Source organism: Barbus barbus (assembly GCF_936440315.1).
Source record: "Barbus barbus genome assembly, chromosome: 39".
NCBI classification, from domain to species: domain Eukaryota; kingdom Metazoa; phylum Chordata; class Actinopteri; order Cypriniformes; family Cyprinidae; genus Barbus; species Barbus barbus.
The window spans coordinates 6,854,016-6,926,104 of record NC_136717.1 but is presented as its reverse complement, the minus strand read 5'-3'; the positions used below and the strand labels follow the sequence as shown (position 1 = coordinate 6,926,104).

Sequence of the window (72,089 nt, the reverse complement as noted above, 5' to 3'; positions counted from 1 at the left end):
AGGATACTACCTTTTCTAGTATCTTTGACAGAAAAGGGAGATTTGAGATCGGTCTGTAATTAAATAGATCTTTGGGGTCAAGTTGTGTTTTTTTAAATGAGAGGCTTAATTACAGCCAATTTGAAGGTTGGGGACATATCCTAATGACAATGATGAATTAATAATAGCTAAAAGAGGATCTATGACTTCTGGAAGCAGCTCTTTCAGTAGTTTAGATGGAATAGGGTCTAACATAGATGTTGTTGGTTTAGATGATTTAACAAGTTTATACAATTCTTCCTCTCCTATAGTAGAGAATGAGTGAAATTGATACGATACTGTAGCTGACGGCTGCATGGTTACAATTTTATCTCTGATAGAATCAATCTTGGATGTAAAGTAGTTCATAAAGTCATTACTGCTGTGCTCTTGGGCAATGCCAACACCTGTTGATGCTTTATTTTTCGTTAATTTAGTGACTGCATTGAATAAATACCGGGGGTTATGTTTGTTTTCTTCTAGAAGAGACGAAAAGTAATCAGATCTAGCAGTTTTTAATGCTTTTCTGTAGGAGCTGCGCTCCATTTTCCAGGCTGCTCTCTTTAGGGTGCGAGTGTGCTCATTATACCACGGAGTCAGACTGTTTTCTTTGATCTTCCTTAAGCGTAAAGGAGCAACTGTATCTAAATTGCTAGAAAAGAGAGAGTCCATAGTTTCTGTTACATCATCAAGTTTTTCTGCGCTGTTGGATATGCTGAGGAATTGAGATAAATCAGGAAGATTACTTACAAAGCAGTCTTTTGTGGTAGAAGTGATGGTTCTACCATACTTGTAACAAGGAGTAGAATTGACAGTTTTAGCTATATGGAGTTTACACAAGACTAGATAATGATCTGAGATATCATCGCTTTGCTGCAGAATTTCTACACCACTAACATCAATTCCATGTGACGGTATTAAATCTAGAGTATGATTTTGACAATGAGTAGCTCCTGAAATGTGTTGTCTAACCCCAATAGAGTTCAGAATGACTATGTATGCTGATCCTAAGGCATCTTTTTCATTATTGACATGGATATTAAAATTGCCAACAGTTAAGACTTTATCTGCAGCCAGTACTAACTGAGATAGAAAATCAGCAAATTCTTTAATAAAGTCTGTATGTGCCCTGGTGGCCTGTATACAGTAGCCAGTACAAACATCACAGGGGATTTATCACTAACACGTGTTTCTCTAGATAATGTTATATGCAGCACCATAACTTCAAATGAGTTATACTTAAAGCCTGCCCTCTGAGAAATACTGAGAATATTGCTAGAAAATTGTAGCAACACCTCCCCCTTTACCTTTTGGACGTGGCTCATTTTTATAGCAGTAATCTTGGGGGGTAGACTCATTTAAAGTAATGTATTCATCTGGTTTTAACCATGTTTCTGTCAAACAGAGCAAATCTAGGTTATGATCATTGATCAAATCATTTACAAAAAATGCTTTTGTAGAAAGAGACCTGATATTCAGTAAGCCAAGTTTTATCAATTGTTTCTCTGTATTGTAAACATTTTTTATTTGTTGAACATCAGTTAGATTGTTACTCTTAATTTGGTTTGGACGTTTTCTGTATTTTCTAGTTCGGGGAACAGACACAGTCTCTATAGTGTGATATCTAGGTGAAGGAGTCTCTATGTGCTGAGAATGAACTGACCTGTGATGTGAGGCGGCTAGCATATGGTCGGTTTAGCCAGACTGTCTGCTTCCTTACCTGGGCCCCAGTTAGTCAAGTACGAACTCTAAGACTATGTGCCATATTTCTAGAGAGAAGAACGGCACCACCCCAAGAGGAATGAAGACCATCTCTTTTCAACAGGCCAGGTCTGCCCCAAAAACTTGTTCAATTGTCTATAAAGTCTATGTTATTCTGCAGGCACCACTTAGACATCCTGCCATTGAGTGACAGCAGTCTGCTATGAATCTCGTCACCCCGGTAAGCAGGAAGGGGACCAGAGCATATTACAGTGTCTGACAACGTACTTGCAAGTTCACACACCTCTTTAACATTATTTTTAGTGATCTCTGACTGGCGAAGTCAAACATCATTAGCGCCGACGTGAATAACAATCTTACTGAATTTATGTTTAGCATTAGCCAGCACTTTTTAATTTGCCAAGATGTCAGGCGCTCTGGCTCCCGGTAAACAATGGACTATGGTGGCTGGTGCAGGATGATGCTGCATCAGCCAATGTGTGTGTGTCCTTTTTAAGAAATATACACAAAAACACTTGGTATTCAACATAATGTCAAAGATCACTGTTTTCCAGGCACAGTCAATTAGACAAATTAACTTCAAAACTGTTTTGATTTACTAAATCCCAAAAACGTTGATATTCAGATGAAATTACTACATTAAGAAGATAATGCTGAAAGTGGGGGTCATCTTAAATCATGAGCTTTAACTAAAACCATCATAAGCACCAAGATAATAAAACTTGTTTTCATAGATTGCATTTTGAATAAGTGTATTTGCTATTTTCTTTTTTTCTTATTTTTGTTCACTTGTCACTCATTTTGCATCATTGATTTCCAAAATATCACTAAAACAATGCACAAATAAAACCTCCACTGAAACAACAAGCCCACCACACTGTGACAACCCAAAATTAACAATCGCCTCCCAGCAACACGAGAACACCTCCTTCTGCGCTTCTGATTAGAGGACTCCACGGCCGGATGGTGACTGATGCAACATCCCCCTCTCACAGCCAATCACAGCACAGAAGAGCTCATGACCCTCAGATTTGGCCGTTGTGATGATGATCAGCTTCATTTGGCTTCTGAATGTTTCCAACTGCTGCTCCAAATGCTTTAATCCAGAACTGAAGACTTGCTCCAGGTTTCCTGGTATAACAGCTGCAGTTAATGGCACTGAAGCTCACATAAGCCCTCGGAGTTTCCCTAATATCAGTGATCACACGAGCAGCACGGGTCTTAATTACAAAAGGAAATATTTGAGCTTTGGTAGCTTTTAGTAGTTTTGAACAGAAATGAAGATGTCTTTTCAACAGTGATTTCCAAATGGCTTTTTTTGACTTCAGGAAATAAAGGAAGGAATGTGTGACAAGCAAAAACATTTCTTGTTGCAAATTAGTCTTTAATAAAAGTCATTAATTTACAATGTAATGATCTGCTACACATTGTATTATGCTACTGAAGTAGTGAAACTATAAGAACACTGGGTAACACTTTATTTTAAGGTGTCCTTGTTACAAATGTTACATGTACTTATTTATAATAACAATTAATTATGCATAATTACATTCAAGTAGCCAAATCCTAATCAGTATTTAAATGTATAATTACACTGTAACAAGGACAGCTTAAAATAATGTGTAACCGAACACTGTGGGTATTTTCACTCATAAAGAACACCAAATGTCAAAATGTCATTATTATTAATTATGCTATATGTTTAAGCATTTTAACATTTCAAAAGCTATTTATTAACAGTGTCATGCCAATATTGCTGTAAAACAGCCATGTTTGTTATTGCCATATTTCATATATCTTTGAATTTAAATCTTTGACTTGAACATTTTGGTCTAATTCAAGTGTCTTTATGGGTGGGTCAGTAGACCATTCATTCAACCAATTTACTCAAAAACAGATTCATTTAGGAACAAGGTGTTGAAATTATTTGAATGTTTTTAATTCCTGGGAGAGATATGGTGCATTGCATGGTGAATTGTCCAAAGCTTAGGCTAATTATTTTTTTCTGTAATTACTTTTCAGACAGTGCTAAAAGCTGTGCAGGAATTTTTTAACAAGGCCTCTGGTATAGATACAGTACCTTTCCATTTGAATTTTATAAACACTTTTGGGATGTGATTAGAAGGGATTCATTTGAAATAGCTTCAATGCGGACTGGGCATTTTTTATTCTGAAAGTGTACAAAATTATTGGAGAACTTGACACTTTTAGGATTAGGTTTGAAGGATTTCTAAAATGTAATTAATGCAATTTTAGAAATAAATGTAGGAGATTATTTAGTATATTTATTGTGCAATTTATAGTCTTAATATAAAATAAAAATATAAATATAATACATTCATACATTTAAAATTTTAATTTAAATCAATATTTAAACAATAATATCCTGGCCAGAGGAGAACTGAGCCTGGTTTCTCCCAAGGTTTTTTTCTCTATTCTGTCACAGAGAGAGTTTTGGTTCCTTGTCGCTGGCGCCTTTGGCTTGCTCAGTTGAGGACACTTAATTTCTAGTGATTATCATCAATTTGATTTCACAGATACTATTTAACTAAACTGAGCTAGAAAATGACATCTCTGAATTCAATAATGAAACGCCTTTAACTGAAAATTGAGTGTTTATTCTTATTATTATACATTACTGACACTCTATCCTCCAATTTGGTACTGTTAAGTGCTTTGACACAATCTGTATTGCTAAAAGCGCTATATAAATAAAGGTGACTTGACTTAATATAATTTCTTATATTTAATTTTGTATATTTTATATAATTTCTTATTTTTTTCATTTTCAATTGTTAGTTTGATTTGAAAGTTTCACTAAAACAAATAAATTAAAAAGCTGAAGAATTTTAAATGAATGGAAAAGCATCAGGTTTTATTTTCGTACAGTGTTGCTCATGTAAACAGAATCGGTTATTATTAGTCATATGGATCTAACGCAGCTCGGATATGAATAATCAAGTTATAATAAGCACAGATACAGGGCTAGGCAATTCCTCATGTATATTTAGTGCACCGTGGGAATTCAGACAGTCTGCTTTGAGCACTTCCAGAGACCTTGTTCAAACAGTTGCTGTTTATAAAAGAGGAAAGCAAATGGTAAATGCCTATAGACCCAGGAATAAAGAGAAGTAAAGATAATGATGTCATCACTATATTTAGGTTTAGGGGTTTATATGGTGATCTGAGAGCAGTTTTGGAGATACCCTGTCTACCACAGCACAGGAAACACACCTGTATGACATATGGACAAACTCATTTAAATGAACATTATTCACTTACAGTTGCTTACTGAATGTATATTATGTCAAAGCAAATATATCCAGACCTAAAAATCTAATTTTGGTGATTTGCAGAAGTGTAAACTATTCATATAAATTGGCTACAGATTATTTTACTATTTACTATTTATTTTACTAGTGCCATACTTTAACAGTTAAGCTGCTGATGTCATGCATAGTGAAAATATATAGCTGTTGCTCTGAATAAAACCTTCAAATATTGTTTTTGTCAGAATAAATGCACGCACCATAAAACTAACATCTCAGGGAGTCCAGCAGATGGCAGTATTGCAGTTTACTGTTTTCAAATGTTTATCTATTGGGCTCATATGGAAAGCTAAACAATGTTTGCTATGCCCTTTTTATGGGTTAATTATCATGTTTGCATGTTACATGCATCCATGTGTTAGGAGACCCTGAGAGATTCTCTACATGACGAATCATCTCTTTACGGTTTATATAATAGGCTTTGGTGGTCTTTTATATGTGCTGTGGCTCATAAATAGTTAACACAGGTGATGGGCCAGGGCCATCACGTCCTCTGTGTGAGCGGTTCCTCATCCAGCGTAATCCTGCTTGAGCCACATCTGATCTCTTGTGATAGCACACAATTCCCAACAACAACACCACCTTAGATGTCGTGTGCATTGACAGATCAGAGCGCTGATAGTGTGTTCTTGTGTTTGTGGTTTGAATGGACTAAAAAAAACGCTGACCTCTGTTTGGAGGTATCAGTACTGCTGAAAGTCAAGCAGACCACCCGTTTGTCCACCACCAGTGTCCTGTGAGGGTCCATCAGGAGCATTGATTTTCTTCAAGGACCTGATGCTTTTTTGCCCTTTACAGCTTTAGCTTACCACACTGATGTTAATTATGGTTTATAGCCTATATTTAATGCCACAACACATAATAATACGGTAGAGGTGATGCACTGGTGGTTAATTGAGCATAAACTTATTCTTCCAGTTATAAATGGATAAAAGTAGTAAATAGGTGCCATCCATCATATCAACCTTGACCGTGGCCATCTAAGACAATTAGTCCTGAAAAAAATCTGAGCAGTCCCTGTTGAAAAAAACAGCATATGCTGGTTAAGTATGTTTTGAAGCATGGCAACTGGTATGAGTTGGTTTAAGATGGTCATGAGTTGGTTATAAACTGGTTATGAGCTGGTCCTTAGTTGGTCATGTTTTGGTCCTGAGCAGGAGCTAGTTGCTTAGGACCAGAACATGACCATATTAATCCAGCTCATAACCAGCTCATGACCAGTTTACAACCAGCTCATGACCAACTAAGTACCAGCTCATAAAATGACCATCTTACAACCACCTCATGACCAACTAAGGACCAGCTCATAACCAGCTTACAACCAGCTCATTACCAACTAAGAGCCAGCTTATAACCAGTTTACAACCAGCTCATGACCAACTAAGAACCAGCTCATAACCTGCTTATAACCAGCTATTGACCAGCTTACAATCAGCTCATGACCAACTAATAACCAGTTCATGACCAATTAAGAGCCAGCTCATAACCAGCTTATAACCAGCCCATGACCAACTAAGAACCAGCTCATGACCAGCTTACAACCAGCTCATGACCAACTAAGAACCAGCTCATAACCTGCTTATAACCAGCTATTGACCAGCTTACAATCAGCTCATGACCAACTAATAACCAGTTCATGACCAATTAAGAGCCAGCTCATAACCAGCTTATAACCAGCCCATGACCAACTAAGAACCAGCTCATAACCAGCTTACAACCAGCTCATGACCAATTAAGAACCAGCTCATAACCTGCTTATAACCAGCTATTGACCAGCTTACAATCAGCTCATGACCAATTAAGGACTAGTTTAAACCAACTCATAACCAGCTGTCATGCTTCAAAACATACCAAAAGCAGCATATGCTTTTTTTCAATATGGGTGTTCCATATCAATAACAAAAACAACATTATTTAGATCCTCAAAAAGGGTTTGACAGTTAGTTTGGTCAGATTGTTGTAGCCTACCAAACTTCATACCCTATAAGTTCATTTACCTGGGCATTGATTCTTATTTACAAATGTCATTGACATGACATACCACATTTAATGTGAGAGCCGCAGCAGAGGAAAAGATTTTTAGTAAATAAAGTTATTTTTGGTCCTGTTTCTTACTTAATGCTGTTTATGGCGATAGGAGAACTTGGCACAGTTATGTGTACCACTACAGTTTGAAGATACTTTTATGGAGTATTCCTAATTTTGGAGCTTTTCAGTTTTAACTCTTTTTCACTTTCATTATATGGAAAAAAATTAACAACTGCTTGGATTTCCTTGGGTAAGCTGTTCGATTAAAAAGTATGATACTGTTCATACATTTATCAGCAAAATATGAGCAAAAAAGTCTCACAGATCGCAGATCCTTGTCTAATGGGAGCTCTTCTTCAAGCGGCTCCATGATGTTAAAGAGGTTGGACAGAATCGGTGACCTGTGATCAGAGTGGAGCGATAATGATGCGCTGAGCATTACCTCTTTACAAGGTGAGTGCTATGTTGAGCAATGTCACTGCTTTCTTTACTCAGTGTCATACTAAGTTGGGTGTACTGTATAAATATTTAATGTAGGCACGTAGGAAATATGGACTGGATATTGACTGGAATATTACACCTCAGTGTAGTGAGGAGCTGTATAAGATTCTGCTGAGCTAAACTTGATTGCCATTACAGAGAGTAAATCATTTCTAGGCCTGATTGACCATTCTCTGAAAATGGGTTTGTCCTTATAACTTAAATGCTGATGTAAATATAGCATGTTGAACTTGCAAAATATCGTTTCTTAAAATGAAATAATATAAATAAATAAATATTCTCTAAATATGTTAATGATTAACGTTTTAATTTTCCTTCACAAATGGCACCTGCTCTGACTGGTCAGTAAATTTGATTGCATTTGCAAATGTTTTTAAGACATCATACAAGCAATAGATCTATACAGACCTGTTTTCCATTATTGTCTTTCTGCCTTTGAAGAATCAAATGTTAATAAAATAAATATTCTTCAGTCATGCTTGATCTTTTGGCTGTGTGAACACCTCTGGGGTTTGTATTTGAAGACGGGTGAGTGACAAGCCATCACAACAGAGCAGTGAATGACCTGTAGTGTTCAGCAGAAGATTATTACGCTGTCTGATGGGAGCTCATCATCACAAGTAAAACAAATTCTGTTTTCCCAAAGAATAATTAAAGCATGTTCAAACACATTAATCAACATCGACGTGATCTTTTGAGTGCTTTGCCCTACAGCTATAATAGCCTGTACAGTCTAAACAAGCTAGTCCTGGATATGAGTGGATAATATGACGTCCAGACATTGCTTGCAGATTGCCGATTGCTCCATAGTCTTTGAATCCAATAAAACAGTTTAAATAAAACATAATTTATATTATAGTCATAGAGAAGATGAAAACACTTTTAATTAAATTGCATTTAGCATTTTACCAGATTTTACTACTGGAATGAAGGCATTTCAAGAAACCTCCAGTCCCTCACATAAAGCCTTCAGTGAATTTTGGTGGCGACAGTATTGTCTTTTGGGAATTCTTCTGGAAAATTAAAAAAAAAGAGAAGGCGCTCAAACCCTGAAGGGAAGCGTGCTGTAATCCATGAGTGCACTGGAGACAATGATCCAAAACATACAGCAAAAATCCCCTCAGGGTAACATCACATCAAAGAGGTTAATGTCCTTGAGTGACCCTGACAGGGTCAATCTCATTTTCTCAAAAATTGTATTTGTCTTTTTTATTTCACATTTCATTTCACATAGTTTGTCCACCACTACACAATTAGCTATACTTAAAATATGAAAACGGTTAAAAATGATTTATAAAGGTCTCTCAGTTTCCTCCACAACCACTGATTTTGCCCCTAATAACTTCCTTTAGTAAGCAAGTTAGCAAATTTAGTGTAGCATAAGTTAGCATACTCTATTTACCAATAGACAACAACATCAGCGAAGAGCTTAAGATGAAATATGAGACACTGAATGTGTGAAGAAAACAAAGAAAAACAGACAAGCTAAATATCACTTTTACAAACAATCGCTTTACAATGGGTAGACGCTAATCATGTTTTGAAAAAGAAATGTCATGACATACTACTATATACATACTATGCATAGACTTTTTTTTACTGAAACTATCAAGTGACACTATCAGAATTTATTCAGTCATCTATTAATATGAAATATTTAAATTAGAAGTACACAAATAAACTTTGACAGGACTTAAACAATGTATCGCATATGGGGTTTAAGATTGTTATGGTACTTTTCAAGACTGAAACCAGTAACCATAGATTTATAACTGGGGGTTTAACACTCACTCATATATTTGACCCTGTACAACAAAACCAGCCATAAGTGTCAATTTTTTGAAATTGAGGTTTATACATCATCTGAAAGCTGAGCTGAATAAATGAGGTCATACTTAGAAGGGAGAGGTTATTATGTGAGTACAGGAGAGCATAAGTCTAAGTGGACGTCCATGACATGCAGAGTCCCAGAAGTCTCAATTCTTGCACCACTCTTGTTTAGCTTGTATATGCCCCCACTAAGTCAGATAATGAGGAAGAACCAAATTGCCTATCACAGCTATGCTGATGATACTCAGATTTACCTAGCCTTATCTCCAAATGACTACAGCCCCATTGACTCCCTCTGCAAATGCACTGATGAAATTAACAGTTGGATGTGCCAAAACTTTCTTCAGTTAAACAAGGAGAAAACATTGCATTGCACTGAAGTCATTGCATTTGGAAACAAAGATGAAGTTCTCAAGGTGAATACATATCTCGACTCTAGGTGTCAAACAACAAAAAATCAAGTCAAAAATCTTGGGGTGATTTTGGAGACAGACCTTAGTTTTAGTAGTCATGTCAAAGCAGTAACTAAGTCAGCATACCATCATCTCAAAAACATTGAAAGAAATAGATGTTTTGTTTCCAGTCAAGACTTGGAGAAACTTGTTCATGCCTTTTTTCTCAAGCAGGGTGGATTATTGTAATGTCCTCCTCACCGGCCTTCAAAAGAAGACTATTAGACAGCTGCAGCTCATCCAGAACGCTGCTGCCAGGATTCTGACTAGAACCAGAAAATCTGAACATATCACACCAGTCCTCAGGTCCTTAGACTGACTTCCAGTTACATTTAGGATTGATTTTAAAGTTCTTTTACTTGTTTATAAATCACTAAATGGCCTAGGACCCAAATACATAACAGATATGCTCACTAAATATAAACCTAACAGACCACTCAAGAGTTCACACCAAGGGTTCACACAAAACAAGAGGAGTCCGCTTTTAACTCTTATGCAGCGCACAGTTGGAACCAGCTTCCAGTAACAGGCCCATAAAGACACAAATCACACCTTGGCAACAGTATTATTCGGTGATGAACACTGTTTCTCCTTCCTACGTGATCATTATTTGATTTCCCTGCCCAGCGAAGTTTGGCTTGTTTGTGGTGGGACCAATACGGAGGTTGAATGTGTTTACTGAAACACATTCAGCATTCAGTCACCATGATGGTGTGCAACATGACTGAATCACACGACGGCTGTTTTTTCCTGAGATATTCCACATGGATGATTTTTTGGTTGAATGCCTGAAGGTTTGAAATGTGTTGTCAGTTCTAATGATATTTTGAGTCATTAAATCTGGGGCACAGATTGGATGAATAGAAACTCACATCTTTGGATTACATAAAACCAAATAATGATTGACTCATTTATAATTTCAACTATTAAATATACAGTACAGTATTTGTGGGATGCTTTTTGAGGTGTCAATGAATAAAAGCTTACTTTAGCCTTACTGGAGTTACTGGAGGACGTGATTCAAACGATCAAGGATGTTTATTTGTCCCAGAGGTTTTCCCTCCAAAACTATTTGCTCCAAACTATTTGTTCCCAAGAGTCCAGACACAAAATGAGGTTCCCTCATCGCTCTGACACAGCAGGACAGGGAAAAAAACAAATTTACTGTTGGGTCATTCAGATGCTGGTCTGAGAAGTGAACTTCATAGTCCACACACTTTCTAGAAACAGCAAAGCGATTTGTCAATCCTAAATGTTATTTCAGAAACTATGCATAAAGATATGAGCAAATTACATTAGTATAATAATTCCTAGTTTAAAATTCAGTTTTTGTGGTATAAATCTGTGGTGCTTTGTAATTAACATGTAAAGAAGAATACTGCATTTTCTATATAAGTGGACAATTAAAATATATACAAAGTTTTTTATAGTGACTACAGACTTTTAATTCTGCAGTCTATTTGAAGATGGCATACAGTAAATGCAATATAATAATCGGTGCAAAAACAGTCTGCCTCTCGTTGCCTTAAATAATTCTATAAGAAGTCTTAATGAGTAAATCTAATCACACTTTATTTTAAGGGCCAATTCTCGCTATTAACAAACCATTAACTACGACTTTTGCCTCAATAAACTCCTAATCTGCTGCTTGTTAATAGTTAGTAAGGTAGTTTAGGTATTGTGTTAGAATTAGGGATGTACAGCAGAATATGGTCATTCAAAATATGTGCTTTAAGAGCACTAATAAAACAGCCAATGTATTAATAATAGGCATGCTAATAAGCAACTAGTTAATAGTGAGAATTAGTCTCTATACTAAAGTCTAACCCATATATAAACTTGTTTAAGTTTCACTAACATTTGCAATAGCACACATCCACCCACCCTCCCCCCACACACACACACATATGTTTTTGTGAAAAGTGGGGACATCCCATAGGCGTAATGGTTTTTAAACTGTAAGTGCTATTGCCCTAAACCTAAACTTAGCCCTCACAGGAGACCGCATTTCAACTTTACCCCCAAAAACCTCACTCTGTATGATTTATAAGCATTTTGAAAGTGGGGACATGGGGTAATGTCCTGAAAAGTCACCTTCACCTTGTTATACCTGTGTCATACCTGTGTCATTATACAAGTATATGTCCTCATTTGTCACAAAAACGCGCGTACACACACACAATCACTACACCTAAATAACCTCAAATTGCTTTAAAAGCCTGTAACCTTTTAAAATTGCAATAACCAAATTGCGATCAAATTGCAATGACCTCAAATAGCCACTTTGAGTCATTTTGGCAACCCAGCACTAGGTAATAAACGGACAAACCCTGGGTTCCTATAATTATTGCATTGCGAGTTACTTTAAACACTTACTTGCGGCTACATTATGAACATATTTCATCCAAATCCTCCAAACCTGTCAGGACAGAAATAACAGCTCTGTGTGCAGTTTGTGGGTGGAGAAAGAGATGCATTGGTCAGCTGCCAAAGAAAAGATCATTTCACCCAAACTACTGATAATTAGAGAAAGCAGTATGGATATGAAGCCAAAAATAGTGCTGAAGAAAGGAGCCTTCCCTGCAAAAGTGTCTTGTCTCAGTCTCATTTGCGCTATGTAAAAACACACCTGGAAGACTCTGATGCGATCTGGCAAAAGGTGCTATGGTTTGATGAGATCAAAATTGACTCCAAGCAAAAAACACACCATAGTTACAGTGAAGAATGGTGATGGCAGCATAATTCTCTTCAGCCGGGACTGTGCGATTGGTCAGGATTGAAGGGAAAATGGATGCTGCCAAGTGCATCCAAATTTTTTAAGAAAACCCATGGATGGACTTGAAGAGAGCAGTCCATTGCTGCTCACCACGGAATTCCCCAATCTCGGTGTGCAAAGCTAGTACAGACACATCCAAAAAGATTAATGTAATTAAAACAAAATGTGGCTCTATGAAGTATTAAATGAGGGAATTGATGACTTTTCCAACCCTGTCATTTTAGATTTAGAAGTTGTTTTTTTTTAAGGATCAGAACTGGCCTTTTTCTTTCATCAGTTTGATGTTGTAAGGCAAAATGTGTAACTAAAGCTGGAAAAGTTTTTTCTTTTCTTTTTTGGAATAGGTTTGCTTCCAGGCTGTACGACAAATAAAATAAATCTTTCAAAGGGGAATGATGATTTTCTATAGGCTAGGTATATGCTCTGTTTGCATATGTTCAAATGGAGCATACAACAAGCTTAGCGCATGTATACGTTAAATATATATACTAAATGTTATGAATGGATATTGCATATACATTAACTTTTAAGTGAAGACAAGAAAACTCATTCATGCAGTATGTTCTCACATGCTCAACTGGTCATAAGCAATTCCAAATGGGAGCAGGGGTGCACTGGGACAAAAAATCGGCCCTGGCATTTTGACCCAGACCGGCCCACTACATACGATCAAAATACTACCCATCTTTGCACGCTCTTGAATATGTATACCAGCTCCTATTCCATAAAAGCACTAAAGCCATATAATAATAGGTAGGAAACAGTGAGATTTGACAAATTAAAAACTTCTAAAAAGTGTAATTTATTAATATAATCAAACTATAATCCACACTGATGAATCCTAAAACTATAGGCCTATATAGTTATGACATCCATCTTGTGTGTGCCTGTGTATTTGAGGGAGAAAGGGAAGATACATGATAAATTGTTGATCAGATGATCACTGTTTCCCATAGTATAGCATTAAATAAACTGTAAACTTACTTAGTCAAATTTGTTAACTCCTTGGATGAACCTTTAAAAGCCTAAGAAGGCATCCTTTGTGTTTGTGTGTGTGTGTGCAGTGGTGTATAAAGTACCCGAAAGCCATACTCAAGTAAAAGTACAGGTATCTTACCAAAAATGACTTTAGTAGAAGTCGAAATCTTCGTTTAGAATATTACTTGAGTAAAAGTCTTAAAGTATATGATATTTATTGTACTTAAGTACGAAAAGTATTTTTAAAAATCTTAAACATACTTAAGTAATGAAAGTAAAAGTACAAGTAAATGCAAAATGGAAAAGAAGCAAATAAATATATATATAAAAAAATATTCATACAGCTTTAGTAGCAAGATTGTGTTCAGTTTGAACTCTTTCTTCCATTTTGTATTTTTGGGTAAGAATAAGAAGCACTTCATCCGGTACTTAGTGTCTTTCATTCCAATATAAGAAAACATTTCTGGAATCTGCATCTGAAATAGCATTTAGATGTATTTACACAGTTTAATGTATCTCAGAGGGGACATGGATGCATTTAAACTGCAGTTACAGATGCATAATTAGGCCTAATGTTGTGTTTTTAACATAAAACATTGAATACTGATATTTGAAATAATTTAAAACATGAAAAAAATAGTCAAAATGTGAAATTAAACCGCTAGTAGATGACAGCAAAGACTTTGGTGACAGCAAGTGACCATTAATGAGTGAGTCACTGAGATTCAACTGATTCATTCAAACGACTGATTCATTCAGGAACAGAGCATAACGAAGTATTATTACTTCGTTACAATACACCACTGTATGTGTGTGTGTGTGTGTGTGTGAGAGAGAGCGAGAGAGCCCAAAAGGGGAGTTGTTTAAAGATGTGATTGGGTCAGCCCAATGTCAATTAAGAAAATAACCAATGGGCTGCTGATTAAATGTCTCATGGGCCGGTCTGTCTGGGGGTAAAAAAATCCTAAACCGCAAAAGACCACAGCGCCGTCAACTATTTAGGCAGAAAAACTATAGGCTGCTAAGAGTTTTATGAGCCGATCAGACAAATATGGTATGAGAAGATGTATAGGCCTGGCCCAAAAAGTGCATCGGCCCAGCGGGAAAATGCCCGGTCTGCCAGATGGCCAGTCCGCCCCTGAATGGGATTGTGCTTTTTATGCAAGATTATCTCAAGACAGGGCAGTCGTGGCCTAGTGCATAGAGAGTTGGACTTGTAACCTGAAGGTTGTGGGTTTGAGTCTCAGGTCGGGCAGGGATTGCAGGGGGGAGTGAATAACCAACACTCTCTCCAGCCTCAATACCATGACTGAGGTGAGACCCTTGAGCAAGGCACCTAACCCCCAACTGCTCCCGGGTGCCGCAGCAATAGCTGTCCACTGCTGCGGGTGTATGTTCACTACTGTGTGTACAATTGGATGGGTTAAATGTAGAGCACAGATTTCGAATATGGGTCACCATACTTGGCCACACACCACTTCCCCTTATGTCGTCAGGAATGCTATAATTTTGTTTGCTTATTAAGACACTGAGAATCTCATGCAAGAGATCATGTAAAGAGTTAGATTGTGTTATGTTTTAAGAAATAATTTAATGTTCAAATGAGGCACATAAACTATGCTATTGGAAGAACATGTGTATTTTGCATTCTAAAGATAATGCTGTTCAAAAACATCAATACCACCAACACCACCAACAAAAACTAATAATTTATTTCTTGCTGGAGGTTATTTCTCTCATCTCTATCAGCTTGCAATTAACCTATTTGTTAATGACACACATAATATGTTTCTCTGAAACCCTCAACCTCCCCCAGCCTCACCTGTCTAGATCTGCAACTCGGAATTTCATTTATGCTGCACAGCAGTGGCAGGGCTACAGTCTCACCGCAGCTTGTCTGTATATTTAGTGGCAGTTGCAAGTCTCTGTATCTGTGCAGCAGCAGTAGCAGCAGCAATAACAACTGCAGCAACAATAACTGCAGCAGAATAGCAGCATGCATAGCACATCTGGGACGAGATTTACTGAAAGGGCCAAATTAGTGTGAGACCACAATTCCATAAAAGTGCTAAAAAGAAGTGGAAATTTCTGCACGTGACCTACTGGAAATGTGCAAATTAAAGAACACAGACACAGTTAGCTCATTCCCATAATGACCAACGCAATCTATTGAGCAGCGCAAATTAGCAACTAATGCAGCCATGTCAAGCATAAAATGTGTTAATTTGTTTTTTTTACTGTTAATTAATAGTGCTTTACCAGTAAAGTGACTACCTCAAACCTTAGTAAATCATGTTGCATGATTATTTTAATACACTCCTCCCAAATTTTTGTGTATAAAAGGAAACCCTGATGATTTTTTAAAAGCTGGGCGCTATTCAGTCAAGACCAAAAACATATCAAGTAGCATAAATTGCACAAATTATTCAGAGAGTTGTCATGAAAGAGAGATATATATATATATATATATATATAGTGGTACATGATACAATAAAAGCACAAATCTTCGATTTTAGTTTTAAATATATTTAACTATAGTTTAAATTTTAATCATAATATCATAATTTTGACCTAACAATCTTTAGACTTAATATTTATCTAATATTTAATTTAATTAAACTGTCTAAATTAAATCTAAAAATATAATTAGAATGGTCTACTCAGTGGTTTTTGAGTCTGCCTTGTGCACTTCTAGAACTGTCTGGTCTGGCTTGGCTACCAAACCGGACAGAAATAGGCTACGGTGGACAGTTAAGACTGCTGAGACGATCATTGGTGCACCCCTGTCTGCCCTTCATAACCTTCAGAGTGATGTAATGAGCAGGCAAAATCATTTCTGACCCCACACACCCGAGGCACAAACTCGATGAACTACTTCTCTCCAGCCAGTCCAACTAAACAGTGTAATGCAGTATAAAACATCTGTGCAATATGTAAATTCATATTTATACCTTTATAACTCCATGTGTGCACTATTCAGTCCACTATTTAGGTAACACTTTATTTTGATGGTCCCTTTTGAACATTCTGTTGACACTAAGTAATGTTGCAACTACATGTCAACAAACTCTCATTAGAGTATTAGTAGACTGTCTGCTTCATATCTGCTAACTCTTTATTGTGATAGACTCCCAACATACACTCTACTGACTGTAAGTAACTTTGCAAGTACGTCAACTTATTCGAACCCTAACCCTACCAGTCAACTAATACACTTCTAACAGAGTTAGTAGAAATGTAGGTGCAAAGTTACTTGTAGTCACCAGAATGCGTTAAAGGGACCATCAAAATGTGTATTTATATTTTCCATATTTATATTACCTGTACAGACTCATGCCTCTTTGTATTTTTTTTTCTCTGAGCACATTGCTCTATATAACAACTCTCTACTGCACAGCATGTTATTGTGCTTTTGTTATGTAAATATCTGCATCCCAAATTTTGCACACACAACCCTGTTACCAAATTATCTCCTCGTAACTAAAAACATAACTGGCCCACCGACTGAGTCTGGTTTCTTCCTAGGTTTTTTCTCTTTTTCGATGGAGTTTTGGTTCCTTGCCAAGTATTGCCAAGTGTTGCTTTGTTGATAACACTTAATATTTGGCAATATTTTCGACTTGATTAAAAAGACACAATTTTATAAGAACTGAACTGAGCTGGACGATGACATCACTAAATAAATTATGAACTTACTTTAACTGAAAAATGGACTGTTTACTATTGTCCTCTTTTTAGAGCTGCTTTACAGCAGAATTGAATTGTGTTTGCATTATTGAAACACTAACACTATGACGCTGCTTTGACACAATCTGTACTGTTAGCTTTTCTCTGTATCAACAGATTAATGGTTTTCATTTCATTTCAGCCGTATCTTTCACTGTATTGACTGGCTAGTTTGTTGGGGTGTCAATTATAGTATGATGTATTGACCCACAAAAATATGTATCAACTTCAGAGTGACACTCAATTACTCAGATTCAGTTTCGTTCACTCCAGTAAAACTGAAGGCCCAGGCTATAATTGTGGTCTATCGGTTAATATAGTTTTATTTCCTGAAGACAAAATACTTTACACAAAACACCAAACAATGACAGACACAGTGGACCAAAAATGTTAAGCAAATTCAGACTGTCTTTTATTTTGAACTTATCGCCAGTCACCACTTCATGAGGTGCATCTTGGGGAAAAAGTTCACGCATGATGGATGCGCAATGACCTGGCTAACGTAGAGGCCAGCGTGCGTCTCCTCTGTGTGTAAATACAGCGCCTTCTCTGTCTGTACACTGGCCTCTACGTTAGCAGGTCATGGCGCATGCATCGTGCGTAGTCTGAGGTGTGTTTTGTCTTTAAGCATATGTCGTGGTCTGCTCTTGAACTTGTGAACGTGCTTGCAGGAAGTGTTACAGAGGAGAAGAAAAAGTTGAAGAAAGTCGATATTTTGTTTTCTCGTTGCTTCATCAAATTCAGATTGAACCACTGAAGGCAGATGGACTATTTTGACGATGTCTTTCACACTTTTCTGGGCCTTGACAGTGTTATTTACTTGGCAGTCAATGGGATAGTCACAAGCCTCCCTGTTTTCATCCAAAATATCTTAAATTGTCTGGGGGTAAGTGACTAATGACAACATTTTCATTTTGGGGTGGAGTAACCCTTTAATTACAGTGTGCTGCAGTTCCATTCTCACTATTAATTTACATTGGACAATTCTGGGCCGACCTGCCCATACAGACAAGCCGTGGCTGATTTCTTCTTTCAAACCCAAAAATGCATTTGTAAGTTCAGTCTAGGCATGTAGAGTAGTCATCTCAACAAACACATTTGGTCTTGTGAGAGTATGCTGAGTTCATCTAAATGCCTGCAGTTTGGAGTTATCCATACTCATTACACTCTTCATAGTCACAGCATCAGATGGCACACCTACAGACCGCCCACAGTCTGTTCACAAACCATATGACGCATAATGCCAACAAAACTGAGCACATATGAGGAGGAACTGGTCACTGTATTGAAAAATGTGTTAGTGGCATCAAATCAAGATTTTTGTTAGAGGCATTTTGTAGCGCTTACTCCATTATATTTTTGGATGGACAAAAATTGCGGTAACACTTTATTTCGATAGTCCACTTTAGACATTATTCTACTAACAGTAAGTAACGTTGCAACTATATGTCAACTAGCAGTATTAGTAGACTGTCTGCTTAATATCTTCTAATAATTTAATTTTGATGGGTCCATAACATATAACTTTGCAAGTATGTCAACTTATTCTACTAACCCTAAACCTACCCAACTGAGAGTTAGTAGACATGTAGTTGCAAATTAATGAGAATTAGTTGACATGTAGTTACAAAGTTACTTAGAGTTAGTAGAATGTCTAAAGTGGACTATCGAAATAAAGTGAAACCAAAATTGCAAAATCTACACATGGTTTTGCTATTAGGGTACCAATTATTTCAGATAAACTCATTCCTCAACATCACATACAAATAAAATGAACTGTGGTTGGATGTTTTATATCGGTCAAACAATGTCTTTCTGTCTAAGATGCAACATGGACCAGACTTCATTGCAATAGTCAAACACCTTGCTTTGTCATACTAGACAACAAATATCATACACATTTGATCATGTTTGAAAAGTTAAACTACTATCAACTGTTATCCTTTACTTACTGGTTGTTGTGATTGGACAGGTCTGCATGGCCCAATTAGCCCCTGCTGGTAGATATTGCAACTAGTTCTCATTTGATGTCCATTGAAAATCTGTGTATTTCAAATAAACAAATATTGAATGTCTGAACTTTAAATGTGGATGAGTCAATCTGTATCTATCATGAATTGACTGTTAGTTTGTTATCTTAAGGCTATTCTATATATTACTTGGGGACAGGTCTTCCGGAAACCAGCGGGCTTGAGTTACCGTTTCTTGCTAATGAACATTCCACCCACCTCAAATGACATCTGAGCTAAATGCAGGTCGGATCTGAGAGCAAAGAAGTTGACCAGCTGAATACTGTGATCATTTTACAAAGCATTAAATTCTGGGAACCTTCTTTTCCGAAGTCACTGATTCCATCTACAAAGATGAAAATAAATGAGCAGTCAACCCCTCATAACAAGCAGACTTGTCACCTTTGAGGACCAATTCTATCTCTCTATAATCTTATTTCTATGACCGATAAGTCGGCATAATTGTTCAAGGAACATTTGACTCTTGCTGATTTTCTCAAGAAAAACTGCTTAATTAATCAGACCAAGATCAAACATTTTTTGGTATTTACAGGATTAATATATATATATATATATATATATATACAAAGTGATAGTGCCCATCAAGCACCTCAGATATGATGGCATTTGGAAACGGGCTTCGTCAAAGCATTTGTTTTCAGTTGCGTGGCTGCTCCGTTCAATGTGTGATTCCCACACGACCGCTTCACTGCTCATGAGAGATTCCATGATATAAATAGGTTCCTTTGGACAAGTGAATCCATCTCTAATGCCACCCCTCAGCTATACTTTACTGACAGTGATGCGTGCTGGGAAACTAAACGCTTACAGCACCGTTAGTGCACACTGGACAACACGTTCAATAAATTTGATCGCAGTGAGACAGGAATATAACTGCAAGGTCATTCATGGGTGACATCACATTCAGGAATTTCTATCATATGGCCATGCAATGATTACCAAAACAATCAATGAAACAGAACTGTCACCTATGTTGTATGTACATACGTTAGTCAAATTTATTTAACCTGTTTGTTTCATGAAGGTGGATGAGGGCAAACAGCATGAAAGGAAATAATGACCCATAAAGAAGCATACTGATTTATGTCTGTTGATACTGACTGTTTTTCAGCGCAGCCACATAAGAAATCGAATTACGCTAAACACTGAAGTGGCTACAATGGCATTATAAATTTTTTTAAATATGCATATATTATATTCCATTAATATTTACATATATGAATTTTACATTTTACATTTGGCAGGCACTTTTATCTAAACCCGCATTGCATTTGAAGTTTACACTTTATCAGTTCATACATTCCCTGGGAATCAAACCCATGACCTTGACGTTGCTAACACCATGATGGAGCTACAATCAGGGCTGGAATAATGCATGGCCTATCGGGCACGTGCCCATGGCACTAGACCCCCCTGGAACATGATTTAAATTCATTGATGTATAAAGTGGTCTAAATTTTGTTGCCAATTCTTTCAAAGTATGAAATAAATGGCAAAATGATAGAATGGCATTGCTCACTGGAATATTATATGGCTTAATTTCTCTCAGTCTGTTGTCTTTAACATCAGCCAAACAGTTTGTTTTCCGAGAGGGGAAATTTACCTTCATTGACAAAATTTTAATTGTATTTTAGAGTAGGCAGAAAACTTAATTATTTGGTTAACTAAAGATTATAAGAATTGAAGTAACTCAAGTCTCTAAAAGACCTTAAATCATCTTTGCTGAAAAAAGATCAGTGAAAACCATCATGCATATCAATGAACTTCCCATAAACACATTCAAAGTTTTGTTGTTTTGGAAAAGTATTATTATTATTATTATTATTTTACATTGTTGTAGTTGTCAGGGTTCTGTCGTGTGTGTCATGTGTTCCTGCCCCTTGTGTCCATATTTGGTTTGTTTCCTGTCCTTGTTAAATGTAATCAGTTTAATTCTTGTCCAGCCATGTTTGTCTCATTAGCATGTGTATTTAAGTTCCTGCCTGTTGAGTTTCGTGCTGTCTGGTCTACTCGTTACTCCCCGGTGTTCCTGTTGATGTCTACCTTGCCTTGTCCTGCCCTGATGTCATGATTAAAGTCTGTTATTTGAGTTTATGTCCTCGTCTGCGTGTTCCTGGTTCCTCCCTCGTGTGTGCACCGTGACAGTAGTAGCCTAAAAAAGGATGTTAAGTGACACAAAGCAAATTATTAGGACCAATGACACTGTGTCAGCTAAAAGAAACTTTGGCCTCAATGGAATACAACTCTGTCATTAATGAATAACTACACGGGTACAAATGAGTAATTTGATATTAACATTATAGAAACTACTATTAACTAACAAGAAATTGATTAACAAATTAATTAGTTCAGCAAGCGGTAGTTGAATACGGTAGTTCTTTATTAACTAATCAATAATTAGGCTACTATTTTTCATGCCTGGACAATAATACAACTTACCAGGAGCAAAGATTCTGTACTACCAAACAAAATTTGTTTGTTTTTAGTTCCCGAAGGGATACCATAACCTCAGCAATTGAACTGATTTTATGGATATCCTAAATTAAACCCTTAATTTTATACATGTCATATCATTAATCCGTATTTAATTTAATAGAATTAATTAATTTAATAGAAAAATAAAAGAATACAAAGCAGCTCTAAATTCTGTTTGCTATTAACAATATTATTACCGACAAGAGTAATGTCATTATCCTAATGGTGATTTTACAGGTCTTAAACGGGTTCATAAACCGTAATCTTATCTTCCATATTACCAGGTTGACTATCCAGTGTTGGGTGCTGATATATTGGCTTAAGGAGTGGCTCTATCAGTGTAAATCACATGATTAAATGAAAATGTGTCTGGACACGTAACACAGCGATAAAAATTGGAAGTAGCTACAGGAACCAAAGTGGAAAGATAAGAATATGAATAGAGAAAGTCCTTGTCTAAATCACCCTTTTTGTCATCCATTTTGGGACTTCTCATTCAAAATGACAATAAGATAAGCTTCCAAGTGGAACTGAAGCAAATACATTGAATGCTGAATGTCGCGGACAGTGAGTAAGGGTATGGTTGTGCCATAGGAAGAACATGTGCATTCTGTGCAAAAGTCTGCAGAAGAGAATTAAAGCAGGTACACTACTGTTGAAAGGTTTTGGGTATGTACGGTTTTTTAAATAACCACAATAGTATCGATACTCTAGGAGAACCATCTATGTTCTGGCAATGTTAACAACCCAGAAAACATTTATCTGATTGATAAACCTCATCAGTAATGTTTTCAGTCTCCAATGAAACATATACCAACCCAAAAGTCCTACAGTCTATTGGGAATAATCTTTCATTTTAAGAATATAAAGGTACATGAATGTTCTTCTTTAACACCATACAGGCCCAAATGCTGGGGCATATCTGAACAATTTCTTTGATGTCCTGATTTATCTGACTTAGAAACCACAATATGTGTGGCAACCCATTTTTTTTTTTTTTCAGCACATTCTGAATTATGTGACTTCCCTGGTCACATTATTCAGGTTCTGTCACACACAAGGTTCTGTCCTGGGCCCATTTCTGTTCACCTTTAGTACTGCTGAGTCTTTCCTGAGTTATCCCCTGATGTTATACAAATAGTTCTGCAATTTTAAGGTAAGTTGGTGAGAAAGGCTGATGTCAGATAGTTATGTCTTAAAAAAAAAAAAAGAAAGAAAAAAAAAAAGACCAAAATGTCTCTTCCAGTGCATAAAAATCCAGAAGTTGCCCACACACGAAAGAAGACCATGCTGTCTCATAGAATACCTTAATAATGTGTTGTCATGTGACTTAATTACATCACTTTTGATGCCATAACCTCAGATCTAGACATCTGTTATACAATGAGAATTTTGCTTTTCAAACCTTCAGAGCACATTTCTGTTGTTCAAATGCTCCATCACACTGCTTCATAGTGTTGATGTGCTCTTAGATGGGTTCTAAAGAAGGAAAGCCTGTGCAAATCCGAGATGTGATCTGAAACCGAGAAATAACTACTCAGTCCTTTCTCGGTTTCAGATCACATCTCGGATTTGAATAGTAGAATCAATCGATAAGCTTCACAGTTAAAAGCAAAAACGTAAAACTGCTATTATTGCTAACATAGCAAATCCATTAATAGTCATGCCACAGATATAAATAGACCCTGGGGATTTCTTCTGTAGAGGTTAAGAACCATTTTGAACAGCAATCCAACCCTGTTTATTTTGGTCAGAAGCCATATTTTCCTCATGTTTCTGAATCAGGGTGATCAAGCGCACAAGACATATTAATCAAAATATTCCTTGTGTCCACCCCGACCCTCCTCATCACAAACGAATCAGCCTCTGACATTTAACATTTTCAAATGTTGCGGGTTCAGCTGTCTGGTAATATCGCTCTCCCCATGTGCCTTTGGCTGGCTCCCTCTGTTCCCCCGGTACAACCTGAACAAATTCAACCTCAAATGTCACTCATGCTGACCCTGAGATGGGAGGGTTCATCTTATCATCCGTGCAGGCTAAATAAAGTGATTTGGAAATGCAATACCTCATAAGGGGATGTGATGAAAAATCAACATGCTGGAAGGCCACATAAGTGAAAGAGTAGTACATGGCTAAAAATCAACATACGATAGGAATACTGTTCCTGGCAGTGGTCCGAACACAAAACAGAATACGTCACTGCATGGGGGGTTAGATATGCACACAGACTGGAACGTTTCTCCAGAGCCAGTCTCAGAGGTCTAGATTTCTGTGTAGACTCCAGATACTTGATGCAATATATTTTGGTCTCAGTTTCATGGAAATTTCCATGGGTCAAGCGCACAGAGGTCTCCTTAACAAAATCATAAAGTATTATTAAGCAATTTAAAGTATTTTTTTCCATCAGGTACTAGTTTGTTACTTTTGTTTGGAGGCTTCATTAATGCATTGCAGGTCTCTGACCTTGACTGATGGTCTCTGACCTCATTTTCTTTTATAGCCATGACCTGCACCACTATGTTGATTAGATTAAATATTCTCAATTGACGTGGCAGCAATATAAAAGGTTACTTTCTAATGAATTTTTTACAACCTTAAGTAAAATGCGCATAGTTGCGTCGATAATGCTTATGACTATTGACATGTTAAAGGTTAAGGAAGAAATAATCAATCACACTTACACAGATTATACAACTGACAGTTTTCTATCTCTTGCTTGAGACAGCTTTTATTGAATTGATAACTACATAATGATGATATATATACATATACATTATGCTCATAATTATTATTAATAGTATTAATTAATACCATACTATTAACATAAAAATCACTATCTAAATTGTAGTGTTTACCAGTCTTTTTTTAGAAGCCATTATTTATTTTGTGCAAAATAACGGAAATTAAAATAAAAAAGATATACACTGCTAGTTTGTTCGCTTGATGTTTATCATTATAATTGATGATAATTGATGAGATTATCATTATGTTAAAAACATTTTCAATCCATTTAAATTCAGGATACTGCATAAATGCCTGGAATATAATTTTTAGACAAATAAAAATGAGGAAAATGTCATGAAGTTCAAATTCATAGTGCAATTTACAATGTGACATGGAACAAAGTGTGGTTGTCCCTTAACACAACTTTATGGGTTTATGACACCTCACTTACATTAACAGAATATCTATTATTCAGTGTAAGACAGGCCGAGTGACGCGGTTTATTCTTACTTTCTATCTAACTGGATCTTTTAGTCCACAGAATAGAATAGAAAAAGCATCTGTGCCTCACAATGAAAAGAAGTTTCACAAGAGTTTCCAACAGTGTCTCAAACTGTGCCTTGCAGACTCATTTAGATAACAAAGTTGGAACATTTTGGAAGGAATTTGAGAAAAAAAACTTGGTTCTAAATATTTTTGCTACTTTACATTAATGAAACAACAACAACAAAAGATATTCATGAGATCCATGAAGTCTTCTAATCTATGAAAGAGCAAATGCTTATCAGCCAGTATTTGACTGACCTTAAGGGTTTTGTAGTGTGAATAGTGTTAATAAATGAATGAGGTGGAGGAGCCAACATACAAGCAGCTGGCATCTTCTGGCATGCTGCTAATGCTAAAGACTGTCAACCACAACAACAAGAACTAAATATTTATTAATAGTTCAACGAGATGAGTTTGAGTCTGATGATAGATCATAGACTTATGGTGGAAGAAGTGTTACAGAGCCAATCTCCCATCAGCAACATGCCTGAACCCAAGACAAACCTGATCAACATCAATCCCACACCAGTTCCAGGAATGAACTTCGCTATAAATTAAATGCATACATGCAAGGTTTTCATGTTCAACGTCATGTTTGCCTCATTTCACTTCCACTCTCTGGATCAGCTTGCCCTGATTCCCAACACAAGTAGGTCTTATTGTTAGGGTTATTAGAATAAGTTAACATGTACTTGCAAAGTTAAAGGGGTCATTGATGCAATTTCCAGTTTTCCTTTGTCTTTGGAGTTGTACAAGCTGTTTGTGCATATGTAAGATCCATAAAGTTGCAAAGACTAAAGTCTCAAACCCATAGAGATATTCTTTATAAAAGTTAAGACTCGTCCACGCCTTCCTAAGACGTCTCATTTAAACACGCCCCCATATACCTACGTCACTGTTTTGAAATATTTGCATAACACCGCCCAAATGTATACACAAAGAAAGTAGGTGTAACTTTTATTCTCTCTGTAGTATTGTTGCCGTCTCATGGAGACGCTGTCTGTTTCCAAATATGGCAAGGTGCGTATCATTTCCGCCACACGCTTGAGGTATTCGGCCAATCACAACATACTGGATAGCTGGCTAATCAGAGCACACCTCGCTTTTCAGAACGATGAAAAAATCAGATTTTGTAAAAATCGACACATTTCAGAAAGGCGGAGCATAGAGGAGCAACAATATTATACGGTATGTGAAAAATAATGTGTTTTTTGAACCTTAAACTGCGTAAACATATTGCATTACACCAAATACACAAAATAATGTTATTTTTAGGATCGTCATATGACTCCTTTAATTATAGTTAATTATCATCAAGCAGTTAGAGTGCTGTTAGCAGAAATTCAGCAGATATTTTACATACTCCATGACTGGTAGTTGACATGTAGTTACTTATTGTCAACAGAATGTCAAAAGTGGAATATCAGAATATAGTGTGTAGAGGGTTTTTGACCAATGGCATCGTGCAGTCATTGAAACAAATGACTCTGATTGGCTGTTCAGCTTAGTGCATGAGAAGAAAAGCGAAAGTGATTATAAGTGATCAAACAATGAAGTCAAGACAGACACACAGAATTTCTAATTTGACGTCCATCTTATCTAATCATTTCAAAATGCATGTATTTTCATAAAACATGTCCATCTGGAATGAAAAAAGTGATCAACATGATATTCATATTCCAAATGGTAAGCATATGCTGCTTTGTTTACTGTTTGTATATATGCAGTCCTAGTTTCGGTTTCTATTTTTGAACGACAAATATAGACTACTGCCACCTGCTGATATAGACAGTTATTTCCTCTCATAGGAGTAAAACGTGCATGCTAGTTGGCTGTTGGCTGTAGTTGTTGCAGTGTATTCAAGTCGCAGTGTCTTCATTTTTTGTTGTTGGCTTGGTGTGTTACATCCTTTACTGATGTGAGATGTTTTTTTCATGCAGGGTAGACAACTGAAGAACTGAATGGAACCCATTCCAGAGCTCTTTAATCTTAAAGTGGAGACACTGGTTGAGGTTAACTTCTGGGAGTAACTCAGTCCAGAAAGTCTGAAGAATGTCTTTAGAGGACCAGTGTTGTCCAGCATTCTTACACATCCTGAATTGATCATCAAAGACCACTGGGGACTAGATACCAATCGACAAGCTATTGAGGAGTCTAAACGCAGAGGTCTTCAACCCCGCTCCTTCCCGTTCAGAGTTCAGCTCCATCCCTAACTAAATACACCTGAAGCCCCTAATCAGGACTGCTTGAAAATACACAAGTAGGTGTGCTGAAGCAGGTTGGAAATAAACTTTGCAGGACAGTGTGCCCCCAGGAGCAGGATTAAAGACCTCTGGTCTAAAGGAAGCAAGGGTCATCTCCATTCTGCAGCTCATGACAGATTGGCAGGTGTGCTTTACCCCTTTTGCTTAGGAAAAGGGGGCTGCATTGGGCTGGCATTGGCAAATGTGACAGACCAGTGGTCAGACTAATCTCTCTAAGCATTACTCTGTTGTACAGAAGCAGAAGTACTGGACACTGAATGTTGAAGGGTCAGCTGTTGGGGCTGTGGAAGTACAGTATACATTAGGGTCTATAGTTGAAAGTTGCCATGGCTGTGAACAAACAGAAGTGTAGAACAGTCACTGTTAACAGTCTCTGGGTTGTATGACTGAGACTATGTAGTCTCATATTTAAGGCCTTGTTAGTCTAATGTTCCTCACAACAGATTGCAAAATCACAACATTGTGTACTAGCTACACATTAATGAAACCCATAGTTTGGCGATGTGCCACAGTGTCGTCCATGATTAATTAATATCACACTGGCAGTCATGCTGTTGTACTCAACTACTTTTAATTAATTCACTTCAATACATTGTGGCAAATAAATTATTAAATGTATAGTTTTGCAGTTTCTCAAATATTATGATGTCATAATGAAACAATGTGAGACTGAACAAACTCTAAGTTTCAGGTTAGGTTGGAGTTGATAAAACCAAAGGTCAGGTTTAGGTCAGGTTCAATGGTCTTACAGTACAAAGTTGTCTGTCAACTCCCAAATGTATGATTAACTCTGTTGCCTGTTACAAAGAGTAAGCTGAACAAACTCTGACTTTCAGTAGATTTAGAGGTGACAAAACCAAATAAATCCAACCTTTTATAGATCAAGTTCAGTGGGTTAACAACCCTTACTATAAACATTCATGTCAAGCGGATACTCTCAAAAATGGCACTATGCTGACACAGAGGAGACGAATTGTTAAATAAGTCTTTTTTTTCTTTGTGTACAAAAAGTATTCTTGTAGCTTCATAACATTACGGTTGAACCACAGATGGCAGATGGACTATTCTGACAATGTTTTTTATACTTTTCTGTGCCTTGACAGTGTTAATTGTTTGGCAGTCAATGGGACAGTCACAAGCCTCCCGGTTTTCATCCAAAATATCTTAAATTGTGTTCCGAAGACGAATTAAGCTTTTATGGGTTTTATGGGTTTGGTAATTTGTGATTAATGACAAAATTTGCAGTTTGGGCTGGAGTAACCCTTTAATGAGCTAATTTTGACAGCACTAATATATAGATACGTTTCAGACTTTCTCATGCTTTTGCATCTCTGAGGGGTTTCTGTTGTCTGAGAATTGAGCTCTACAGCATGCAACAGCTCATCAGTTTCAGTTGCTGGAGAGTTCAGTTCTCACCCTGATCAAACATAGCTGTGTGTAATTATGAAAATCTTAATAAGCTGGTTAATTTGTATTTGATTGGGGTTGGAGCTGAACTTTGCATGAAGATGGATCTCAAGGATTGGGAAATTCTGATATACAGTATATAATTGTCAAGATATCTCCCAATTCTAGTGCATTGTCTTGCAATTATAATAACAAAACTGTTATAATCAACTTCATAGAGAAACACGAGTAATAATATCAGGCCACAGAATTGCTGAAGATGGTTATGATGTTGTGGTGTACTTCAAAGAACTGCGCTATACTTGATTTTATTTTAATTGTAAACTTTTTGAGGGGTTTCTGTTGTCTGAGAATTGAGCACCACAGCATCCAACAGCTCATCAGTTTCAGTTGCTGGAGAGTTCAGTTTCCACCCTGATCAAACATAGCAGGCTGTAATTATGAAAATCTTAATAAACTGGTTCATTTGCATGTGATCGGGGTTGGTGAATCTCCAGGATTGGGAACTTCTGACAAACCGTATATACAGCATATAATTGTCAAGATATCTCCCAATACTAGTGCCTTGTCTGGGAACGATAATAACACAAGTGTTCTAATCAAATTCATAGAGAAACTAAAGTAATAGTATCAGGCTACACAACTGCTTAAGATGGTTATGATGTGTTGGTGTACTTCAAATAACTGTGTTATACAAATTGTATTTTAATTTTAAACTTTTTGAGGTGTTTCTGTTGTCTGAGAAATGAGCACCACAGCATGCAACAGCTCATCAGTTTCAGTCAGTCAAACGGCTTTGTATTTTAATCCCAAACACAAGACGGTGTAAGCAGAATGCTAGTACGCCATCGCTATACTTAGGAGAGTGACTGCATATGCACCTGTCACTGCGCTGTCAACACATGCACCTCTCCTGCTAAGCTGCAACTGCAAACCTTTGCGGCTGCTGCTGAGAACTCTGATTCATGGGGTAACAAATCTTGTTTAAAGTGAGACTGTAATGGATAATGGCACCTCTATGCATAGGTATGCACAGTGTATGTAGTGTGCCCCTCTTGTTTAGAATGGAGAAACTGGTAAAGAACTGGAGGTACATCAGTTAATGGAGAGGGCACCTGAAAGTGATCAAACATGACCTTTAAAGTAACTTGAATTTTCATTTGGTGTGCTTAGTCACTTGCTCTTTGGACTCTTCATTCTTAATGTAAAATGTGAGGTGGTAAAATTATCAGACGAACCTCTGAAAATCCATCACTTCAGCCTATTATTAAACCATTTTAATGGGTTTAAACCATTTTAATGCTGCCATTCCATTCAGACTGCGACCAATATTTTTTTTTGCTGCCATTTCTGTCGCATATGAGAAACATCAAATGGCAAACGAAACAAAAGTGTAACAAAATCCTGCTACTTGTATGAGCTGCGCAACACGGACCGAGAACCAGTGAGAAGCATTTGAATTCTCCGCAGAATGAATAAATGTTGCTGTGAGATTTACTGAGAAGCATTCAAATTCTGCCCAGAAATATCTGTTAACAGATCAAAAAACGCTGACAGAAAACCAGAAGCAGTAACGCTAACTGTAACTATGGTGTTGAGGCAGAAATATTCTAATGTTATTACATTATTCATTTCAGGGTTTGTACAGCCTTTTGAGAGAGAAATTCAAGCAATTTTCTATGAGGCGCCACGTACGATGTATAGACAAGCAGATTAGTCCAGAATAAGAACGTAACACGTTTAATCAGAATCAGAATCAGAATCAGAATGAGCTTTATTAGCCAAGTATGTTTACACATACAAGGAATTTGTTGTAGTGACAGAAGCTCCACAGTGCAACAGAAAGACAGTAACAGGACACATGTAATAAAAACAAAATAACAAGAAATAGCCAATAACCAATGTACAAAGCAGCAAAAAAAAGAAACAATATATAATATATAATATAGGCGACTATGTATGTACAGGTCAAGTATGTGCAAATTAGAAATGAGAAAAATAAAAATAAAATAAGTGTGTGGTGAATGGATAATGAATTAGTTGTGTGCTCCACGTTTATTATTGAGTGTTCATGAGATGTATTGACTGAGGGAAGAAACTGTTCCTGTGTCTGGTCGTTCTGGTGCTCAGAGCTCTGTAGCGTCGACCAGACGGTAACAGTACAAAGAGGTTGTGTGCTGGATGTGAGGGGTCCAGAGTGATTTTGCCGGCCCTTTTGCTCACTCTGGATGAGTACAGTTCTTGGAGGAGTGGGGAGGGTTGTACCAATGATTCGCTCAGCAGTCCGGACTACCCTCCGTAGTCTTCTGAGGTCAGATTTGGTAGCTGAGCTGAACCAGACAGTTATTGAGGTGCAGAGGATGGATTCAATGATGGCGGAGTAGACATCAAGTCCTGTGGCAGGTTGAACTTCCTCAGCTGGCGAAGAAAGTACAACCTCTGCTGGGCCTTCCTGACAATGGAGTCAATGTGAATGTCCCACTTCAGGTCCTGAGAGATGGTGGTGCCCAGGAATCTGAATGACTCCACTGCAGTCACAGTGCTGTTCATGATGGTGAGTGGGGGGAGAGCAGGGGGGTTTCTCCTGAAGTCCACGTCCAGTGCCGGGATCCGAACACCATGCCCCAACATGAAACAGAGCACGCAGACGAGAGATCGAGTGGCTTGAGCACACTCGAAGCCGCGCGCTCACCAGAAAACAAGACAAGAAGGGAGTGTCAGGGCTCCGTCACAAAACCATGAATAAACTACACCGAAGTGACAGAACCCTGACAGTACTCCTAGTAAAGATAGTTAGTCTGGAGCCACTTCCCTTACATACAGAAGACAATGATTGGCTGATAGGAATGCCATTCTGGGACCAGGAACCTATACCATTTATGAAATAAAGTGTATTTAACACAATTACTGATGAAAATGTATGTTGAAGAAAAGTTTTATTGATATTGTCAATGGTAACTGAAGACGAGACAAAAATAATTGAATTATTTTAAAACATATTAATACTGACATACTAAACATACTTAGAAATTTAATCACATTTAAGAACAATGTTTCGCAGTTTATAGATCTTCTCATTCTGAATCACAGGTAACACATCCAAAGTGGTTCTGTTAAGCTTATTCTTGTGCTAAATAAAGAAAAGACAAGTACTGTTGTGCCAAAGGCTATGAAGTACTTAATAAGTACCTAATGAAAAAAGACTCTAAGGCTTTACTCATGGGATCTGTTTTCCCTCACAACCACCTATGGCAATCATTTTCACTCTCTGTGTGAAATTAAGGTGAAATAGCCTGATGTAATATATAATTATGCCTTAGAGTAGCAGAAGGACCCACAAATTATAACTACTAACCTTATGGACACAATCATGTCTAAAATGTCCTATAAACTTGCAGATATGTGTTTGTAATAGTCACCAAGGTTAAATAGGTATGTATCTAAGCTTCAGCAGTGTGGCATGGTTACTTAAGCTAATGAAGGCAATGGCAGCTTGCCTAAATGAGAAATGTGAAGGTCAACCCAAGACAAACTCTTAGACAAAGGCAAAAGGCATCAGGTATCAGACTGCCCAAACCTGTACAAGAATCCATCAAACAGTCATTTTGCCAAGTAGATTCAAAATAATATAAGGAAAAAGTTAAATAGAATAAAAATGTAATCAAGGCAACTTTTCCACACTGTTTTTGACAGAAATTCTGTTGACTATAAGCAACTACATCAAATGGCTCTGTTAAAGTAGTAGTTGACATATAGACAAATGGCATTGGCAAGACAATGGCATCCAAAAAAAATTATTTGTGAATGCCATTGTCTTGCCAATGCCATTTGTCGCAGAGTTTAGTTCTCACCCTGATGAAACATAGCAGTCTGTAATTATGAAAATCGTAATAAGCTGGTGAATTTCTATTTGATCATGGTTGGAGCTGAACTCTGCAGGAAGGTGGATCTCCAGGAACAGTTTTGGGAACTTCTGACATACAGTATAAACAGTATATAACTGTCAAGATATAGTATATTCCAATACTAGTGTCTCGTCATGGAAGTATAATAACACAACTGTCATTATCAACTTCACAGAGAAACACAATATCAATGCTAATAAAGACCCACTTATCGGCCTGCCAATCCACAAATATTAAATATCCTGTGACAAACTTTCTCTCTCTGTGGCTGGGGAAGCAGGTTCAGGTTTCAGCCTGCATCCTGATAGAGTAGACAAACCAAGGACAAGCGAAAGCCGAGGAGAACCAAAGTGAGAGATAAAAGCAAAAGAAGATGTCTCCTCTAGGCACATGTGTGGGGGGCACTTTTTCACACAGGCCCATGTGGGTTTGGATTTTGTTTTCCCTTCATAAAAAAACCCCCTTCATTTAAAAACTGCATGTTGTGTTATCTTTGATTAATATTTAAATTTGTTTGATGATCTGAAACATTAAAGTGTGACAAACATGCAAAAAAAAAAAAAAAAAAAATCAGGAAGGGGGCCAACACTTTTTCACACCATTGTATATATATATATATATATATACACACACACACACACACACACACACACACACAATAAAAAAAAATGCTCTGTTAATAGTGTGCACAGTATATGTTATTATTCTTTTAACTTACAATGGCAATTCATTCTCTAACTGAACAGATGTCTCAGAGTTGCCTCATTTTTTGTAAATGTCCTGCAAGGTTATTACTTCCTGAAGGTTTGCATAGATTATATGTTAGCTGTCCCTGGTACATAAAAAAACAGTTTTAATGACTACAGTGCAGTAAATATCTTTACACAGTACAAAGGTACACCTGAAACATCCTGGTCTACTGATAATAAATTTGCGAATAAAATTAGATAAGATAAAAGATGAATAGTACTGTTTGGTTTTCAAGTAGCCTTATGAATAACTAACTTAATCAAGATAAACACAGGATAAAGAGGAATATACCAAAACTCAAACACTGCAGCTTTCTCCTTAGAGGGTTTGTTTACATTTGAAGAATAACCAAAGCATTGTTTTAGGATGTGTTGTTTGGGTGTATGTGTGCTTGCTGGCTTAAGTTGTTTCTGTCTCCATTTTGTTCAGTTGCCATGTTGAATTTGTTGTGCTGCTTGTCTCCAACAATTAATTTCTAATTAAGGGCTGCAAATACTGACAGTGGTGGCTGACAGTGAGTTACAGTATGAACTGTAGTCTGTCTCATGTAAGACTACAGTTCATACTGTAGTGAACTGTGTTAGTGTCCATGCGTGAAACACCCAAGGAGGTTTGGCTGTGGTGTATCCCAGATATCCTACAGTCTCATGTTGCAACCTTTGCTCTGACCTAAATCTGATCTGTAGATCATAAAATAGACTGAAGGAAGGAAGTCAGGGAACTCCTTGTTTACTTCAGAACTTTCAGAAGACCTCCATTTCTTCTTTTGTCAGTGTCATTTATGCTCTTGTTTTTCTTTAGTTAAAGGGATAGAATCTGATCAGAATCTGATTCTGATAGTTGACTCAAAAAATAAATTTGTCATTAGTATGATTTGAAGAATCTTCATGCGGGTTTTTTTTAATACAAAGTTTATAGCGACCATGGCTTTTAAAAGGACAACAAAAATGCCATAAAAATATAATAAAATACTGTCTATCCTGTAGTCATACAATAGGTTTGTGTTACAAAATAACAATTTAAGTTGTTATTCACTGAAAAGGATGAAAAAATGGCATGCCAGCAAGTGGCCTCAGAAAACTGATCAATACAACAAGTTTTTATATGACTTCAGATGACTAAAGTCTACTTTAGACTACATTTTGATACTTTTTTGGTCCTTTGACAGCTTTGGAGCTTGACAGTCATAGTCATTATGAAATTTACAGTATGCATACTGTATTACAAATTGCATGAAAAATGATTAAAAAATTGTGCTGTTTTACACTGCACAAAAAAGCATATTTTTAGTACAAATAGCAATGGATTCCTTTTACACTAAGTGAAAATAGCAGTATTTTCTTAGCGATATGCTATTTACAATAAGTGCAAATAGTGATATTCTATGTACACTATGTAAAAATAGCTGTTTTTTTCTGCTGTTTATTCTACTTATTGCAAATAGTGGCAAATATCTGCACCTCAGTATTGTAGTACATTATGAAACAGCATGCAATAATTAAGTGTATTAAGTGTACATTTTAATTAGAATTATTAAATGGATGCTGCCTTATTGGGCCTTTCTGATGTGATAAGAAATGTGAAAAAGGAGAAGAACAAGTTTGACAAAAAGTGGATTCGGGTTGCTCGCGTCATAAAGAAAGCGTGAAGTGCTTTATCATCTACAGCACTGAATCTGTTGATTTTATGGCCGTCTTTTGTAATGTTGCTTAGCCCAACCACACGTTACCTCTGCCAACAAGGGGGGCTATTTGCACTTAGTGTAAATAGACACTTCGAAAAAGGCATACATACAGACAAATTTCGAATGACATTAAGGTCGGTAAATGAAGACAGAATGTTAATTTTGGGAGAAATATTCATTTTATTGAATGGACTGAGGCCATCATGAATTGATTTGAACTGAATGTTCATTGCAAAATTAATTACCATGTAAAATCTGACAGGACAGTCACCTCAATGCTTAGATGCAGGAACCAGTACTGTTACCAAGGTTACAACCAGAGTTTTGTATTATAAGCAACCACAGGGTGTCTTTTTTTATATGGGTTTGGAGTCAGCTCATGTTGATTGTTTGTCCAACTGTAGTAGGGATGTCCTTAGTGTGACTGGCATGTTTTGAAGCACAAAGCCACAACAAGATTGTAAACATAAGTCTTTTTTACTTATGTATTTCTTATGTATTATTCTTACAGCATGTGCAAATATTCAGTCTCACTCAGTTCTTTTCACCTGACAGTTTATTTATAACACAAGATGTAAATAAACACAAGCACATATCGCCTACGCACAATACATTTTAAAGTCCAAATGAAAAATATCTAATTCAAAGATTATTTAAGATCTACACCGATTTCATTCAAATCAAGCTCAGTCTGATTGATTGAAGTGTTTACACGAATGCTTTTCTGTCAGACTATTCAGAATCTGATTGGATTATTAATGGATTATTAATTTTACATAACTGATCAATATTGCCTTGACATTACTGTTCAAGCTCATTAAAAAAAACTGTCTGTACTGTTTATCTACTGTACTGTATACAGGAAACAACATCTTTGATCTCAAAATCACTGTCCACATGAGCAGAATCAATGATTTTAATATAAGACCATAGTTGTTTAAAGTTGTGTTGGCTGCCATGACTGTAAAACTAGGTTTAAATGTTTGATACACCGTGAAATGCAGACAATTAATGTCATTACAAAAGATCCACAGCTCTCCCAGTCTATTTGTTGTGGTAGAGCCACGATCAATGGCGCTATTATTATTCGTAGTTATGTAAAGGCAGTCACACACTAAAAATATGAGCTTCTCTTTCATGAAACACTGTTTGCTGTAGCGCTGCAGGCTTGGCCACCACTGAGAACCAGAACTCTAAAACATATATACATCAAACAGCAAAATCAAGATCAAATCGAGCCCAAAGTGTTTAATGATGAATATCATGTCAAGTAATGCTTTATAAGGTCAATGCATTGTTTTCTGTTATTCAACAAGATGTAAGCATGCAATAAGTGGGTTAATAGCAAACAGTTGCACTGAAGTGAATCCATTTCACTACTGAGGTGGAAATCAAAGTTAACATGAGCATTACATAGAACTGACATTACTTTTAGAAACCAGATTTTTCAGTAATGATCATTCGAGCTGTCATCTTTATGCTTTTTATTATAGCTCTTTGGACACAAAAGATAACTTCTTTCACTTATTTCCTTATAATTGTTTATTTCTGTATCCTTATACTTTATATATCTGACTGAGACAATGAGACTATGTCTTATTTTGAAACTGTTAGAGTAAACTAGTGGCACAGAAATGACACTTTACCTTCATCAAAAGGCAGGTTTGTATGCAACTAATAACTATAACAATAAGATACAAATATCTCATTATGAGGAAAACAGTGCAAAAATGACAAGAAACAGAAAATGTTGATTTGGCCTTTCCATAAATGACATTTCAATAAGTAGAACTTTTCAAACTGCTGACAAAGTTAGCTACGTTCAAATTCCTGTGAGGTAGCAAAAGATAATTACACACTAATTAAATGACTTTGAGCTGATGGAAGTCATTAAGAGAGGCTGCAAGCAGCTCATTAGGTCAAATAATCATATTTGTTAAAAGAAGGATGTGGAAAAGTAGACTGATAGAAGAGCAAGAGGCGTCAAAATCTGAATTTACGCAAATGAGTCCCGAAAAAACACTGGGCAGCAGCCAATCGCTTTGATGTGTTTTCTAAAATCACCTCAAAAGATCGAACATTCATATCAGTGGAATCCATTTAATCCTAGTGTAAAACTAAAACACTGTAAACTGTACAAATCATGCACCGCATAATTTTCTGTCAAAACTGTGAACTCTAGTTGCCAAAAATCAGAACCATGCTGCAGATTTTGAGTAATCAGAGTAAACTCCTTCACACTAAAAATCCGGGCAAAAGTGCAAAGTGTAGTGCATTAGATTTCAAAAGTGCTTTCATTGTGACTAGACTATTGCTGGATTAAAGTGTATTACAATGGCACTGTATGTCTACTTTGGGTATTTGGAAATCAAACAAGCATTTTGCCAACCACATCTTGTGTAAATATAATTACTGTGCAATGACAGCAATAATATGTCACACTAACAACAACGTTGCTGCTATTAAGCATGTTTCTTCAAAGTTAGTAAGTCGAGATGTACACAGCTGTAATGCAGACTGCTTCACTTGTACATACTGTGTATAAATAGTCTCTACATCATGTATAGGTCCATTCCACAGTTACAAGTGGCTCTTATTTTCTGTTGTTACATGTGACCTAATGAACTGATCATCTACATTCATAAGACCTTCAGACATCATTGCCCTCAAATGTGTTTGGATGTAGAATGTCACAGCAAATATGTGGATTTCCAGTCATTTGCTGTTTAAGGCAAAGAGAAGAGTAATTATGACTCCAAATGTATAATATGTTGAAATTGTGTTTTCATTTTTTTCTGTGTATTGAACTGTCATGAAGCATGTGATACATATGGATAGAAATATTTCCATATGTATCACATATGGATAGAAATATTTCATCATCGGTATAAAAATAAATACATCAGGCAATGGTGAAATACGGTTTAAAATAAGAAATTAAGTCAATGTCAAAGTCACGAGTCAAAGTCTACAATTCATCCTGCAACATCTGAACAAAACAGGGACTTATGTGAGGATCTTGTCTGTGGACTTTAGCTCTGCTTTCAACACCACCATCCCAACACTCCTTTAGACCAAACTAACCCAGCTCTCTGTTCCTAGCTCTATCACCAACTTTCTTTCAGGCAACAGCTAGTGAGAATTGGTAAATTGGCGCCCCTCAGGGTTGTGTCCTCTCCCCACTGCTCTTCTCCATGTACACCAATGACTGCACCTCTAAAGACCCCTCTGTCAAGCTCCTGAAGTTTGCAGTTGGTTCTGCTACAAAATCAGACATCAGAAGACTACAGAGAATGGTTCGGACTGCTGAAAGGATTATTGGTGCTCCCCTGCCCACCCTCCAAGAACTGTATACATCCAGAGTGAGGAAAAGGGCTCAGAAAATCACTCTGGATCCCTCACATACAAGCTATCTCCTTTTTTAACTTTTACCATCTGGTCGGCGCTACAGAGCACCGAATACCAGGACAGCCAGGCACAAGAGCAGTTTCTTTCCACAGGCAATCTACCTCATGAACAGTAAAATGTTCTCCCATTGTGCAAAAAAGAATGTGCAATAACCTTATACTTATTTATCACCATTCTATTCTATTCCTATTTTATCTATAGCACACCTCTACATACATTTTTTTCTTTTTTTGTGGTTTATATATATATATATATATATATAGCTCGCATAAGTGTTTTGAATAACTTGGTCGCAGTTCTGTTGTTCTGCACTTTTAAAGGTTCATAATGATATTTTACTAACTCTTGACTCGGGCGCTTCGGCTATTTTAGTGTTATTAGACCTTAGTGCGGCTTTTGATACCGTGGATCAAAATATTTTGATCTCTAGATTGGAACATCATGTTGGAGTCTGAGGGATTGCCTTTTAGTGGTTTAAGTCCTATTTAACGAACAGAAGTTTTGCAGTTGAATTTGGTGAATGTTTGTCAACGTCAGCTCCACTTACTTCTGGAGTTCCTCAAGGGTCCATTCTTGCTCCCCTTCTGTTTTCGTTGTATATGCTTCCTTTGGGTTCTGTCTTTAGAAAACATGGTCTTTTCACTGTTACACCGATGACACACAGATTTACATGCCATTTCAAAAGAATGACAAAAATGCTTTAACTGAAACTGTGGAATTTGTTACCTGTGAGTATTAGATCAGATCCGACTATCTCTAGTTTCAAATCATTGTTAAAACGTTATTTATTAACTCAGGCTTTTAATCTCTCTGGGTGCTGAGTTTTATGTTTTATGTGTCTTTTTTTGTGTGGTGTGATGTTACTGTCTGTGTATATTTATGGAAATGTTTTTCTTTAACTTTGTGCAGCACATTGGGCAACAATGGTTGTATTAATTTGTGCTATAGAAATAAAATGAATGAATGAAATACATTTGGTATGTTCCATATTTCTAAATGTAATGATAAAGATATACTGTATGAATGCCTAACAGTAAATTGATGCTGTATGTCCCACACAAACTCACAATGAATGACACCCTTCCTCATTTTTCAGCCAACAGCTCTTATGTTATACAGGCAGAGCCTGTACATTTAATCTTCCAGGACACCGGCAATGACCTGTGCATTTCCCTAATGCATCCATGGACAAAATGACAGTCTAGGAAAACCTTCTTCTCATCTGTTCCACAGCAGCATAAAAACATGTCCTCTCAAAGACGCATGAATCACTGCAGCAGTTGGTCACTGATAGAGCGGAAGTCACCTTGATAGAGTCCGCAGGATGCTGGATACCTCATCTATGTGTGTGTGTGAGAGAACTGTATTCTTGAGTAATGATTGCCGGTTCAAAGGGGCTCACAATAATGTGATAAATATGGTAGGAATTGATTTCGTTAAAAAACAAACTGCCATTCCTCTGATATTTCAATCTTTAATTATAATAAATAATGAAAAAAAGGGAAATCAAAACAGCTTATAGGCGTCACATCCAGATGTTTTTCAAGATCGGAAATTAATGCTATGATGTTATAAACCAATTAAAATAGTCATACTAGTTAAGAGCATGAAGGTCATTAACACACTCATTCACTAAGTCTAATTAAACATTAGGTCACTGAGATGAATGGAGACATCTGTAATACAGCAAGGGTTGAATAACAGATTTAATTACCGATGAACTTGATGTGCGAATAATGACTTTAGATTATGTGTTTGTTTGATTGTCTGTGATGTTTCTGATGCAGTACCTAGCACATATTACAACCCGGTCTCATCCCAACTCGTCACATATTGACGCTTGGTTTTGGCGTCGCTTTTTGACGCTGAAAGTACCCCTTTAGCGTCACTTTTCGACGTGAAGGGAAGGTACCCCTTTAGCGTCACATTTCGGGCGTCGATATGCTAACGTGATATTGGGAATTTTATCGTCATAATAAGGTTGCCATTATTGCATATATGTAGGGGTGTGATTTTTCAATGTAAACAGTCAAAATAGTTTTATTTATATGACTTACCCAACCCATGCCCCTAAACCTACCATCTGTGAACAAAACGCAAGATATAGGAGGCAGATGCAACTACTGTCATAATTTATTTAAAAATGATTAATATACGCTAAGTGTTTCCTATTTAAAAAAATGGAGGACCCTTCGACCCTTCGTCGAAAAGTGGCGCTAAAGGGGTACCTTGAGCGTCAAAAAGCGACGCCAAAACCAAGCGTCAATATGTGACGAGTTGGGATGAGACTATGTTACACATTAAGAAGCATGATACAAGATCATAACTGAAGGGAAAAAAATGTTATGTATGGGGAAAAGGAGGAATGAGGGATGACTTTATTCTTTTGTACTTTTGTTTGCCTAATATAACTGAAATAAAATTAAAGCAATTTTTTAAAAAATTTGAATAACCTGCAGTGTCACTCCAACATGAATCTGTGTCTTGGAAATCTATGCAAATGTCTTTTTAACAAAGGGTATGACCCTTGTGTAGTTTGTTTCTCCCCATGTGCTGCTCCCGGATTTACTCCATGGGAAAAGAAATCTATTTCTATTTTGGGTCTTCACGTCATTCTTTTCAACTTGGCCCACAACTCCACCCACCACTGAATGTTCTGTTGAAGCATTTTAGAGCTTTTCAGACACTTGCATAATCGCTGCAAGTGTTTTATAGTTTGGGGAATTTGAACAATGACATCATAAGATGAGTGCAACAAATACCCTTTAAAATGAAGCACAATCTAACCAGGAATGACAAGAATCTGAAATGTAGAGAGCCATTGTGCTTTGTGCTCCAAAACTTTGTAAATCAATAAAATACCAATGAAATTACAAACTAACTTCAAAGCAACTAAATGTTGCCACGAAAGATTACGTGAAGAATGGTTTGTTTAAACTGTGCAAACAATATTATTCCTAAACATCAGCTGGATTTGGATGTGCATTCCCATAATAATTCCAAATGTGTACATTCATAAACAGCCCTCTATGGCAAGCTATTTTTGTATTTAGCCTTTAAATGAAATGTATCTCTTTTTATGTTACTACACTTTGCCTACATTTATAGTCCAGTCAAGCACCACTCGCAGTTTCTTTTGAAAATGCAAAAATGTAATTGCTTCTTTGTGATTCTGTAAATAATATCGGTATTCTAATTCAAGGACTGCATCCCTCTGTTACGTTTATGTTCCTATTCGGTTCCTGTTTTTCCTTATTTGGTCACGTTCCTGTGTTGCTTGATTAGTTGATTAGTTCAATCTCGTTTGTCTCAGTTCATTTAAGCCCTGTTTCCTCCCTAGTTCTTGTGTCCTGTATTAGTTTGATCTTATATGTTTGTGGTTATCCATTCTCCTGGAGTTTGAGTTGAAATTAAAGACTTTCCATTGAATTACTCCTGCATGCGCTTCTCTACAGCCACAAACTGTGACACATGTTGTTACTGAGAACAGCTCGGAAAACTGATGACGTGGACGTGTACTCATTAGCCATGGCAGCAAGTCACCACTCCGAATTAGCGCATATACATCACTTTTCCTGATGTACAGTAGGTTCAACTTTGCTTTTTGAACTGGAAGAGCGAAATTGCTCTAAGAAATGAAAAACAAACAAACAAAAAAACCTTAATAATAAGACATAATGAGTGCTAAAGTTGTTTTCACTGATGTGCAACCTGTTCATATATGTTAACATCTAAAAAAAATGTGTTTTAGGGTTTCATGACACTTTAAACAATATAACCTACAAAGTATTGCTATGTAAACTATCAACTGTGACAGCTGCCACTGATGAGCAGCAGTAATATTTGTACTGGACATGAAAGATATAACTGTCTGAAAACAAAACCAGGTTCACATCTAAATATTTAAATACATAATTTAGAGAATAAACTCATCGACATTTGAACTGCTTTAAAGTTTGTGTTAATTTTTATTTTTTAGTATCAAACATCATTACTTACCTTTAATAGTGTAATCCAACATTTTTTTTCTAGAAAACAAAAACAAAAAAACAAATGATGTTTTATTAACAAAGTTCGGGAGGAGCACATTCAGATAATTAACGTAATTAACACGATCACAATCAGTAATCAACCCAGTTAACAAGATAAGAGGTGTGTATATATATATACAGCGGACTTACCTCTGTTTCTTGCCAGTTTTCCAGCATCCCTCTGTCACCCCTTCTCTGGGCTCGGAGCCCTCCCCTCGGACAGCATACCTAATTATGCATAAACTTTATTCTATTTATTATATGTTAGTGTGAACTCGTGAAGCAAACAAAAACAAGTCATCACGTGCGTGCAATGAATCTTGGTATAGTCTGGGCCGTAAGCATCCATTAATTATATTGGTTGTGGCCCGGGAAACAAAGGACGCATTTCATAGCCACTTTTAAACTAGCCTTTGAAATGGGACAGCCATCTTCATGCCGCTGTGTTGCATTCAGTCTTTGAATGTAGCCTTCGAAGAATGAAATCTCTGAATTGTTACACAGATAATGTGTGTTTGTATCCTAATTCTCAGTTACTGTAAATTGTTTACCCTTTTTTATAATTGTGTCTATTTGTGTTTACAATTAAGGGATTGTACTGTTAACCTTTTAAGATTACATGAGTTTTGCAGTTGTTATTAGGTCATTGTCATGTGCATATCTGCTAATTATTGATTCATAGCATATAACATAATAATGAACACATGGCACCTAAATGACATAAATGTCTAAATAAAAAAAAAGCCCTTTAAAAGTGTTTGGAGAAATCTATGATTTTTTAAAGGGACATTTATGTATGTACTGTATGTATGTATTTATTTATTTAAAGTAAAACATTTATAAGTCAAATTAAGTGGAGCTAGGCTACAACAAAAATATTCATTAATCCATATCTAGAATCGTTAGCCACTAGTGAAATTGAAAACTACATAATCTTAATTGCAATACTTAGAATACTACTTGAATATTAGACTCATGAAAAAGCACCTGTGACATTTTGTTTGTTGTTTAAAGGAATAAATGTTACAACTGCTTGCCATAGCGCTTGGAGAAAGCGAGAGAGTGAGGGGGGGCATTGCTGCTTAAAATGCTGTGAATGTGACAGCCAATCGACCAGACTGTCAGCCTCAGCTTGGGAAGGGAATGTGGAGAAACCTCCGTGAGGAAAATGCGCGCGAAGTGACGCGACACGCGCCGCTCTACAAGTGCTCTGACTATCTTCCGCGAGAAGCGGGGCGCGAAAACGACTCGCCGTTTTGAGGGGACAAACATGACTGTGGTGCCTGGGGAGAACCTCGACGAGACTGTGGCATTGGCAGCCCTGTCCCAAGATGTTTACGACCCTGAAAGGGCAGACCAGGAGTGCTGCGAGCGGGTGGTTATCAACATCTCCGGCTTGCGTTTCGAAACCCAACTTAAAACACTGGCGCAGTTCCCTGCCACCTTACTCGGTGACCCCAGGAAAAGAATGCGCTTCTTCGACCCTCTGAGGAACGAGTACTTCTTTGACAGGAACCGACCTAGCTTTGATGCCATTCTCTACTACTATCAGTCTGGAGGCAGGCTGAGGAGACCCGTCAATGTTCCTGTGGACATCTTTATGGAGGAGATCAAATTCTACGAGTTAGGAGAAGAAGTCATTGAGAATTTTAAGGAGGACGAGGGTTTCATAAAGGAGGAAGAGCGACCTTTGCCCGAAAACGAGTTCCAGAGACAGGTCTGGCTTCTGTTTGAGTACCCCGAGAGCTCTGGACCCGCGAGGGGCATCGCAATCGTCTCGGTGCTCGTCATTTTGATATCAATTGTCATCTTTTGCTTGGAAACTTTACCAGAGTTTAGGGAGGACGGGAAAATGTACGAGGAGCACCTCGCACTCAATGGAACTGCTAGTTCAAAGAAGCCCAATCCATTCACAGACCCCTTCTTTATTGTGGAGACCCTTTGTATAATCTGGTTCTCCTTTGAAATGCTCGTGAGGTTTCTCGCGTGCCCAAGCAAGCCCGCCTTCTTCAAGAATATCATGAACACAATCGACATCGTGGCTATTATTCCCTACTTCATCACCTTGGGTCTGGAGCTGGCCGAGCATCAGGGCAACAGCCAGCAGGCGATGTCTCTGGCCATCCTGAGGGTCATTCGCTTGGTGCGGGTGTTCCGCATATTCAAGCTTTCCAGACACTCAAAGGGGCTTCAGATCTTGGGCAAGACCCTGCAAGCGAGCATGCGGGAACTGGGTCTCCTCATATTCTTCCTTTTCATTGGAGTTATACTGTTCTCCAGCGCCGTGTATTTCGCCGAGACAGACGACCCCGACTCGGGGTTCAGCAGTATCCCCGATGCCTTCTGGTGGGCAGTGGTTTCCATGACAACTGTGGGCTACGGGGACATGTGCCCAGTCACCATCGGTGGCAAAATAGTGGGCTCTTTATGTGCCATCGCTGGTGTGCTCACCATTGCGCTTCCAGTGCCCGTCATCGTGTCCAATTTCAATTACTTCTATCACAGGGAGACCGAGCACGAGGAGCAGATGCAGTACACGCATGTAACGTGTGGCCAGCAGCAACCCTCGTTTGGTGATTTTAAAAGGAGTGACAGCAAAGCGTCCCTTTCTAAATCAGACTATTTGCATTCAGAGGATGGAGATTCAGTCAAGTACACCAACTGCAGTCCCCATAAAGCATATACAGGGAAGCTTACTGATGTATGAATGTAGAAGCCAACAATTATAAACCCAAAGAAGCGCACCTTTCTCTGAGTCCATCCTCAACCTTGAGTAGCTCTGTGAGGAACACTTCATTTGGAAACGACGACAGTGGATTTTACTATGACGTGATGTGCGATTGTTTTCTAAATGGTCTTCCATTGTTGTGATTGTAGATCATCGAAGCGCGAGACGTAGTTATTTAGGCGCAAAAATAACAAGGTAATTAAATAGAACGCATGTTATCTATAAGCAAGCCCACTTAAATCCACGTGTAGCTTAAATCCACTTTATTCGTATAGCCTACTAAACTTAGTCCACAAATTCGTTGGCGCGTGATCTGTTAGTTTTCCAGAAATTTGGTGTCAGTGCGATACAGACGTTTACATACAAATAGCTAATTCGAAAGAAATAGTAGGACCAATATATGTAACTATTTTGTCATTATTATTTTTTTCTAGCGAGGACAGTTCAATTGCAAGGTCATTTGGGAAAAAAACGACTTGCCCCAGCTTATTTAAAATATTATTTTTACAATAATGTGTAACGTTAAATTGGGAAATTTCAGAAATACATAGACTATCTCTTTTTTGAGGACGATCAGTAGAAGAGCAAATCAGCTTTGTGATTGTTAATTTTAGGAACACGCAGCATTTTCAGGTTGTCATAATATCAGTGGCACTGCATTAGCATTGAAAGGTTATGGCATCTTACAATTACTTGATAACTTTATTCAAACTATGTAGAAGCACTTCAGGGATAGACTTACACTGATAAGCAACATGAAGCTTCTTTATTTCTTCTTATTATCAACAGATGTGTAGGGGATGAATGAGCGCTCAAATCTGGACACGAGTTCTTTTTAAAATACACTAGCGTGATCTAGTGGACAAAGGTGGAAACTGCAGTCTTTTAGATACTAAATGTGTTTCCATAGCAACTTTCCAGACGGTTCTGGTGACATTGGGCTATTATTGTTCCCTTAATTTATTCACATGAATGATGGCTTCTGGTGCTTTTATTTTAAAACAAGGTACATTCATGAATTAATTTAAATAAAAAAAATCACCAACCTTCAGGTAGGCAGGTTTACATTCTTACTAGGCATAGGGAAAAAAGAGCCCAGAGGGCTTATCCAATATATCAAATGTGAATACAAATGAACAATATAACACCGTATAGCCCACATCCGTAAAAATGGAGAAGCGTCTTCATTTCTGCACTGCAACAGAGTCAAGAGGGGATCATGAATTCAGCAAAAAAAGGGATTCATTATGACGTCACTGTGAGAAAGGAAAAACTCATCTGCCTATTGGCTGGACTAGGAGAATCAACACCTGCAGTGTCAGTAATGGACTAACTGAAAATGGAAATAATTGCACAGATTTCCGGACACACCACATCATCAAGTTTTTTTTAAACTCTCTGCTCCTTTAATTGGATGTTCACATTAACAAGAAGAGTTCAGACAGGAAGAGGTATGTAACACTACATAACATAACTGTTTATGTGTTGCAAAGTATCTAAGAATTAGCCATTTGTGAGAAATATTTATAGAATGTTCTGTTTTTAATAATAATAGATATGAACACAATATTTTTAGGCCTATATGCAAACAATATTATTGCAAACAGTATAAATGGAATATATTGACAAGTTTTGAGAATTACGTCAATAACACAAACAAAAAATGCAAAGATATGTTTTTTGTTCATAGACAATTAAAATGATATGAGATATTGCTAAATTTCTTTCAGAATTTGAATATTTGGCTCTGTTGAATGAAATGTAGAAAGGAACAGGATCAGACTTAAAATAAACATAAAATTGTTTTACATAAAATTTACGTAAAATTGTCCTTTTTTAGATGAAACATAATCAACAAAGCCCGGCACCACATTCTTCCAAAACAATACACAGTAATCATAAATTTCACTCCTTATAAATCCTAAAATATTTAGCCAAATAATTTTAGTAGAAAATTTAGACTGAATTAAAATACACAGCAATATGACTATGTTTATGTCTATAAATATAGTTGTTTAAGTAAGTGTATGAGATAAGACCTGCAGTATACAGATGACAAAACTAGAATATTTCCTTCTAAAACAACACTACAAGTTAAAATTGCAGGCTTTCTTTCTGTGTTGTTTGTGTACACTAGGGGGCGGTATGTGTCTTATTTATCACCTTGCCAGTCTCCTTTCTGTAGATTTAGTGTTTGCTGGTAAAGCCAGAATTTAAAATTTAATTGAGTCAGTGTACAATAAAGTTTAAGGTGTCATTTATGTTTACCATATTATCTATAAATAAATTACTACAATATAACATTAAACAGCAACTGTTCTTCAAAATAAAGTGTACATTTAATAACGGTGCTATGAGATAACTGTTTCAGAGTAACAAATTCAGAGGAACTGTTACAATATTATGTTATATTGTATAGTAAAATAATGCAGAATAAATAACTAAAATTGCATCATGAATATATATATATATATATATATATATAACCGTACTGGCTGAAATCTGTCTGATATGCAAGGTTAATGTGGCATCCAGTCACCGAATTCATTGGGGAACATCCAAATGTACATTCTCATGTATCAATCCAATTACAGAATCCTTAAACTAGTTCCATAAACAGAGCAGTGCACAGCATAAATAATGCTGATTAATAAATAGATCTTATATTAAATACATATTCTTAACCCAGGGTCAATCCACTGCAATGCTGGTCTGGTTCCATGGAAAAAAGCAAAAATAAGACTGACTTATTAAGACCCCTGACCTCATGTTGTATTGTATGTTATAGATTTCACACACACACACACACACACACACACACTTGACTTCCATGTTCACGTCAGCAAAGGTCATGTTATTTCAAGCTGTGAATACTTTCATAATACAGGAAACTTTGGCACTTACAGTTGATCAGTGGCCATCATGTGACTCTCATATACCTCCTCGTGGCCCAGGAATATTGTCCCTTAATACTCTGTCTAAGGATCTGAATACATACTGACAAGCACAGTTTTTTTTCTGCTGGAAAATATGGTGAGCAAGACACAATAAGAGTGACTGCATAATACTGTTGTCATGTGTGACACTCGTGCTATTGGCGTGTGTTACAGCTCACAGGTGTTGAATAGGTCAGTGTGACTTTGTGGCTTGCTGCAGTTGTTGGTGCAGTGAAAATGAAACAGCATTGCTTTAGCTCTGGCTTTCACAAGGGTGATATTCACACAGTTGCAAGGCAGCACGGTGTTGATATTCTTAAGAGTCTAGTTAGGGTTTCCTCTGAGCGATTCATATTCTTCAGCTTAAAGGGATAGTTCACCTAAAAATGGTTATTTTGTCATTGTTTACTCATCCCTATGTCATTCCAAAGCTGTACGACTTTTTAATTAATACATGTAATTATTCTTTTAAATACAAACCCGATTCCAAAAAAGTTGGGGCACTGTACAAATTGTGAATAAAAACAGAATGCAATGATGTGGAACTTTCAAATTTCAATATTTTATTCAGAATACAACATAGATGACATATCAAATGTTTAAACTGAGAAAATTTATAATTTTAAGGGAAAAATAAGTTTATTTTAAATTTCATGGCATCAACACATCTCAAAAAAGTTGGGACAAGGCCATGTTTACCACTGTGTGGCATCCCCTCTTCTTTTTATAACAGTCTGCAAATGTCTGGGGACTGAGGAGACAAGTTGCTCGAGTTTAGGAATAGGAATGTTGTCCCATTCTTGTCTAATACAGGCTTCTAGTTGCTCAACTGTATTAGGTCTTCTTTGTCACATCTTCCTCTTTATGATGCGCCAAATGTTTTCTATGGGTGAAATATCTGGACTGCAGGCTGGCCATTTCAGTACCCGGATCCTCCTTCTACGCAGCCATGATGTTGTAATTGATGCAGTATGTGGTCTGGCATTGTCATGTTGGAAAATGCAAGGTCTTCCCTGAAAGAGACAACGTCTGGATGGGAGCATATGTTGTTCTAGAACTTGGATATATCTTTCAGCATTGATGGTGCCTTTCCAGATGTGTAAGCTGCCCTTGCCACACGCACTCATGCAACCCCATACCATCAGAGATGCAGGCTTCTGAACTGAATTTTGATTCGTCTGACCACAGAACAGTTTTCCACTTTGCCACAGTCCATTTTAAATAAGCCTTGGCCCAGAGAAAATGCCTGCGCTTCTGGATCATGTTTAGATATGGCTTCTTTTTTGACCTATAGAGTTTTAGCCGGCAAAGGCGAATGGCACGGTGGATTGTGTTCACCGACAGTGTTTTCTGGAAGTATTCCTGAGCCCATGTTGTGATTTCCATTACAGTAGCATTCCTGTATGTGATGCAGTGCCGTCTAAGGGCCCGAAGATCACGGGCATCCAGTATGGTTTTCCGGCCTTGACCCTTACGCACAGAGATTGGTCCAGATTCTCTGAATCTTTGGATGATATTATGCACTGAAGATGATGATAAGTTCAAACTCTTTGCAATTTTTCTCTGAGAAACTCCTTTCTGATATTGCTCCACTATTTTTCGCCGCAACATTGGGGGAATTGGTGGTCCTCTTGCCATCTTGACTTCTGAGAGACACTGCCACTCTGTACATTTAACTTTTCCAGCCTCTTATTGCTACCTGTCCCAACTTTTTTGGAATGTGTAGCTCTCATGAAATCCAAAATGAGCCAATATTTGGCATGACATTTCAAAATGTCTCACTTTCAACATTTGATATGTTATCTATATTCTATTGTGAATAAAATATAAGTTTATGAGATTTGTAAATTATTGCATTCCTTTTTTATTCGTAATTTGTACAGTGTCCCAACTTTTTTGGAATCGGGTTTGTATTTAATTTTAATTTAATGTAAACATTTAATTTCAGCTGTAAAGCAGCTAGTGCCTTCTTAAAGCTGGTTTACAGCTGAAATTAAATGTTTCATAACGGATTAATTTTACAATATTAACACTGTTAGTTTCCTGTTTATTAATTCAGCTCAATTTAGTTCAATGTTGTTTCAATTCATGGTTACACTTTATTTCGATAGTCCACATTTGACATTCTACTAACTATAAGTAACTTTGTAACTACATGTCAACTAATTATCATTAATTTGCAACTACATGTCTACTAACTCTCAGAGTAGACTGTTAGGGTGGGTTTAGAGTTAGTAGAATAAGTTGACATATACTTGCAAAGTTTCTCATAGTCAGTATGTTGTATGTTGTGGACCCATCAAAATAAAGTGTTAGAAGATATTAAGCAGACAGTCTACTAATACTCTAATGACTGCTAGTTGACATGTAGTTGCAAAGTTACTTACTGTTGGTAGAATGTCTAAAGTGGACCAATTAATTTGGATAACTGTTTTGATGATGTAAAGTTAGTGTCATTATCCAGCTTAATTTAGTTTAGAATATATTCTCATTTGACAATGTCAGTGCAGTTAAATTGGTAATATTACTTGCCCCAGCTAAAAAAGGTGACAGTGACAAAGAGGCAAAACTCTCATCAGGTGACAGTGGTGGAAAGTAGTAAAAAAATAAATCAATAAATAAACTTTGGGTAACATCTAAAAACTGAGTAACAGCTACATGCTACAATTTAGTTTCAAATAATTAGAAATTATAATATTAATAATAATTATAATTTTTAAAGGGCCAATTTGGATGTTGTTGTATATTACGATATAGTCAGTGGCATTACTGTCAATATCTTACTGTCCATGGTGGCGGTGTTACTGGTGTTAGTGGTGGTACCATTACTATTACCAGTGCTGTTACTTTCAGTGGACTCACTGCCAGTGCTGTTACTGTCAGTAGTGTTACTGTTGGTGGTATCACTGTCATTGGAGTTTCTGTTGATTGCATTATTGTCAATGGTGGCATTACTACTGATGGTGGTTCTATCGATGGTGTTACTGGTGGTGCCATTACTGCCAGTGCTGTTACAGTCGATGGTATCACTGTCAGTGGTGTTACTGTTTGCTGGTTGTGTTACTGTCCATGGTGGCATTACTACTGATGGTGGCTCTGCCGATTCTGTTACTGGTGGTGCCGTTACTGCCAGTGCTGTTACAGTCGATGGTGTCACTGTCAGTGGTGTTACTGTCGATGGTGTTACTGTTGGTGGTGTCACTGTCAATGGTGGCATTGCTACTGATGGTGGTTCTGTCGATGGTGTTACTGGTGGTGTTACTGTCAATTAGGTTAATGCCAGTGCTGTAACAGTCGATGGTGTTACTGTCGATGGTATTACTGTCAATGGTGGTATTACAACTAATGGTGGTCCTGTCGATGGTGTTACTGGTGGTGTTGTTACTGTCAATGACGTTACTGCCAGTGCTGTTACTGTCAGTGCTGTTACTGTCAATGGTGTTACTGTTGGTGGTGTCACTGTCAGTGGTGTTACAGTCGGTGGTGTCACTGTCAGTGGTGTTACTTTTGATGGTGTTACTCTCAATGGTGGCATTGCTACTGATGGTGGTTCTGTCGATGGTGTTACTGGCGGTGGTGTTACTGTCAATGACGTTACTGCCAGTGCTGTAACAGTCGATGGTGTCACTGTCAGTGGTGTTACTGTCGATGGTGACATTACTACTGATGCTGTTACTGGTGGTGTCGTTACTGCTGATGGTGATACTGTCAATGATATTACTGCCAGTGCTGTTACTGTTGATGGTGTCACTGCTAGTGGCATTTCAGTTGATGGTATTACTGTCAATGGTGGCATTACTACTGATGGTGGTTCTGTTGACGGTGTTACTTGTGGTGCTGTTACTGCTGGTGGTGTTACTGTCAATGGTGGTTTTACTACCGGCAAGGGTGTTGTCTGTGGTATTAATGGTGGTTCCATTACCGCTGATGGTGATACTGTCAGTGCTGTTATGGTTGGTAGTGTTAATGGTGTTAATGTCAGTGGTGTTACTACCAGTGGCTACTGTCGATGGCATCAATGACTGTGACATTGCTGTTAGTGGTGCTGGTACTGTTGATGGTGTTGCTGTTTAATGGCGGTGTTACTGTTGATGGTTTTACTGTAAGTTTTATTACTGCCGGTGCTGTTACTGCCAGCAGTTTCACGCTCAGTGCTGCTATTGCTGAAAGTGTACAGTTAGTAGTAACATTATATATTTGACGATAATCAAATGTTTACATTTTTTGTAAAAATTTAATTATCAAAAAATCATCTAGCAGAAGAGTTAGGTTTAACATGTTATTATTTATTTATACATTACACATTTATACATTATTTATTTATCTATTCAAGGTGCACTACCAACTGCATTTGAACATCATGTGCTATGCCACGCTGCTGACAGACGGACTGCTCTGTGGCAGTGATGCAGTGTACAACAGCAGTCCATCTAAATAACGTTGATCACTGGCTGTTAATATTTATGAGGATTATATATGGGTTTTTAATAGTCATATTGGTATTTATGGATGCAGAAAACATCACTTTTTTGGCAGCCAAACCGTTTTGACATTAAAACACATTTGAAGGTTAATGGTTCTCTGATTTCAGTTAATGGTCACATAACATGCAGGTAAACAAACAAAAAAAATCTTCTGCTGCTGAAACATCCATAGAAACAAACAAACAAACAAACAAAAAACAGACCACACAATAATACCAGCTGAAATAGTTGCTATTTATTTTATAGTGTGTGACTCCCTTTTGGGAAACCATGTCTTAGTGTGTGTGTGAGTGTAACCTATATATATTATCTCATCCAAGAATGTTTTCTTTAAAGCCTGTTTATACAATGTAGTCTAAATTCGATAGCTCTGGCTCTAGTCCTGGCTTCTGGGTGTTCCAGTCATGCTAAAATACATGATAAAATAATAGCTTTTAACATCTTTTAATATGCAGTGGGTAAGAGTTCTGTTCTCTTTTTGCTTACAGGTACAGTCATGAAAATGGACTTCCTGTCCTTCAGATCTGCATATACATGCAGCACAATATCGTCAAAGACAATATGAACCTTCACCAAAGCAGCACTACGTGGGACAAAACAAACTTCATTTAAACCGCATTCACTTGTTCCTATCAAAGAAATTATGCACAGTGTCTCAAAAGGAATCATATTGTTAAATGTGGAATCTAACCATGAGGAAATAAGGACAACGTGGTGAAGATAAAGAAGATGCTTTGAAGCGTGCTTAGGTAGAAACTATTTACTTGAAATCACAGAGTCCAAACAATTTGTGAGATGCATCTTGATGTTTATCTGCCCATAAAACAACAACATGCTACTGGGACAGGTGTGTGTGAGTATGTACACGTGAATATGTGTTTTCAGACCAGCAGGATGTCACGTTTAAACGTTACAGATCATGTGCTATACCAAAACATATTTTGGCATGCATGGAAAGTTGGACATGGAATAAATCTTGATTATTTTGTTAATTAATTTTTTTTTTCCAACAAACTCAGTAGTCATATTAAGTGGGAACAACTATCAATGACAACAAATTACTTGACTGTTGAGGTTAACATTGTTAAATATCTATTTTTTTAAAGTATCATAGGTTTTATATAAAATGGAATCGGTTAAACTGGCGAAAGGTTATTTTTCTAGCTTTTTAAAATTTTGCTAAATCATTTTACATTTTCTTTCTTTTTTCCACTCTGTTTATTTTGCCTACAGTGAAAAGGAAATGTGTATACATGTAGAAATTCTGTCATGATTTCCTCTTGTAATTGTTTATGCAGTACAAACACTGAAACGCAAAGGTTGCTGCAGGTTTGTGTCTTTATTTCTTTTATGATTATTGATATACTTTCATAATCACCCATCACTGAAAGCATCTACCTCACTGTCCTGATTGGCTGTTTTACTGTGCGTTTACCTCACTGTGTTGAGTTACGTGAAGCAGTTCACAAGCCTTATTTCTGGAAACAGCTCAAGCATACAGCATGTCGTGTTTCCCCACATTACTGTCGGATGCGTGTTGTCCTGATTTTCTGGTCCATTCTGGTTCTGGGCAATCATTCAATCCAAAAAGTCAAGAAGCATTACAGTAATGTAAAGCTGGCAAGTAAAAACTCATTCCAGCATGCCCCACAACAGAATAAATAATAGACTGAAATGTACTGTATGTCCCCTGCTTTCTAATGATAGAGCACTCTCTATATATAGGCCTAAGAAGTTAAAATCTATAAACAGATTTTATTGACTAAAATGTGGGAAGTTGCAATGTGATAGGGTTTATATGCTAATGATAATACTTGAGAGATGATTGTACGACAGTAGATTTTCCTAGATGAAGTGTGTATGTTATATATAATGTCCCTATTTAAATAAGTAATTATTTCATTCAGGTTTGTTCATGAGCACAAATGTATCCATTTCAACTCCTGAAATCCTGACTTTACATGCACATTGTATGAATATCTGCATCATGTCAAATGAATGTCCAGCGTCCAGTAAATCATTTTGTCGTCTCTGTGCATCAAAAAACTCTGTTGCTTTGAGGTCTTCCATGTGAAAGTAAGATGCTTCATAATAATTTCTTCACATTGCCATTATTCTCACTCTTTCATTTACAAACTAGTTTTGATAAATAAACATGCATCACCTGTTCTCTGCATCTAAATTGGGCATTACTACTGTTTAAAAATAGGACAGACAGAGCAGTAATGGCTGGCATTGATTCATTTTAATGGACAATTTATTTCAGTGGATTAAATAGCTGATTCTTTCGAGTCATCACTCAAAGTTTTCAAAATTTTATTTTTGTAGCAGGCCTACAACACAGTTTATATAAACTTTTGCAATACAGTGATACAGTCATATTCTTCAATGACATTACATAAATTGTGTCAAATATTGCATAAACACAATTAAATCATTATGTTTGGTCCATCATTTCATATTTGGCATAGACACAGTGTGTTAATATGATCATGTCAATATAAATTGCATGGCTTCAATCATATTTTTTATGCATGCTTTTCATATTGGCTGCTGCCCAGTCGTTAGACCTGATATGAGCTGTGATACAAACATTTAATCAATAGCATGCATGTATTATGCAGAACAAGCAAAGTTTTTATTATTAAACTGTAATGATCTATATGAACGTCCGCAGGGTAGGGGACACCAGAAACAACTTTCACAAATAAGCCAAAGTGACACTTATTCCACATACACTCAGAAAAACCTTCTCTCTATCTGTTGAGATAGTTTTTTTTGGATTTGGAGGTATTTCACTGATTTCTTTGGACATACAATATTTTATAAAATTTTGATGAATTCAAAACAGGCCAAGCTGTTGACTGAGCTAACATGAATGAATTCTAACACTGCCACTGGCAGCTACCAAACAGTATTTTGTTAGGGGTGTGAGTTACACTCTAAAAAATGCTGGGTTAAATACAAGCCAGCGCTGGGTAAAATATAGGCAAACCCAGCAACTGTGTTTTGGTGTTTATGTTTTTGTTGTTGAATGTTTAACTCAACATTCTGGGTAGTAACCCAACCGCTGGGTTTGTCCATATTTTACCCAGTGCTGGGTTGTATTTAACCCAGCATTTTTTAGAGTGTAAGAAACAGGACTTGTATGGCTTTTAAATTTTAAAATAGACATTGAACATTATCTCTTAAAAAAATAATATGTTAAACACTATCTCCTGAATTCAACTTCCTGTTCAACTAATAAATATTGTTTAAATAAAATAACATGGGCTACAATGGATTTAGTAATGATAATAGAATTAACATCCACCTTATTTTCAGCATAAGGGTAGGCGCAACCATTTTTAACCTGCAAGACTTCCGGTGTCAGTAGCTTCCAGATATTTTAGCTGTACAAAACAGTCTTGCTGCAAACTGGTATTTGTTATCATATTATCCCTGTCATCTTAACCCTAAACACTTTGAGTTTGTCACGTAGATGATTTTACTGTTTACTCCACTTTGTTATTCTTCTAGTAATTTGCCTACAGTGGCCAAAGAATCGGATGTCTCACACAGTCACAGGAAATAGCTTACTTTGTTGCTAAATAATAAAAAGTAAAGTAAAAAAGTAAAGTCGTGACGTATTGTAATAAGTAATAAGTGAATAATAGGAAGCAGATAACTTTTATTAAGAAATGCTGTTACTTTGAACTGAGCTCTTAGACTGTAATTTGGTTTCCTTGTAGATCAGATGTTTCTTATATGAAAATGGCAGGTAGATTTGCAAAATATCACAGTTACCCCTGTCTCCTCTATCTTGTGGTTATGGATGCTGCTGATGTTGATGTTTTGTCAGTTTTGCAGAGTGTCACATATTTACACAGGCTGCATATCATGTCACGATTCTTCAAATGTGGCGCTCCGTTCATACCACTCATATCATTCCCTACACATCCCTGATATCCACACATGCGATTTCTATGCTAGACAGATCATATATGTTCTATCATATCTGCACTGACTGTCGACTGCGTGTTCTCACACATGTAACTACACTGTTGCCTAAGCAAGAAGCGCAACTGTATGTGCATTTCTGACATGTTCCTTTAATACCACCTTATAAACGAAGTGGTATATATTCAAAGCAGGCATTTATGAAACCGTTGTGAGAAGTTATAAAACAGGCAAAGTGTTGCACAGTTTAGTACCGTATGTGTCTGTTGTTTGTTCATAGTAAGCAATAATGCACGATAAATTCGAATGAATACAATAACCGAAGTATCATTGTTGCTTTGCACATGATGTTAACTGGTTGTTCACGTAAATATATTTCTTTAATGCCTTATATAATGTATATCATTATCATCAGTGAACAAAACTGAAATTGTTTTCCATTCTAGATCATGAATATTGAGATTATGATGTCACTGATTCCTTTTTTTTAACATGAATGTATTGCACTCAAAGTCTTCCTGGGATTGTAATATTCTTCATATATGCTCATCCTGTGTTTCTAAAGGACTGATCCCCGTGTTTCAACTTTTCAGCAATGCCCAGTATAAAGACTCTTCACATCAACATTTTGGCATTTGTGCAACAGGAAATAATCCCTCCATTCATTAACTCTTTTGCGGTTAAAGAAATATATGGGTTCAGTACAAGTTAAATTCAGTTGACAGCACTTGTGGCATAATGTTGATTACCACACGACTTCTTCTGGGTTACAGTAAGGCGCTTAAAAAAACCTCACTGTTTCAATAGTGCAGGAATGTAAACATATTTGTAAAGTTATATTCAATTCTGCAATGTACACTCTAAAACATGATGGGTTAAATACAACCCAGCACTGGTTAAAATATGGACAAACCCAGCGATTAGGTTGTTTTTACACAGCGGTTGGGTTGAATGTTTACATTTTTTCAACTGTTGGTTTAAATCAACCCAGCATGTGTTCTGTCCAATATTTACCCAGCATTGTGTTATGCATAAACAGCATTATTTAGAGTATAGACTTTAAACCCTACAACAATAAAAAAACGACAAGCACAACTTTACAGTAATACATGTTTTAACAGAAGAATTAGTGTCAGTGTTTTCTATAAAAATTCTGTGCTTGACTTTTTTTCGCTTTTAAATCTTCCAAAAATGGTCCCCATTCACATCCATTTTTTTTGGATAATAAACATCATGCCACAAATTCTGTTGATTAAGTTGAACTTGTACTGACTTCAGAATTTTCCTTTAAATCAATACATTCAATGACATAACTAGTTTTCAGGAGCTTGCAGAATAGACATAAACTAAAATGGTTACAGAATACATTAGAATAAACCCACATGGCAATGATCAAATCTTGTTCAATTCACCCGAAATTAGAGCCAGATGCAGAAAAAAACTGTGCTAAACAGTAGCTACTTAAGAAATTATTCTGTTTTCGCTGAAAGTGAGAATGCTTCACGATGCAACACAGTCGCAACCAATCAGAATATACAGCATTTGATGTTTATTTGAAAACAGAATTTTCAGTAAGGTTTCATTGTGGGTGGGTATACCCTGCATAATGCTGAACAAATAAAAAACAAGCAGAGATAGTGAAGATGATGTGTCACACCTGAATAGGACATGATATTGAGCTACAAACGCATCCGATCATCCATCATCTGTTTTCATACTGCATGTGTGTGTGTGTGTGTGTGTGTGTAGTGCAGCTGGTGTCCATCTGAAGAGCCTTAGCACTTTGTTAACACTGTACAAAGGTGTCTGATGTGTCCAGTATGATGTGTATTAGTTCTTGTACTAACTATTGTCTGCTGTCACGTTCTTCCTGCTTCTGTATTGAATCATTAGCCATTTATCGTGCAAAATACATCAGCGAGTTTGCTAAAATGTCCAGTAATGTCCACTGTCTAGTCTTCTTACCCAGCAGGGTAATAAATTAAGTGTCTAGTTGATGATGTAAATGTATGGTATACAGTCATTTTGATGTTGTGATAGAGAGTATGTTGTATACATGAGGTATATATATATATATATATATATATATATATATATATATGAATCATAAACGTACTGAATGTATGCAATAAATCTCTTTGAATACTATTTTTGTCTGATCTCCTACATTTAATCAAGTCACCTTTACAGCACTTTATACAATATAGATTGTGTCAAGGCACCTTTACAATGATAAACAGACAATAGCAGAATCAATTATGGAAAATCAGTTGAGATTCTGCTGTAAAGCAGCTCTAAAAGACAATAGTCTCAATATTTTGCTCAGGTCAGTTCAGTGTTGGTTCTCTTTAGATCAATAAAAGTGTGAAGTTAATAATCAGCTATAAGTAGCTCTACGCAAAGCATTTACTGGACTTGAACTTGTATACAAAACATTCTTATGGCATTTACTATACTTCATATGCTGTGTTCCATTCAACTCAGAAATCTCAGCTTCCTATTTGGAAAGGTGCAATAGATGGCATTCAGATTTAATCGAGACACAATATATCGAGTGTATTTGTACACTCATGGATGACAGTACTGTTGCCAGTAGAAAGAGCTCATTAAGAGCTTTCATTTGATGCTTGTATCTCCATTTCACCAAAAATGTCCCTTACAACTTGGTTCTCAACTCTATGCAAATATGGGAGCAGTTATATAGATATATATGTGTAAATATGACATCATTAGGAAGATTGACACAGTTGATGAACTTAAACTATTGAAATGGTAAAATGGTGCACCATTGTCTCTAAACCCCAGCCTGGTTCCATCCGGACATCGTCATCTAATTGGTAACCCCTGGTATAGACAAGTGGGGCACGACTGTACTACATTTGACTTTTAATGGTACACACCACATTAATTATGTTCTCTTTGTGAAAATTTCAATTAAGTGAGGGAAATGTAAGTCACAGGAAGTGAATAAAAGGACCCGAGAAACTTCTGCTCACCAACTGAACCAGAATTTACTCTAAGAGGTAATGATTGTAACATGTTACAGAATAAAGGCTGGAATAGACTACACAGTTTTCCGCCAGATTTTTGTCTGGAGGAGTCAATACACTAGTTGCTGAAAGTCAGAGCCAGTCTGCAGATTTTGTGCAAATATGCTTGAATATGTTCACCTTGATCCGATTACACTATATGCATTATGTGACTCATTATATAGACCCAGAATTACTGTCAACATTAATTACTTATTAAAAACCACTTGTTCCATCAGACTTGATTTGACAGAAAATCAAATACAGAATTTTTACGTGAATTTGCCGGATTAATCTTTTATCCAGTTAATCTTTTATCCTACTTAATTCTGCCTTCAGGTTCTCCTGCAAAGTTCGTTCTTTTGAGCTTTGATTCCCAATTACGTTATTTGACTTTACATAATTTTAGTCAGAATAACTTTGGCAAGGGGCAATTTCATATTTCTATTTAATTTTTAAGCTTTTTAGGCCTAGTAAGATAACATTAAAACTAGGTATGCATGATGTTATCGGACAGATATCGGAATCGGCCGATAATGGCTTTAAATGTAAATAATGGCTTAAATGGCCCAATATGAAAAATTATGCAGAAATGTCTTGCTTTATGAGGAATACCTCAACTCACATGTGCTCAGGGTGTGCTAGAGATTAGATCATGTTAACAGTGTGACTCATTTTTGAAGCAAAGTTTTGTCTGAATGACTATTATATTCACTCTTTTGGATCAGTGCATTTAATCTGCAAAAGCACATAGGCTACAGATGTTGATAGAGTAAACAGTAATAGCACGTGCAGCGGCAGCAGTGCCAGCCTCCTCCAGGTCCTAATGCCCGCTCAGTAAGGAGTTTTAATCTGTAGGGGGCGCTGTTGGCCTACTTCTAATTCAATTAAAAGTAAATAGCCAACACAAGTAACGGAACAAGTAACAAGTAACTCGGAAGCCTTGTGAGCGGGCACCGCCCCTTCAGGAGGACCGTGAGCGGGCACCGCCGCCTCGGAAGCCTTGTGAGCGGGCACCGCCGCCTCGGAAAGACCACAAATAGCAGACCACGCTGCTCGCACCGACATCAGCGGGGGATCCTGCACACTGTGCATCAGCCTGAGACGCTCGGTCACCGGACGCAAATTACTGGGTGCGGCAGACGAGGTCTCTGACACCCCTTGGCTCGCAGCCTTGTCGGCCATCACTGGGGGCGCTGCAGCTTCTGCAGGGGGCTGCTGACGTTAGAGGCTGGTGGAAGGTGAGAGCCCATTCTCTGCTGAGTCCTCATTTGGCTGTTTCGTTCTGTCACGGATTCTGGAAGAGAGATGAGGCGAGGACTCAAGTGCAGGAGAATGGTGTGTCCTTTAATAATAAAATGAAACAAAAACCACCCCGAGGGGGAAAAACAGGCAGGCACAGGCGCGCGCGCGCGCACGCACGCACGCACGCACGCACGCACGCACGCACGCACGCACGCACGCACGCACGCACGCACGCACCGTCAAACATCTCACATTAAACATGAAATAACGAAACAGCACAGGACTGCAGACACCAGGAGAATAAATAGGGAGACAAACGAGGAGGACACAGGTGAAGTCACTGAAACAATAATGAGATAACAAGGAGGGCGGGGTCAGACAATAGACAGGAGAGCACATGGCACAAACAACAAGCCATGTGCTCAAACAAACACACAGTGACATCTGGTGGCCAATAAGGGCACACCAGCAGGACATGACAAACACTGCATCTTTCTGGGGGGAAAAATACAGCAATTGATATATAGTTTATTTATAGTTATTTTCAAAGCTTCAATGTACTGTCAAAAATGTACTGTCAGGGGAAGTCGTGGCCTAATGGTTAGAGAGTCGGACTCGTAATCGAAAGGTTGCGAGTTTGAGCCCCCGGCCGGCAGGAATTGTAGGTGGGGGGAGGGAATGTCCAGCGCTCTCTCCACCCTCAATACCATGACTGAGGTGCCCTTGAGCAAGGCACCGAACCCCCAACTGCTCCCCGGGCGCCGCAGCATGGCTGCCCACTGCTCCGGGTGTGTGTTCACGGTGTGTGTGCATTTGTTCACTACTCACTGCTGTGTGTGTGCACTTGGATGGGTTAAACGCAGAGCACCAATTTCGAGTATGGGTCACCATACTTGACAATACGTCACGACTTTTTTTTTTAAAAACCTTCATTATTGTTTATTTAATTCTAACAAATATGTTCATGTTAAAAGCTAACTAAAATTAAAAAAATATTTTGCTTATAATTTCTGCACAGGAGAGACTTATATATATCGGTAATACATCGGAAATATAGCGGTATCGGTATTGGTATCGGCCAAAATTAGTTGAAATATATCGGCATATCGGATATCGGCAAAAATCCAATATCGTGCATCCCTTAAAACAATCGAGGCTTATCAGGCTGTTCAGTATCTATATTTCAGCATACCTGTGCAGTCACAGAGTCAACGCTGAAATAAAACCATTAATAATTAAAATTAATTGCAACCAGTACAAATGTGCTTTAAAATAAATGAACTAAATGAATCCTACTAATCCTACAAATGCTACAGTTTCTTAAAAAAATACAAATAATGTAATACTATTATCACTATCACCACATGGAATTGTACTGAACAATTATGATTGCTTTAAAACAATCCTAAAACGGTTTCCTGGACACTTCCTTTACATGCCACTGGTCGAAAACAGATTCCACCCTATTCAGATGCCATTTATTTGAACTAGTTAATATGTCCAGCTGGTCGGTTATCCTTAAAAGACAGAGATGTGTAAAAATGTATGAGGAAGTATTTAAAAAACTGAACTGAACAGATATGTTTGTGTTAACAGGACTTTAAAAATTCCATGGGAACCCAGGAGACACAAGAACTAAAAATAAACCCAATGACAACATTTTTACATTCTCTTGTGAAGTCAAATGTTTATGCTCAGCTTAGCAGCCTCTGGGTTGGAAACTGATTTGAATACATTGTAGAAAAGGAGATAAATGATGTGTCTTTGTGTTTATTGCAGAATGGTGCAGTGCAGTAAATCTGGCCGATGTGCGCTTCATAATGCAATCATCACATACACACACAAATGCACATAACCAATGAATGCACACACACATCTGTCAGTTTTATTCCATTTCCATTGGTTATGGTGTGACACACAGCTAATAATAGCACCCAACGGTCTGACCCAACAGCCCCTAGGGCTCCAGCGTTCGTCTTGAAGGGCACCGCGTGAGTCTCCTGCTCATCTTCATTGCTACAGCTCTTTTAAATAGAGCACAAGTGTTATATAATGGCCCAGTGCATTCATGAATGAGAGTGGAGGAGGGGTGCTACATTCATACTGTAAGACTGCACCTCTTCTCAGCTGTCGTTCTGCTGAAATGAATGCGAAGAAGCTAAACACCGCTCGCAGATCTTATTCATGTTAAGGGATCTGTGGGAATTTGCGAACATGACCTATAATAGTGATTCCTCAAGAGCGTTCAGGAAAATGTGATCACCCTTTCGAAATGAAATGAGCTCTGCGGAGGATCCTTGAAATGAAATGAGGAACATGTCTGTCAGAGACGTGTAGTACACTAGCGACTGTTGCTAGGCAAAAAGCAGAGGTATCAGGTTGAACCCTGTAAAAACATGTACTTTATGAAAGGTCATGTAACACACTGATAATAGATTTATGATTCTTTAAGGAAGCATGTCAGATAAAATAGGAATGAGTTTTGACCTTTTGAGGAACGAGAGTGTGACCTTTGTGAAAGTGCTTTTTACAATACAACTGTTCCAAAGCAATATCAAGAACATGTTTCAAATGTAACCAAAAAAATAAATAAAATGTTTTTGATACAGTGTGTGTATATATATATATATATATATATATATATATATATATATAATTATTTTTTTTTATTTTTTTTTACTGTAATACAGTTTTGAAAAATGATATAAATTATATGATGCCCTTACACCCCTTAAAAATAGACCCTTTAGGAAAAATGTAAACTTTTGAACCTCATTACTTAGTAATAAGTCATTTATGGCTTATAAATGTTGACTTTAACATCCTCCAAGATTTTTAAAAGTGTTATATAAATAGAAATTATATAGATATAGTGAATATAATTATAGAAGGTCCTGACAACAGTCAACAGTTACAACAAAATCTTCCACACAATGCCACACCAGCATGGAAACATTTAGACATTTAAATTTGCTGTTTTTTTTAATACTTCCAGGACCTCTATACACTGCGATTTTACTTTTTTAATTAATTGCTTTTGTCTTAAGCAATTAATTTTATCCCTCTGGACCTCTGGATTTTCCTTTCCTTTTCTTTTTTTTCTTTTGAAGATTAAGATGAATTCTTTGGTCCCACTTAAGTGGCCTAAATTAACCATTTAGTACAATGCACCTATTATGTACATGTTTTTACATTGTACTTATATTTTAAAAATACTTGCATGTAATTACATTTATAATTACACTGTTGACCCGTCCCTTACACCTTAAACTAGCCTTAAACCTACCCATACCACCAAACCTGTCCCTAACCTTACCCATATCCCACCTCAATAGCAGCAGAAGTGTTTTGCAGTACAATATGAACACAGTAAGTACATTGTACTTATTTTTTTGATGTAAGTACATAGACCTTAAAGCCACTTAATATAAAGTGGGACCAATTCTTTTTGTGGACAAGTCAAATATTCCAACACAAGAAAAAAAACACAAATTATATTCGTATCTTTACATAATACAGTTTCATAATAGCAAATGATATCAACAGAAATTACAGAAATAAAATGAACATGTTTGTGTTTGTGTTCTGTAGTGATAGCAGCAGCTTGTAGACCTGTTTTCCCTCCTCCTCTCCTCACTCTTTTACTAACTCCTGGTTGCCATGGAGAACTGTGTTGATCTCTCCTACTGAGAGCAATTGCTGTCTGCTCAGGACTGGATGATATTCACAGAGCTACAGTCTTGACATTGTACATCTCAGTGATGCTTCGACCAAAAAGATAACAGCATAGCCTTAAAAAGCAAAGGCCATTATTTACGAAAGATCATCTTGATGTAACCTACTGCAGAAAATGATCTCTAAATTCTCTTATCTTCATTATGATTTAAGTATCTCAGCTGGAGAAACGCATGTCAAGAGAAGTTGAACAAAAATAGGCTCTGCTTTGATTTATTGCACAATTTGTATGTAAATATGGGCAAAATAAGTAGCTCATGTTGCTAGCAAAGCCAAGGTCACAGATTACAAAATGCAAGTGCAGGTGTTCTTTGTAGTTCATGTGTACCTTTCTTGGTGGAACCAAATGACATCAAAATGATTTAATTACAGTATTGTTATAAAAATTGTTTATTTAAATTTTACCACATGTAGCACTTTTTAAGCAACTTGGCTAAATATATATTTTTTTACAGTGTTCGCTCAATGTGTAAATCTATTCTGTAAAAAATATTCTATTGCTAGAGGATTTTTAAATGAAATGGACATTTTTACTATAAATAAAATACCAAAAGTGTAACCACTTTTTTCAAGGTTGAATGCAAATTAGTACATTATACTACTTAGTTAGCATATACACGTTAATCTGTTTTAGGGCAAAATGTGAAGAAAAAGAAACACTGATGATAGAAAAATTCAATAAGAATTTCCTTCAGCTGTAGTGTCTCCCATCAGATGTGTGGAAAAGGACATTTGGCAACATGCTGGAGTCTGTCTGCATTGCGCATTACACATCCACTCACCCACTCTCTCACCCTCCCTCTCTCTCTCTTTTTGTATCTCTGCTGTTCTGCTGCACAGGTTTGAGGAGCACTGCAAGTTTGCTGTGGTCTGATGGCAGTAGGATGGTTATCGTGGATATATTATATACTTGCTGTACGAATGTGAGGCTGTAATGTGAGATAATCTTAATAACACACAGGAGGTTTTGCACAGATCTTGCCTGCACTGCTCCTCAATCTGGCTGCCCACGTAAGTACAAAGACAGTCATTTTATAACATCCCCATTGCCATCATTTGGTTTCACTCTCATTATTTGCGTTTTAAATGCATGTTCATATTGGCAAACAGTGTCTCGATATCTGGTGAGAGCTAGAAAAATTGAATAAATAAAATAGATAAATAAATAAATAAAATGTAAATTATTCATTATAATGATTATACTGGTTGGTGACTCAGAAACATACTGAAGGTTTAAAAAAAAATGTATTCGATTGTTTAACGTTTATAATTATATTACTATATATTATATTTATATTGATGTAAATGCATAATAATAATAATTTATTGTACAATTAGCATACAACAGAACCTCAGCCAGTGGCATTTATATTTTAACAGATATACTAAGAACACATATTCACTAGCTGGCTTACAAGAGGATATGTTCTGACTGCTTTCAGGACACTGCTTTCAAAGCTTGTAAATATAATTGAAAAGCAAGCCAAATTCAAATTAATTTTACCCTTATTCTTATTTGATCCTTAGAACTCTAATTGAGATCATTGTGCAATCTTAACAAGAACGTTGCATGCAATTGTATTGGAATATCTTGCAAGCGGACTAGAAATTCACAGAGCAAAGGCACTGTAGACATTCACATAGCAATGGAGTTTAAAATCTGATTTCATCTTACTGGCAATCATGATAGTCCTGTTGGGAACTTTGTGTTCTTAAAAACCTAATTTTGGGTTTTGAATTCCAAAAACAATATGATTCTAAATATATATTAGGATCCTTGGTTCCAGTAGAAATTGCATGTCTTATTGCATCCCTGTTGATTTGGGGGTGGGTGTGTGTAGGTAGGACATATTTCTTTTCCCTCATGCTACCTGAGGAATCTCATTGCTCCCCTTATTTTCTGGATGACTAGGTGAGGACACAAAGTAGGCGCAGTGCTCCACTGGACATGGAGATGGTCGACGTTTGGTGGAAAATGAGGCTGGATGTCTTGTTGGGTCGTTGACTATTGAAACTGCAGGGCGTTGGATGCGTACTCAACCCACCTGAACATCCGCTGCCATCCAGTACTGCGAGTTTGATCTCCAGGATGACTGTGGTGGTTGCTGGAGATAATATGGACGAGACATCCTCCACTCTGCAGGGGCATCCACAGGACTCACAGTATTCCCCCGAGTGCTGTGAGCGAGTTGTTATCAACATCTCAGGGCTGCGCTTTGAGACACAACTCAAGACTCTTGCCCAGTTCCCCGACACACTATTGGGCAACCCCAAGAAAAGGATGCGCTACTTTGACCCTTTAAGGAACGAGTACTTCTTTGACAGAAACCGTCCGAGCTTTGATGCGATCCTCTACTACTACCAGTCAGGGGGAAGGTTAAGAAGACCCGTCAATGTACCTTTGGATATGTTCTCAGAGGAAATTAAGTTCTATGAGCTTGGAGAAGAAGCTATGGAAAAATTTCGAGAGGATGAGGGCTTTATTCGTGAGGAAGAGCGTCCCCTGCCTGATAACGAGTTTCAGAGACAGATTTGGCTGCTATTTGAGCATCCCGAGAGCTCAGGCCCTGCCAGAGGGATCGCGATAGTGTCCGTCATGGTTATTCTCATTTCTATCGTAATATTTTGCTTAGAGACTTTACCAGAGTTGAAGGAGGATCCACGTGGACGGCTCCAGGTGATAGGCAACAGCACATTCTACTTCAAACCAAATATTCTTACCGATCCGTTTTTTGTCGTGGAGACACTCTGCATCATCTGGTTTTCGTTTGAGTTGATTGTCCGTTTCTTCGCTTGCCCAAGTAAACCTGCCTTCTTCAAAAACATGATGAACACAATCGATGTGGTGTCCATCATTCCATATTTCATAACGCTCGGAACAGAGATGGCGGAGGACAACGAGGGAGGAAAGGAGGCAAAGGGTGGAGGAGAGCAGGCCACATCGCTGGCCATTCTCAGGGTTATCCGCTTGGTCAGGGTGTTTCGGATATTTAAGCTGTCCAGACACTCCAAGGGGCTTCAGATCTTGGGCCAGACTTTGAAAGCCAGCATGCGCGAGCTGGGTCTTCTCATCTTCTTTCTTTTCATTGGCGTCATCTTGTTTTCCAGTGCAGTGTTTTTTGCTGAGGCTGAGGAAAAGGATTCCTTCTTCACAAGTATCCCAGACGCCTTCTGGTGGGCGGTGGTTTCAATGACAACCGTGGGGTACGGAGACATGTACCCCGTTACTATTGGGGGCAAGATAGTAGGCTCTCTATGTGCCATTGCCGGAGTGCTAACGATCGCGCTTCCAGTGCCTGTGATTGTGTCCAACTTTAACTATTTCTATCACAGAGAAACCGAAGGTGATGAACAGGCACAACTCCTCACGGTGAGCAATCAGAACATCGCGTCCGATTCTAACTCCAGTCGTCGCAGCTCGTCTGTTGTCAGCAAGTCAGAATACATGGAGATTGACGACGACCTCAATAACAGCATTGATAATTTTCGCGAGGCGAACCTGCGAACTGGGAACTGCACAGTTGTGAATCAGAATTGTGTAAATAAGGGGAAGCGTCTCACAGATGTATAGATTTCCAATGTCGTTCTAGGCCATTATAGGATGTATATAGTGTACTCTATTAATATATCAGAGTGCTTTAATAAGGCTTCTGATAATGTGTTATTTCATTGCCTATGTTTTATCTCAAGTCCACGAGAGTTGCTTTGATTCTGTCTGAAGAACGGTAGTCTAAAATCTGCCTATGGATACCAAATATTAAATAATTAAAAGACAGAATAACTATATGTACTTGGGTTAGAGTACTTGCATATATAAATGACTTTACATTTTGCAATGCACCTTATCCCAAAAAATGATCAGTTATTCAGTGACTTTGCAAAAATAGATCAGCATGAAGAACTAATACTTTCTTGTACCATATGTTGACCATTTATTTATTTACTCATTGTAGGTTATTGTAAAACATATACAAACTGAATGTTGATTAATTATGCAGATCATGGCATGTTTTATGAAACGTTGAGGTCTGTTTGATATGGTACTATGTATCCTGCTTTTAATACATGACATCAATACGAACTTTATCACGTATAGCCAAGCCAACAGTATAACTCTACTGAATTACAACCACTGCCCACTAAAAGCACAACTTTCTTTAACATCTTTAAAAACAAAGTATTTAAAGTCAGTATCGCATTTTAAAAGTATGACTTTATTTGTTAAAGCTTTTTAAATGTACATATTCAGTTCTACACTTAATTAATCATAAGATCTCTTTATCTAGATTAAATAATTGTAATTATTATATTTAATTATATATTATACTTAACTCATTATAATTGCATATTTAATAATTATTATTTAAATTAATAATTTCATAGTGCCTTCAGTCCTCTAACTGACATAGAGTGTCTCAACATGCAATAGTTACTGTAAAACATTTGCATATCTAATCACACATGATGTGTCGAGGGATATTCCAGGACCACTGGGGTTGAATTTCAGGAAACGGTCCCTCAGCATCCTTGTACATATAATAGAAGTTCATCTCGCTGGATCAAGGCATTGCTTTACAAAGAAATGTGAGACATGCAGTTTTTTTTCTTTTTACATTTTTATGTATTCTTTTGTAATGGCTTTGTTTTGTTCATTGGTTTCTTTGCATCTACCTCAGTGTGGTCATGCATAGTATGCTTGTGAATGCAAACTTCATATCCTGTCAAATTATGGGGAGTGTGGGATAGGGTTTGGTGGGGGAATGAGTATGCAATGGAGGTGAAACAATTTATTTCCACAAAATTATAATTACAAAGTCCAGAAAGTGATGCTAAGCACAAGCGCTAATAGTGCTATATAATATGCACAGGTCTGCATCAGGGACTGTTACTGGTAGAAACTGCCATTACTTTTAATATCCGTAACAATGTGAGTTGAGATCTAAAAAGAACACCTTTAATTTGAGTGTAAATGTTGTCTATCAAAACCTAATGCACTTTAAATGAGAATTTATGTATTTATAGGTTTTGCAACGAGAATGACTAAAAGAGCGAAAGGCAAAATAAAGAATCTAAAAACATTGTGTTGATTTGTCCATGTTAAGGATGTGTGTATATTTGCAGGACAGCATCTTAACCAGCATAGGTGTTTTGCAACCCTTTAATTCGTTCTGTAGGGCGTTTATGATATTGACTTAAATATTAAACATCACAACTGTGGTGCTTTGCCAGCAAAATAAATAGCTGAGATTAAAGAAAATCTTTAAGAAAATATATTTTTACAATGTGTTTATACAGTTGTGTATAAAAGAAATACATGCCAGAGTGATGTTTATTTATTATGACTATAGATGTCTACAGTTTGAGAAACACTTTTATATCAAATGAATAGAATACCATCTAGAAAGTGGACCAAAAATAGTTGTAAAGGTAATTTATGTTTATAAAGATGGAAACAAAAATTTGAATGCTAAAAAAAAGTCAATATATTGTGTTACAGCAAATTCTATGTATCTGTAAAATAACCAGACATCTAATAACCAGGGTTCTGAATCATTATCACGTGTGGCGATTATCTGTGTATTTTCATCTGGGCTTCTAATGTTGTTAGCATCATTTCTTTTTTCTTTTGAAGATGAAAGAGTTTGATATAAATGAATGAACTGAAATGTATTTCTGTACATTTCTGTATTTTGTTTTTTTAAAGGGCCTGGTTTTCATGTTGAGCTTATCATATGAGTGTTATGCCATAAATAAAACTAAAGCACTTTGATATTATGCATGCAGGCAGCTCTGGGCTTACGTTGCTCTGACATCAATCATGCAAATGCTGGGGAAAGCTTTTCTTTCCTTTTTTAAAAAAATTAAACAATCATATCATTTAATTTTGATCAAAATGATCTAATACCCTTATTTCAGTTGCTTTTTTTATGTGTTGACTATTCATGGGATGATAAGGTGTATTCTGTGACATGACTCTATGACCATTTTAAGTCATTTTTTTTCTTACAGTTTTTAAAGAATGTTTTTCTAAATTCATTTCAACTCAGTATTTAGGATAAATAAGAAGCTTCAAGGATTCACATTGATAAATAAATCTAATTAAAATCCTCATCTTGCCTCATCAAGGACTTGTTACTTCTGTTCAATTTAAGTTCAACAGCTCACCCTCTGGGGTCACAACAATTCAAAGGTCTTGTTCTTTGGAAAACAAACAAATAATTCATTAAAATACCTATTAGGCTTTAGTCACATAGCAGCCATGACTCGTTTTTTTTTAAATATATTTATTATTAAAAGCTATTATAAAATTTTAATGTAATTGAATATCAATGCAATATTAACCATGAAGGAACGAGTTTTGTATTTAATATTTGCCACAAACCCTAAAAAAAAACAAGGCTGGAAAAGGAACTTTACATGCATTTCTCATGTTGTCTCAGGGATTTTTGGAGTTGCATCCAAAATAGCATTTTCAAATCTACTGCCTTCTTAATTGTCGTGAGATAGCATTGGACAGTTATGTCTTATTTTCCCTACAGTTTATGTCTTAGTTCCCCGCACAGATTACTTAAGATTGTCTCGTGTTGTACTGGTTGAAAACAGAAAGGTTTAATGTTTTTTTCTATCTTGATTGTTTGATCTTAACAACTGAAACAAAACCGCTAGCTTTTAAAATTTATCAACAATGGAATAAAAACATCTGATCATATATTTGTGGAATTGCCAATTTGAAAGCATCTCTTTTTGAAAATACTGTGCTACAATGCTTTAAAGAAAGGTATCTATGATGAATAGTGAGTTGTACAAGTGATGTTTGGTACAGCATAAAAATGTGAAAAATATCCTGCTTTTGATATGACAGACAATACTCATACAACATGTGTACACACACACACACAAACAAACATATATAACTATATAACTTTAAAAATATTTAATTCATTATAAAATGATTACATGCTTTTCAACTAATATTGATTAAATAATTATATGCTTATCCAAATAAAAAAAAGAAATTCTCTACTGCAATTAGACATTTGGCATTATCATACCTTAATATAATTATTCATTAGATTAACGCATCATGAGCAATAGGTAAATGAAAAGTCTAATAACTGTAGACTTATTATTTTGACCTGTAATAACCATTGCAAGCAAACTGGTGTGTATTTTTCATTGAGGTGCATGCATGCACATGGCTTGAGAAGCAGGACGGTTTGGCAGAGCCTTTAGCTCGGTGCATGTGAGGTTGGCGTGGGAGGGGAGAAGCAGGGAAAAATATACAGACCTGAAGAGACGGGATGAGAGAGAGAGAGAATAAAAACGAGAGTGAAAAAAAGAAAGAGAGGTAGGCAGAAAAGAGTAGAGGGAGTGAAGAGCTAGTGATTCAGCCACAGTACGACGAA

The 72,089-nt window shown here is 37.0% G+C and overlaps 2 protein-coding genes across 2 annotated transcripts; both read left to right on the top strand.

Annotated features, from left to right (window-relative positions):
* Positions 1-43,857: 43,857 nt before the first annotated feature.
* LOC306858564 (shaker-related potassium channel tsha2-like) lies at positions 43,858-45,294 on the top strand (the record flags this gene model as incomplete). Its single annotated transcript, XM_079399151.1, has 1 exon — positions 43,858-45,294. The coding sequence occupies one exon, from the start codon at positions 43,858-43,860 to the stop codon at positions 45,292-45,294; it is 1,437 nt and encodes a 478-aa protein (XP_079255277.1).
* Positions 45,295-66,772: 21,478 nt separating this feature from the next.
* LOC306858890 (potassium voltage-gated channel subfamily A member 1-like) lies at positions 66,773-68,254 on the top strand (the record flags this gene model as incomplete). The annotated part of the gene is made up of 1 exon (XM_079399670.1): positions 66,773-68,254. The coding sequence occupies one exon, from the start codon at positions 66,773-66,775 to the stop codon at positions 68,252-68,254; it is 1,482 nt and encodes a 493-aa protein (XP_079255796.1).
* Between the last annotated feature and the right edge of the window lie 3,835 nt (positions 68,255-72,089).